The sequence below is a fragment of the Spermophilus citellus genome (genome assembly GCF_964194105.1).
Source record: "Spermophilus citellus genome assembly, chromosome: 10".
Classification (NCBI taxonomy): Eukaryota; Metazoa; Chordata; class Mammalia; order Rodentia; family Sciuridae; genus Spermophilus; species Spermophilus citellus.
The window spans coordinates 8,867,269-8,926,945 of record NC_138197.1 but is presented as its reverse complement, the minus strand read 5'-3'; the positions used below and the strand labels follow the sequence as shown (position 1 = coordinate 8,926,945).

At 38.3% G+C, this 59,677-nt stretch overlaps 2 protein-coding genes across 2 annotated transcripts; one reads left to right on the top strand and one right to left on the bottom strand.

The window, feature by feature from the left end:
• The first annotated feature begins 241 nt into the window (after positions 1-241).
• On the top strand, positions 242-25,609 carry LOC308658613 (phospholipid scramblase 1-like). Its single transcript, XM_081311435.1, is given in 10 exon segments — positions 242-612; positions 5,954-5,979; positions 8,566-8,646; positions 11,888-12,120; positions 13,438-13,480; positions 16,982-17,058; positions 17,062-17,206; positions 17,323-17,480; positions 22,356-22,517; positions 25,449-25,609. Coding segments are annotated over 8 exon segments (930 nt in total). The 5' UTR covers positions 242-612; positions 5,954-5,979; positions 8,566-8,567; the 3' UTR covers positions 25,482-25,609.
• A 7,088-nt stretch (positions 25,610-32,697) lies between these two features.
• On the bottom strand, positions 32,698-33,279 carry LOC308658469 (proteasome maturation protein-like). Its single transcript, XM_081311182.1, has one exon. The coding sequence runs from the start codon at positions 33,227-33,229 to the stop codon at positions 32,804-32,806; it is 426 nt and encodes a 141-aa protein (XP_081167308.1). The 5' UTR covers positions 33,230-33,279; the 3' UTR covers positions 32,698-32,803.
• Between the last annotated feature and the right edge of the window lie 26,398 nt (positions 33,280-59,677).

The window sequence follows — 59,677 nt, the reverse complement described above, 5'->3', positions numbered from 1 at the left end:
GGAGGAGATCAAAGGAAGGGAAGTATTGGGGAGGGAAATTGTTAAATTTATTTTTTTTTTTACTATGTACGACCGTGCCACAATGAAACCCGCAATTCTGTAAAATGAATAGGCATCAAGTAAAACTAACTCTTAAACCACAGGTTTCCGAGGGATGGAGGTCAAAGCCACAGGAAAGGAATTTTCCCCGAAGAGGCCACTCCCACCCAGTGACTTTCCAGTTCAAGGTGGTGTAGGCGCCTGTTCATCTCTGCCTTAACCCCGGGACAAGTCTTGAGGCCTCTCTTAGAGCTGGAAAGCAGCGGGGCAGCCGTTCTGCGGGCTTCAGGCTGCGGCTCCGCCTCCAGCTTGGCCGACTCCGGACCGCGCTGGGGGGGACCCGGCGCATCTGCGCAGGGTAGGGGAGGAAAATTCTTCTTGAATACGCAGGATCCAGGAAACGAAACCCAGAGCCCCTGGTGTCCGCGCCAAAGTTTCCTCGCTAGCTTTCACTCCAAGGCGTTTCCTCGCTAGCTTCAGGGGAGGTTGTGTAACACCTGTGCCATCAGCAAAAGAGTCGAGAGGAACACAACCTCCACCTGGCGCCCGGATTCCCAACAGCCTGAGCCACAGGTGAGCCAGGGCTTTCTCCGCCGCCTCTCCGCCACGGGGGCGCGGGACCTGCGCACGTTTCTGGGAGCGACCTAGGGGAAGCGAGCTGCCTGTGCGGAGAAGCACAAGGGTCCTTGTGTTCTGTTTGCTCTGTGGGTGGAAGTTGGGGTTAGGGAATTCTGAGGGGCCTGGAATGAGCTCGGGAATGGAGCAGAGATTCAGCAAGGACCCAAGCTGTGCGGGTGGTATTCTTGGCCCATCCCAGAACCTTTATAATGACAAAGGTGTGTCCTGTTGGGGGTGTGGAGGATCCCCAAGGGCTCTACTTGCAGTTAGTGGCACCACTTCACAATTCAGAGAGCAGTCCTAAATCATGGCCAGAAGGTGAGCGCAGAGCTTCGGCCAACTTTGTGGGGCATTAGAAGGCAGGATTAGTAAAACTGCTAGCTGCCATTGAACAGCAAACATTAATAGGATTATGGCTTCAGCTCAAACTATGTTTGGCAATCCGGAATACCAGAGGAATAGGAAAGACAGAGGGGTAGACGGCATGGTGGGTGAGCCCTTCAGATGCCCGCTTCCATCCTGCCTCACGTCCATGGGCTCTGGGCCAGTGTCTTCACTCATGTTCCTTTAGCTGCCTCATCTCTGAAATCTCTGAAATTGTGTAACTATTACAAGAACAACCAAGTTAAGAAAGAGCATTACAGGTATTAATATAACGTGTGAGAGTCCCACCTGGCACTGCAGAAGATCCCCAGGCAAAGCTCGCTTCCATTATTTCAAGTATTTGGCAAAGTGCTTGCTGCTCCTTGCTGACCCCCCCTCCGGGGGGGGGGGTTGTTTTATTGATGCCTTGGATTCCTGGACAGCTGGGCAGGACCACTTCCGAGTTCCAGAAACCAGAGTCACTTCTTCAAGTTTGGCAACTGGAGACATGTTAGAGAGCTGCAGCTTGGTGAGAGGTCTTAGGCAGATCAGGGCTCCTTCCCCTTCCTGATCCTGCCTCACAGCAGAACTTTCTCTTAAGTAGGGCTTTGAACAATGAGCACACACGGAAATAAAAAAAAAATGAGTTTCTACATTTGGATAGAAAAGCAGCGTGTAAACAAGGTGGATGATAGACCAAGATCTGTAAAGGGGCTTAGCATACAGGCGGAGGGACATTATGGTAGGTGAACTGCCCCTGTGCACCCTCCATCCTCACTTCTGAGGAGCTTCTCCTTCCCTGCTCTGCCACCTCACCGACCTCTCATTCCTGGGTGAGTCAAGACACTTCTGGGAGTCTACACTTCTGAGGTGTGGTGTCCCCCTTCCCCCGCCCCCATTCAGTGTCCCTGGCATACACCCCACACATATAACTTCATGACCTGGATGCCTATAGACATTTTTTAGCTTTCCTGACAATACCACCACAGCTATCATCTAAATAAGGATTTAGATATGTCATCTAAATCGTATGGCATCGTTATCTTCACTCATAGTACCTGTAGTAATTTAATTATCTTAATTGTTTAAATCCCCAAGTGCCTTTGTATAGTACTCAAATGCCTGGATAGAGACTTGCTTGTTCTATATCTAAAATTAATACTCTTGAGAATCACATTTTCCACTTGGTGAATACTGAGATGGGAAATATTTATGTAAGCATACAGGAGGATGTGTGTACCATGAATGTATGTTCACACACACACGCACACTCACACACTATAACACAGTATTGCATAGTGCCCAATACCCCTGTTAATAAATACTAACAAATGTTTGCTTTCCAAATTTTGTTTGATAAATGCTTAGAAAATCCTTACCTGGCCTAGTAAAAAAAAATGTACATGGCCACAAGAGCAACCAGGATTTTTGGTTTACATATGAAAGGCATTACATTAAAGGCGGACTCTAACAAATGTCATTGAAAATTGGGAGCTGACTTGGAAGATGAGTTTTTGTTTCTTTCACCTCTTTGGTTTATTGTTAGTTTTGTAAAACCCTGGACACTACTAAGTTTGTCTGTGTAGATGTATGATCTACATTCTTATTCAAGGTTTACAGTAAAATACTATAAGATTCTATCCCAAAATGGTTCTTTTTTTTTTTAGGTTTGTATCTTTTTAAAAAAATTTTAAATTTGTTTTAATTAGTTACACATGACAGTACAATGACCTTGACATATCATACATTTGAATCAGATGGGATATAATTTTTCTGAGTGTACAGGTTGCAGAATCACATTGGTCATGCAGTCAAGTGTATACACACAGCAATATTAATGTCTATTTCATTCCACTATCCTTTCTTTCCAAAATGGTTCTAAGCACATTTGTTTTGTTTTCTTGAGCCCAAACTACAGAAGTGGATTTTACGGAAGACTTCCTGTTACAAGCTATTTTGCACTTGAATTCTGCCTCCATCCTGCTTCAGACACCTATTTTGCAAGTCTATGTCCTGTTGTATCAAATTACTTCCCTCTCCCCTTTCCTCCCCCCTGTCATTCCTGTAAATGCCCTTGTTTGGCTCTGCTTATCTATTAACATAACCACAATTAAACAGATGCAATATTTTTCTCATTAGCTGTTCATGAAACATTTTAAAATGCACACAGTTTACCCACAAACATAATGAGAAGGACGTTAAAATCATTTAATTTTTGACTATCAAAAAATTTTGTCTTCTTCTCCTGGCCTACTCTTCAGATCATGCATCACGGTCTTGGGATTGAACTTGTTTATATTGTGTTTTTGGTTTACAGGAGATGGAGGTGGGGGAAATTTGTGGTTAGATAATTAACAAGTAAATCCAGGTAAATAAACCAAATCTATTTTATGTACATTGTATAGACATAGTAATTTTATGATCTTCTAAAAATACTTTTTGAAAGCAATAGAAATTTTAGGATCCTAAGTGTTCAGTCAGAGGTTATTACTGTAGTATGAGTTATGAAGTCACAGCTGAAAATCTCCATCCTTTTTCTCCCTCTCCCTAGTGGGAGTATTTTACAATGATCAAATAGCCCAGAGCAGCAATAGGGACTTATGACATTTGACAGAACAACTTTATATATATCTGTAGCATATGATGCTAAAATTACCACCAAAGTTCTCATTCAATGTAGGAAGAAATATGCAACCACCAGATTATATTTTGGACTTCTGTTTGTTCAGGTGTAATTATGATTCCAATCATACAATATATATTATGAGTTTATTATAGACTTTTTACTATGGATACATCATAAATATGATTTCCTCTTCCTGGAAAAAATATATATTTATTTATATTTATATATGATTAGCAGGAACCATAATTTAAAAACTATTATGTCAACTTTACTAATTCAATCAAGGCACACCTAATTATTTCCAAAATGAATGATATGTCTTGAAATAGATCCATTAAAGTTGAGAAAACGGAAAGATGCTCCTAACAGCCAATAAGAGGTCAGGAAGAGAAGGCACCCACATGGTAGATGACTATATTTATCAAGTAAATAGCACTTTATTATAATAGAAAACTACTGTTAAAATTAATTGGCACCTGTAAAGATAAAAGAACCAATTAACATTTGGATATTGCTTATGACATACCAGTTTTAATGCTTAAGATATTTTGTAATTGCTACATTTAAAACCTATAGTAAAGCCGGGCTCTGTAGCACATTACCTGTTATCCCAGGGGCTCCGGATGCTGAGGCAGGAGGATTATGAATTCAAAGCCAGCCTCAGCAATTTAGCAAGGTCCGAAAGCAATTTAGAAAGTCTTTATTTCAAAATAAAATACAAAAGGGCTGGGATGTTGCTCAGTAGTTCAGAGCCCCTGGGTTCAATTCCTGATATATATATGAAAAAAAAAACACACACATCATAGTAAAATGAGGATCCAGATTTTATTCTACAGCATTTTTGCCAATAGGTACTCATTCTCACTTATATTTTAAGACTCAAAATAATGCAACCAACTAGGAGGAGAAAGAGCAAGTAGGAACAATTGAGTACTGTTTTGTACTCTGTTTAGTTTCCCTTCCTAGGATTTCTGGATCAGGAGGGAATGATCTATAACCCTAGGAAAATAGTGTGTTTTCTCTTAGTTGGTACTCATTAGGAAGGGATCTGGAACCTTCCAGTACTACATGCTTAAGATCCACCTGACATAATGTACAAAATCAACTTATGAAATTTCTCATCTTTCTAGTTTACAAGTATTTGTGGCTTGCTGGACTTCCTAGCCCAAAACAACTAAGTTCTAAGAAGAAATACTTTTTAAACACAAACAAAAATATTTTCCATCTCTGATGTATAGGTTTGCAATCCAGAAGCTAAAGGATCTTTTGTCTTTTAAAATTCAGTTCACAAAATATAAAGAATAAAATTTTGCCTGTGTTTTTCCTTTTGGATGTTATTTAGGATTTGTCCAATATACTGTTTGGTGCCTTTCTGATATTGGTAGGCAAGTTGAAAAAGACTGGGAAAAAAAAAAGGTCCCTTAAAAGATCCCTTAAAATTACTGTTAAAGCTCAGTTGGTAGAGTGCTTGCCTCACATGCATAAGGCCCTGGTTCAATCCCCAGCACCAAAGAAAAAGAAAAGAAAAGAAAATTACTGTTAAAATTAATTAAAAGTGATTTAACTAAGAGTATTGAAGATTGATGTCTTAAAAGATGCAGGTGACAGATAAAAACTTTTGAGATATGTAGTTCAGCATATTAACTAAGGGATACTGCCTATTTCTGTACTATAATTTATCAGTCATTTAATTTGTATGTATCTGTGAAGATACTTAGTCTACTTTATGCAAATAGGTATTCCTTTTAATGTATCAACACCAATATGGTGTTGACCAAATTCATCATGAAATTTTGCATATATGAATTCAGTCTCTGTTTACAGTTTTTTCTCTGATGGATCTTTCTACTCAGTACTTCTGTCCTGCAGTACTTTGATCCTATATCAGGCTTTTCCACCTCTATTCAGTCTCCTCCCTGCCTACTGTAAATTCCAACCCCATTTTATGTCTGCTGATTACAGTGAAAACATGGGGTAAAAATTCGGTTATGCAACTGTTTTATCTCCTTCCCACATGCTCAGACAAGCTGCCCTTCCTCTTCCCAGGCCCTCCCACTGTTGGTGGCTCTTTTGCTGACTCCTACGTCACAGAGTGACTGATAACCTCCAAAGTCCTATATGTAAACCCAGCCTAGGGAATCAGATCAAGCCCAGAAACTCCCAACGCCTGGATGAGGCTAGAGTCAGCTAATGAAGAGGACTGTCCCTTGAGTGTGACTCTGTAGTTCTAGTGGACTGTCTTTCCACCGTCATTTTGACCTATAAACTCATAGACAGTGCACTAATATCAGATCTTTTTTTTTTCAGAACTATTTAAATCATTGAGAAACACAGTAAGTAATTCATAAGTATTTACTTTTCTTTCCTATAATGTTCAATCTATTTACTTGCTATTTGTTACAATGTTCTATTCATTTTTTGAATTTATTTAGTTTGCTTTGTGTTGTTTGTTCTCCAGAATCCAATGTCTAGTTCAGTATTTCTACTATAAAGGTGTACACAATATTCACCACCAACGATCTTTTTTCATTAATAATAGGAAAGTCTTAGTGAGAGCAACATATTGGACTTGTTGGTAAACAGATAAGTATACTGTATTTCATCAAGAACAATTTTTCTATTCTTTGTGCATTTTATACAAGGAAGATTTATTCAAGTCCTATTTATTAACATAATAAATTCACTATGTCAGATGATGGTAATGAAAATCTCAGATATATATACTCATACATTTTTCAGAATATACACATGTGTATAGGTTTAAATAAATATCAATCTTAATATTATCTACATGTTAGGAAAAATACCAGAAACCAAATCCTGTTTTTCTGAAATGATGTGTGTTCTCCCTTTTATTTTTATGGAGATAGCTAAAAACATATATATCTCTCACAATAATTCAAGCCCTGATCAATGTCTTAGATAATCTTTTTTTTTTTTTTTTGGTACCAGGATTGAACTCAGGCATTTGACCACTGAGCCACATCCCCAGCCTTATTTTCTATTTTATTTAGAGACAGGGTCTCACCACGTTGCTTAGCACCTCACTTTTGCTGAAGCTGGCCTTGAACTGGTGACCATCTTGCCTCGGCCTCCTGAGCCGCTGGGATGATAGGCTTCACTGTGCCCAGCTGTGATCTTAATGACTGCTATATTGACTTAATTTTATTTGTAAAACTTAAACTTTTAAAAAGTAGGTTTATTTTGAGAAGATTACAAGTTTGAGGGCAGCCTTAGCTACTTAGCAAGACCCTGTCTTCCCCCGTGTCCCTCCCAAAAAAGATTGGGGGTATAGTTCAGTGGTAAAGAACCCCTGGATTCAATCCCCAGTGCCCACCTCCCCACCCCACAAAAGTAAATTTATATAGATGTAATGCTTCATATACTAGAAGCTCTGAGATACTTCAGTTCAGAAAAGTTAATTTGTCCATGGTCATGCCCACCTTTTATCTTTTCAGTTTCATATATATATATATATATATATATATATATATATATATATATATATATATATATTATATATATACACACACACACACACACACACACATATGAGCATAAAAATAAAATATGTATATGTACATGAGTAAATATGCACATACATATTTCGAATACACATATGGAGACATAAAATATACTATCTTCAAGACAATGTAATAGTTCTATGTTGCATTTTAGAAATACAGAAATAGACCTTAATTCCTATTCTCTTTGTATTCTTTTTGATCTACATGAACATCTGCCCATTCATTTATTTGTGTGTGTGTGTGTGTGTGTGTGTGTGTGTGTGTGTGTGTGTGTATTCCTCCTGGTAATCCTGAATTAGGATTACTAAACAGAGTATAAAACAATACTCATTGCACTGGTACCCAAACCCAGAGATAATGAGCTCCAGTTTTCTGAGTCTGTCTCTTCTTAAGGATGTGTGTATGGTATATAATTCAAACAATCGTGCTTGTTAGTCTGATCCTATTGTTTTTTAACTCACATTGGAAGTGGGGCTGCAGGCAGGATCCTAAAAGCTGGAGAACTAGGGAGCTGGGCTGCTCTTCTTGCTGAGAAACAGAAGAGGATGGTTGGGATGAAATGACCTGTGCTATATCAGAGAACTGTGGTAATTTGAGACATTGTGGTATCTGTCCAAGGAAAATCCTAATTCAAGTAGGGGATTTTTCATTGCTTGAATTTGCAGTTTCGATGACTATATTCTGCTGAAGGTATTACCACACTGATTGAAAGGGAGGGAGGTGCAGTCCGCTTCCTGATAAGCCAGTAAAATTACAGGAGTTGAATGGCCTTTGGAAGTTCATAATACAGACACATACAGAAAATGTGATTCAAAGTCCAATTAATATTTCCTTCTATATCTGTGTCATGTCTTCATGATTCCAAAACAAAGAATTCTGAATTTCCAGTCAGTAACAGATAAGGAAGTAGAGGTGAGAATAATATAAGTGTCCACTAGACCATCATTTCTGTGAAGGCAGGGCCACTGCAGCCCTAAAGCCCAACCCATGGGTGACACAGGAGGTACTCAGTAAATATTTATTGATGGGTTGGGTAGTTAAATGAATCACTGAGGAGAAAAGAATATGAAGAACTAGTAAGTTGAACTATTCAAGCAGATAATTGGCAGATAACAGTTTAATATTAGTATATTATTATTAAACATGGATTTTGTAGGTCAGAATGAGTTTTAACAATCGTTTTGTCACAAAATCAAAACCTAGAACTGAACACGTTAACATATTTGAAAAAAATTAGCTCTCATAACAGACACAACTTAGGGTAAATGAATTTACTTTGTTTCAGTATAGCTTAAAACCACATAAGTGAATATTATCTAAGCACAATGACTTTTGCTTTCTAATATATATTTTATTTAAACAAACATACATTTACCTCTGTTTGAATTGCAGACATGCCAATTGATGCTCCCCAACCAGGAACGAGTTTTGATGCTGGATATTCCCCTCCATATCCACCAACAGCATTCCAAGGTAAAATATTTGATTAAAAAAGAAAGAGTAACATTAAACAATTGATATTCCCTAGGAACAGAAGAAGAGGGAGGGGGAAAGTTTCTTTATTTTAGTTGTTCTTTTTTCTTGAAATTGCACTAAAGTAATTGCATTTTTACTGACTTCTTCCTCATCGTTACAATATAGTGTAACAACTACTTATGTAGGATTTATATTGTGTGAGGCATTATAAATAGTCTAGATATGACTTAAAATCTATGCAAGGATTTTCATAGGTCATGTGCAAATACTGTACCATTTTATATATAAAAGACTTGAGCATCTGTGGCTTTGATATCCCAGGGGGATCCTAGGACCAATCCCCCTGGATACTGAATGAAGGACCACTGTACTATTGATTATCCCCCTTAATGCATTTGGAAAATCTGAGGCCACAGACAATATTGGACAATATCAGGTTTCAAGTTTTATATTCTGGATTAACAGTTATGTGATGGTCCTGAACAAGCTGCCATACCTCAAAGCCTCACTTTTATTATCTATAATTGGGGATAATGTTTTCTCTAATTCAGGTTGCTTTGGAGGTTAAATGCAAATACAAAGAAAACTATGAGCACAATGCAAATAATAAATGACAAGTATTGGTCATTTATGCATTAATATTATGTTAAATCAGTTTGGATTTATATGAATGAGATAGTTATCCATATTTTAGGAAATCCTCTATGCTTAATCCTTTGATTTGAGGAATAATCCACCAGCAGATTATAATTGTGTCAATAATAATCCACTTAGCTCCAACCTCTACATCCCTGTTGACTTCTCTCCTGAGGACTTTGCCCTGAGGCTTGTGATCTTTAAAAACATTAATCTCTTCTTATCACAGATGTGTGTTCAGCTCTCCTTCACTGAATCCTCATTACTCTTAGGATAAGTGCCCAGAGTGGGTCATAGGAGCCTTTACCCTCTTTCACTTTGAATGCTTCTTAAAGCAGGCTCTCTTACTGATCAGCTAGACTGGACATCTTTCAGATTTTTAAAGGCCTATGTGTGTTACTATGCAGGGACTATTCTCTGGAATGTTCTGTGCCTTTGACCTGTTCAACTGCTGTGAATCTTTCAGATCTTAGCTGAGAGGGGATCACTCAGGGAGATTCCACCTACACCTTCCATTTCCCATCTCAATAACTACCTTCTGCATATAGAGTCATAAAACCCTGGCCCCTTACTGCAAAGCATTTGTTTCCAATTCCAGCTAGAAAGTCCTACTGGTACTAGATAGTTCACTCTAGAATAGGGTACATATAAAATTTTATCTCCCATTAGGCAAGGGGGACAAGGATTGCCTCTGTGTTTCCCATTGTGAATCCTAGGGCTCAACACTTTTGAAAAATGTTGTAAGATACAAATGACATCATGGAACTCACTTTTCTCCTCAGAATCCTCCAATGCCTGCTGATCACAGGGGGAATAAAATAGCAGCTCCTGACCATGCCTCCCCACCTTGTCTGCAGATGAACTGTTTCCTATTGTTCTACTGAGGGCCACTGCTGTTCATCCTCTCTTAGGGCCTTCTGTTCACAAGCATGACACATTCATTCCCCAAGTTTGGGTTTATCTTTGCTTTTCCTTCTTCTTGGGTGATTTCTTACCAGATCTTAATATAAAACTTTTCCCTTGTTATCTTTAGATTCCAAAATAAATTAGATCTATCTAAAGTAGCTTCCTCTGCTGCCATCTCCCCCATATTTTCTCCATGACACCAATAGGAAATCTTTTTGTTTTTTATCTGCCAGCAGTTGACCCCCAAAAGAGATGGTTCCCCCATGGGTAGCTCAATTCTATAACAGAGTTTGTGACAAATTTATTACCTTTGAGTATCTCTTCACTGTAGAAGGAATAGTTTATAAAATCTTAATTTAAAAACACTATTATGAGGTTCAGTCGGTTGTTAGCTTCCATTTTTAAGTTGATTCAGTAATTTTATTTATTCATTTATTTTTATGGTGTTAGAACTGAACCCAGGGCCTCGTGCCTGCTAGACAAGTGCTCTACCACTGATCTGCGCCCCCCATCCCATTAGCCTTAATGTTTTGATACATGAATTTTGTCAGAATAAATGGCCTGTTCTGAGTATTCAATTTTATATGACTTTTAATGATAAAACATAGTGGAACATAGTCTTTAGAAAGTATATCGTAATCGTTGAAATTCCTGCTCTGTAAATAAGCTTATAAAGCTTCATGGTAATCACACATTCAGAGAATATAGAGTATATGCCTACTAAATGTCTTTTTCTACTGTTTATTAACTACTCCAAAGAATTTTGCCTCTCACAATGTTTGCCTTCCTTATTTCCAGAGAGCACGTTGGTTGTTATATTGTGAAATTTAAATTTCTAAACTAAATATCATAATGGGGTTTATTGATTTTTCTTAAATGAATAGAGACTTTATTGATGAAGACAGTGTGGACTAAAACTCCAAGCACACTGTTAATCCAGATATGTATCTGGAATGTGCTAGAAGGATGCATACCTTTACCTCTATACCTGGATTTCTCAACAGTGACATGGAAATATTTTGGGCTGGGAAGTTCTTGGTTTCCAGGAGACTGTTCTGGGTACTTTAGGATATTGAGTAGCAGCCCTGCCTTCTACCCACCGGTCACCAGTATCATGCTTGTGACAAAAAAAAAAAAAAAATATATATATATATATATCCAAATCTTCCCAAACATCCCTCAGAGAAAGAGAGAGAGAGAAAAAAAAAAAACACTCCAGGTCTATAGTCACCAGAGCTATCCTTTGTTAGAATTCCAGAGTTGCTTTGTTCTTTAGGTGTTTTGGTGCTTGAAATGCTCAGGACTTTAGTTTAGATCTTCTACAATGCCTTTTCTCCTGTCCTTGAAGGCCTGCCAGGATGTTTATGTCGTTGGCTCTTCGTCATAGTTTATTTTCTTTCACTTTCTCACGTGTTCAAGTTTTTATTATTTTTTTCTTTCCATCTAAGTTTTCAATGCTGAAAGCAGGGCAGCTGGCTAACTCTTGTCTCAACCCACCACCCTCAAAAGAGAGTAGATCTGAAGCCACAGATATTGAATTGAAAAACCTGAAAGATTAAAAGAAAAATTTAAACCTCATTGATACTAGATTTCTGAATTTAGAGGTCAGATCATAGATAGCTGGGGTAATTGTAAGTGGGTTGATGGTTCCAGTTTTCTGTGCAGATACCTATTATTTCAATGACTCTTGTTTCAGGACCTCCGGGACACAGTGGCTACCCAGGAATGCAGCCTGGCTACCCAGGACCACCCCAGGGTGCCTATCTAGGTCCCCAGGCTGGCTACCCAATCCCACCACCCAACTATACAGGTGCTGGCCCAGTCGGCTTCCCTGTCCAAAACCAACCAGGTGGACCTGTAGGGACACCATGGATGCCTGCACCACCCCCTCCACTAGACTGCCCACCTGGATTGGAATATTTAACTCAGGTAATTTCAGATACATAAAATACTTGTGAAAGACAAACCTGTGCTCCCAACTTACATAACTAGGGTAACAAATGAATATTTCACCAAATTCGAAAATGGTAAAACATGTTCTGCTGACAGATGTCTGATTCCTCTCATTGAAGTTCACTTTTTAATCAAAGCACAAAGGTCTGGGTAATTGTGTTTTTTGTGACCTTGAATTAAACCTGTGATATGAGCCAATAGCAAATATTTTTAAGCACTATTTTCTAGTATTCATCCTAAGTATAATACATGTATTATCTTACTCTTTATAGAGAATCTATAACATTATATAATTAACAGCATTTTTTCAGGAGAGGAGAGTGAGATAAGAGTCACACAAGGTTGCCAAAGGTCAAACCCCCATGGCAGTGAGATTGGCTGTTTAACCTGGACTTTGGTACTGAACACAGTGCTTTTCTTTCAACACTACATAGTTTCTTTGGAATTAAAAGAAAAGAAAAGAAAAACTTAAAATAAAGTTTATTGCCAAGTTTCAATAAATGGCACCAAACAAAGAGTTAAAATTTTGTGTATGACTCATCTTTTTATATCCAATAAAACTACATATTAATGATGCTGCTTTTGTTCTTTGGAAGGTCCAGTTTTATAAATGCCACCAATAGGGAAGAGAAAAAAAAAGGCCAGGATTTTACTGTCCTACATGATATGAATTTCAGCAATATGAAGTTGAACATAGTTTAATGTGAGACATCAGCTGGGTGAAATAGGAACATGAAGAGCTGAGGGTTCAGTGTCTATACACTTGAGAACCAGTATTCTTACCATGTCTAGCCACTGCTCAGTAAGTCAGGGGTCCCTCAGACACACTGTAATAATTTAATTTTTCATAATGTTTTCAAGCAGCACATACCATAGGAATTTTTTGGTCATTGTCATATTTTTTCAAAAAATTCTGAAACACATATTTTAAAAATCAGGATCTCATAAAATACATAGATGAAATTATTAGTGACTACAACTGATGATATTACACATACAATTTTTGAAACTTGACAGATAAAGAACCCTTTTAAATGATTAAAAAATTATCCATACCTCTCTTGAGCTCTTCCTCAAAAAACTATATGTATTTTTGTTGTTGTTTTTAATTTCAGTGTAAGATAGTTTTATTTGGTCTAAAGTTTCCCAGATTAATGGTGAAAATTTTCAACAAATATTTCACCAATAAAAAATGTTAACATTAGTTTTGTACTAACCAGTAATATAAACTATTAAACATTGATAACATTAAATTTTGACAATTGACTATGTGAATTTTTTTTCCTATAACAGATAGATCAGATTCTGGTTCATCAGCAAATTGAGCTTCTGGAAGGTGTGTATTCATTGTATCCATCATATTTCTAGATTTATGCAGATAAAAGCATTATCAGACACTGCAAAGGTAGTACTCTCAATCATGTGAAACAGTTAAACAGGTTATTTTTAAATGTCTGTTTGAAATTTTATCATAATTCATCATGTACATTATCAGCAATTCATTTCTGAAAATTAGTCAAATGATAAATATGAGTATAGTGGGTATATATCCTTATGATATAGATATTAGATACAAATATTACAAGGAAACTATCAAGACTTACTTTTACTCCTCTCTCTTTTCAAATCACTAAAAGTTTTTTAGCATTTTACTGGACTTTTACCACTTGAGCACTTTTCTCCCAACTTGAGATCACTTTGAGAAGGGGACAGAGTCACATTCAGCTGCCTTAGTACATCTCCAAAGCAAGTGATCTCTGGATTCAGAGGCGGATGATTTTGCTACTGGATATTAAAGCCAGGTGCATTTTACCTCTGAACTGTATCTCCCTTCTTCTTGCTATGGATTTTTTTCTTCTTTATTTTGAGACAGGGTCTCGCCAAATTGCTGAGATTCTCACTAAGTGGCTGAAGCTGGCCTCAAATTTGAGATCCTCCTGCCTCAGTCTCCCAAATTGTTGAGGTTACAAGTATGTGCCACCACACTCAGCAAGATGGGGATGTTTTAGAAAATTGTCATTCATGCCCACGGTTTCTCTTGGGAAATCAGACGAACCCTGTGGAATGTGCATTCCATGACCTGCGTGTTATCTCCTGGGGTATTGCTGGTCTGGAGGCCTCTTCTGCAAGAGTATTGCTGCTGCTCCAGAGTGGGCCTCCAGGTGCTTCCAAAGGTCCAGGGCTTCCAGATGCAGGAATAAACCTGGGAAGTCACTAGATCCTTTAGGGAAGCTACTAGGGAATGACACTCAGGGAGATATAGGAACCTTTATTCCAAATACCAGAGAATAATAGAAACTCGGCTTGTTTGTAGAATACATCTGTTAAACCCCATCTTTTGCAAAGTTCCTTTCCAAGGGTGAATATAAACTGTGTAAGCAGGGTAATGGATTTTATGAAATTACACAATTGTTACCTATGACATTTAAAATGTTAATAATGTCAATTATTAGATGTTTGTATTATTCATCATTTTGATTGGTTTCTTTTAACATTACTCTAAAAGGAAGTTCTTTTTTCCCCTTTTGCACCAGGGATTGAACTCAGTGGCACTTAACCACAAAGCCACATCCTAGGCCTATTTTGTATTTTATTTAGAGATAAAATATCACTGAGTTGCTTAGTACCTCAGTTTTGCTGAGGCTGGCTTGGAACTTACAATCCTCCTGCCTCAACCTCCTGAGCCACTGGGATTACAGGCATGTGCCACCATGCCAGGCCCCTAACAGGGAGTCCTTTATTGTTTTAAATTTTGAAAATATTTTATTCTGTGGTATATGTCATTTAAGTTATAAAATCCTCATAGCTAGACACCATATATTCCATAGCATATAAACTTATCTCTTTTTAGATTTATAAGCATTTTAAATATTTCATCTTGAAATGTAATTTTTAAATTTACTAGTATTTAATTCTTCAATTTAGGCCAGTGTCGGCACTAGCAAGGACAAAGCAACTTAGCAAGACGATCTCAAAAAATAAAAATAAAAAGAGCTGGCTAGTAGTTAAGCACCACTGGATTCAATCCCCAGGTCCTCAAAAAAAAATTTTTTAAAAAGGTAGTCCTTAATTTTCTCTTTCTCTCTTTTTTTTTTGCCCAATGTGTAAAGTCAATAATATTTTTTTCATATTATGAGTTATGTGAATAACATGATTTTTCAGTTTCTGTCAGCAAATTAGGCACTCACATTTTTCCTCAATTCAAAACTTATCAGAAAGAAAACACAAAAACATGAAATTATTTTATTTTCATCTTTTTAAGGAAAATCATAGATTATATAAACTCATGCTATTCAACAAATAAAGAAGTTGAAGATTTCTGAGATTAAGGTATTAATGAAGCAATTAGTGAAAAATAAATGTCCTCTCAAAGCCACTTTAACTTTTTTCCTCTCTAAATATTTGGCTACTGCAGATGGGCGGGACTCTGAATCCCACCAAAGACACTTGAGGAAGTTCGTATTGATAGAACTTTATTTATTTATTTATTTATTTGTATTTTTATTTATTTTTATTTTTTTTTAGAGAGAGAGAGAGAGAATTTTTAATATTTATTTTTAGTTTTTGGCAGACACAACATCTTTATTTGTATGTGGTGCTGAGGATCGAACCCAGCCCCAGATGCATGCCAGGCGAGTGCGCTACCGCTGGAGCCACATCCCCAGCCCCAATATCTTTTTTTTTTTTAAAAGAGAGAGAGAGAGAGAATTTTTTAATATCAGTTATTGGTGGATACAACATCTTTGTTGGTATGTGGTGCTGAGGATCGACCCCGGGCCGCATGCATGCCAGGCTGGCGCACTACCGCTTGAGCCACATCCCCCGCCCTGTGTTGATAGAACTTTTGACTGATGTCTCTCTATCCTCATGAAGTCCTTCCACGCAGACCTGAGAGAGTTATTTGGGCCTCCATGTATTTCTTTTAATCACTTTTTGTTTTGGTCAGTCTTCTGACATACTGTGACCCAAGTATTCTAGGGCTGTGGATAAGGGAACATTAGCTGTTCCTTCTCGGCTCTGTAAAAACAGAGGTTTCCAGTGTGTGGATCAATATGAGGGGGCATTGGTGAGGTAATATATCCCTCTGTTTTCCCTCATGAAGAGTTTAGCACCCTAAAGGTGTAGAGCTCACTTTGGATGCCCACTGTCTAGAGAGTCTATGAGTTTGAGCCCTGGTTACCAGGCCCCTCCCGACTTGTCCAATACCCAGCTTCACCTGATGAATAACAACTGCTGAGCTAACCAAGGTGCACTGGCCCCGCGTGATGTTCTGATTCACATTCTATTCCCACTCTGTCCTTTTGTACTTGATTGCATCAAGATCACCCCTCTCGTTCCTTTTGTTCAAAGTGTAAAAGCTAAGACCTAAGTATCATTTATAACACAAAATCTTAACCCAATTGATTTAATAAAGTAGTTCATAGAATACAAACACAGCAAACATCCTATAACCTCTCCATAATACTGAGTACTGTGCCAGATAAGCAGGCATCTTATCTTGACACTGAACCCCCCTGTGCCCACCTCCAGCACTGCACCCACCCTGAGCAGCAGAGCCTCCCATTATGACAGAACCTATGGCATTTGCTAACACCACTTCTTTCCATTACCCCATCTCTCCTAAAGATTCAGTTTTTCTTATTTAAGATACTTCCCTCCTCCTCCTTTTGCCTTGTTTTCTTTTATTGGTCTGGTTCACTGCTAAACATCTTTTCCCTCTTTCCTGAACTACCTGGGATATCTTCCCAAATTGCTCTAGCTGGATATGATAACATCTTAGGTAGAGTCCACATTCTTAACACAGTGATGATTATGATTTCCTCCCTTGTGTTTTTAGTCTTAACAGGCTTTGAAACTAATAACAAGTATGAAATCAAGAATAGTCTTGGACAGAGGGTGTACTTCGCAGTGGAATAAAATGACTGCTGTACCCGAAATTGCTTTGGACCCGCTAGACCTTTTACCTTTAAGGTTCTTGATAATTTGGGCCGAGAAGTCATAACCCTGCACAGACCACTGGCATGTAGCAGCTGCTGTTGCCCCTGCTGCCTTCAGGAGGTCCGTGTGCCATAGCCAGGGCAGTCTGTGAAGAATTCAGCAAGCATTTTCACCCTTTCATTCAACCTGGACGTTAAGATGGTTATCACATTTTATATATTCTTTTGCTTTTGTAGATAGAAGTACAAGCTCCTCCTGGGATACCCATAGGTTACATTATTCAGAACTGGCACACGTGTCTGCCCAAGTTTACAATTCAAAATGAGAAGAGAGAGGATGTACTGAAAATTACCGGTCCCTGTGTTGTGTGCAGTTGTTGTTCAGATGTTGATTTTGAGGTAAGAACAGTCATAATGTTTATAAGACTTGGTTTCCTAACATACGAAGATAATTTTATTATCATAAACACATGGAATAAGTATTGTGCTCTGATACCTCAAAAGAGAGGTAATATGCTCACGTATCTAACTTCAGTCTGAGTGATGGTCACTACTCTAGAGGTCAGTATCGATCATACTCAATAGGGCAAAAAAACAAAGCAGCAGAGATGTGTAGTCAAATAAAAACAAGCAAAATGTGTAGAACTTAAACATGGTAGTTTCTGAATAGTGACACCGTGTGTTATCTGCTTTAAACAGAATGCTAAGCCTTATCATCTAGGTCTGATTGCCTGACCCCCCAGAGCCCTCCTCGTCTGTGTTACAGGCCATGAATGTTCTAGGTCATGTTGACAAGGCCATGTTGATGTCTTTGAGTTCTTAGAAAGAGCCCAGTTACATAGAGATAGTTTTAAAAGTTGCTACCAATGATTCCTTTTTTCTAGTTTCAATTTCTGTAGTTTTAGTTTTCCACAGTGAATTGTGGCCTGACAATATTAAATTAAACTTTCCAGAAATATGCAGTTTCTGAATTTTTACTTGTGTAAAAATTTTTCATCACATTTGGAGTAGTGTGATGAAATCTCAAGCCACAATCCTCTGGTCCAGCTGGACGTGAGACACCCTCTTCCAGGGCACTCTCACTGGATAAGAGTGCCACTAGTAACTGACCCATTAGTTGGTTACCAGGGCAGCTACTCCCACAGTTTGAGTTCACGTAACCCTTGCATAGTACACTAATTGTATGTCATGGTGCCTCCGTCACTTAGGGAACTTCATCTGGTCACACAGACATTGTCTCATCTTGTGTCACTACAAGACAGATCAGAACAGGATAATAAGATATTTTGAGTGAGAAAGAGGGAAACCATATTCACATAATTTTCATTATACCATATAGCTATATTTTTCTATTTTATTATTAGTAATTGTAAATAATCTCTTAACTGTGCCCAATTTACAAATTAAAGTTTATCATAGGTATGGCATTTTATAAAAAAAAAAAAAAACATAGTACACATAGCATACATTACTCTCTGTGGTTTCAGGGCTCCATTGGGGGTCCCGGCATGCAAGACTCACAGATCAGGAGAGATTACTGTATAATACATACTGCCCAAATTGTGCTGCTCTGGGATCTCTGATTTATCCCTGTACAAATTAGGGCTTTGGAACTATAATATGTTCAAGTATTTACTACATGGGAGAATTTCCTTACGACAGTTCTCCAATAGATCACTTCAACTTATAATCCAATTCTTTTGGTTACAAATGCTTAAAGACATTTTAAGGACATTTTATAATTTACCCTCGATTTCTTGTTTCTTCTAGAAAATCAGAAAGTATGATAAACTGGACCCTACCTTTCCAGAGGATGGGCTAAACTATCCTAAAGCTGAATAGGGGCTACTCACAATGTCACTTGGGAAATCTGGTATTCTCCCCACATCTTCCTAAGGTTTCTCACCATCCAGCTTTATTCTGTTATCTGTTTTCCTTCTCTATCCATATGGATTTCAATTCCTCTGTTAGAATCTGGTTATGTGTGGTGAATCCGTTCTCTCATAGACTTCACAGTCTAACAACGCAGATGGCGAACTCTTAAGAAAATATATGTGATGTAGAAACTTTTAAAAGGAAGTTGTAAAGGAATTTGTATAGTGTGTAGTGTGTGTGTGTGTTCGTGTGTATAAAAACTTCATATGGTGTATGGACAGTCATCATTCTGCATGCAGGAGATGACATGTCTATCACAGAGTCAGAAAAAAACGATAATTGCTCCTTAATGAGTGATATTCACAAATTTAGTTGGCATATATTTTATTTTGGGATATAAGTGGAAACACTGGAGAAGCATTTTTAAATTCTTATATTGAATGCTAAGGAATTGAGACTGCATCCAGCATCCATTTTCTGGGGATTTATTAAAGCAACCATTATTTGTAATGAATTAACTTCTCCCCTATGCATCTAGGTACCATCTCTGACAGAATTGAGAAGCATTCACTTGATTCATTGTCTAGAGGGTTTATAATGTGAAGGTTGATATTTTAAACCAGGAATTATACATATGAGCAATAGTCACGGGAACTTTTTTTTTAATATATTTTTTAGTCATCAATGGACCTTTATTTTATTTATGTAAATGAGAATTTATTTATTTATGCTGAGAATCGAATCAGTGCCTCACATGCTAGGTAAGTGCTGTATCACTGAGCCACAACCCAGCCCCTTTGAGTGAAGGAGGTTATGAATAGCCTGATCAACAGCAGGAATAAGTGTCACTTTAAAGACTGATTCAAAATACATTTCCCAGGTGCACTGAGGGTGGCTAATTTCATGCCTTTGATGTCCATGAAGGATGAAAGAAAATTTAGAGATGATTCTGATGTTATCATTCTGATGTCAGATGTTTGAGAAGTCTAATGAATAATGATACCATTGACCAAGTTAAAAATCATGTAGTTGGGGGTAGACTGTTGATTTGTTGGAAGCTAATCTTTTATATTTAGGTCATGTTGGATCTTGGTTATGTAGAGGAAAGAGTTGGGAGTTTTCACCATGCAGATGGTAGTTGAGTCTGTGAGACTGTTATCCCAAGGATGAGTAGGAGAGCCAAGTGGACCATCTGTCCATGTAGATGAGAGTGTTACTCCTTCCAAGATTCTTGGTAGGGGAAAAATATGCCCACATGAAATGCATCCCACTCCAGTCTTGTTTGTTTGAAGTCTGAACTCATAATATTGTTGTTATGAGGGTGAAATTGCTTAATAATTGTTACGTCTTCATATCAAGGATATCCCAAATGTTATATAAATTCTTCATTTGAAAATCTTATCAGCAACCATTTTTAGTTATATGTCATAATTTATCACCTTTTATGCCCTTGATACATACTCAGATACTATGTGCTATATTACAATTCAGATTTTTTTAATTTATATTTGAGGTGAGTGTAAGGTTTCCCTTTTATAATATTATTCACCAATTATTTGTATTCAATTTATGCATTTAAAATTTTTATAATAACATAGCATTAATTTTTTATTTCCAGAGGTTAAAATTTTATTATATGTTACTAAAAATTTGCTACAAAATTTTCTTGTCCTGAAAACTCTTTTTTTTTTTGGTGGTGCTGGGGACTGAACCCAGAGCCTTGTGCATGCAAGGCAAGCACTCTACCAACTGAGCTATCTCCCCATCCCCCAAGTCCTGAAAACTCTTTAGCTAGAGATCATTATTCACATTTTCAATTCATGCCAAACAAAAATGGACATTTTCTACTTCTGACATAAATTCTGTTTAATTTGTAATTTTTGCTATAGTAATCAAAAATGGTAAGTAGTAATATCTTTATGAATGTAGCGTTGAGATTATGATGACTACCAAGTTATCATCTTCATTTTTCATTTTAAAAAATATTTCAAAATTGAAAGATAGAATAAAGTTTTCAAATGCTTAAATGGCAGTATTGCAAATAAAATACTAACAGGTATAAGCCAGGATTTGTATTGGCTTTGTTTATCATGACATTGTCTTATCTCACATAACTACTAAAATTCAGTGGCTTAAAACCAGAAGCATTTTTTCTTATGCCTATGTCTGGAGATCAAGTGTACTTCAATGGATATAGCTAGGTTCAGATGGACAGTTCAGACTTAAGTTGCAAATTGGTCTAGGTTCTGTTCATATATGTGTGTTGTAGGGCTGTCACCACAGCAGCAAGTGGGATGAGGTTTTCTAATAGGTTTCCACTGCAGAGCAAGAGCCAGGTCAGACCAGGTAGCCATGTTGAAGAACACTCTTCATGTCACCTGCAAACACGCCTTGGTCAAGCAGTCACATGGCCACTCACTCCTGATCAGTCATGCGCAGGAAGAATCCTGGGCCTACACAGGAAGTGAAATGAAATGAATATTCAAGGAACAATAATCCAGGCTATTGCAATTTCACATCAGAAGTGTACTTCAGATTTTTTAAGATGCCATCTACCTCCACCCAAATGAAATGGGCCAACACTTTGTATTCTCCCCAGATTTGTTTAGTAGGTCCCAGCCTGCAACAGGGGCCTCAGGGTATGTTGCTAGCACTTGTGGTACCTTGTGCACATTTGAGAAGGACTCACCTCCTCTTTGTTTAACAGAATCCTAGGTGTACAGGGCCAGACAAGTGTCAGTGGTGTTCAGTCCCCACCTGTCTACCTGAGTGGCATTAATCCGGGCACAGTCTGCTCAATTCTGTGATGGCCCTGGGCTTTCCTCTGATGGAGCTGCAAAAGCAGATGCCTTAGACGTTACTGTTTACATCCCTCAAGTCGTCCTTTTATCCCACCCTGGGACAGTCCATAAAAAGTTACACATTGGTCAGTTCCTTCACTCAAACAGCCAGTCTTTTCTAGGCATGTCCTGTTTCTCTACTCACCATGCCTGGTAATGAGAACTCTGTCATATTTATTAAAGCAGAAATCTAATAAGAGGTTTTTTTTTTTCTTTTAAATTATCTTCCTCATGGCTTATAGAAATTTTATCATATTTTTAATACCTTTCTGCTTAAATTTTGTTTTGGATCAACTCAAATAACTTATTATGATCTGTATTAATGCAAAATAGGAATGTTAGATATTTCAGCAAACTACATTTATTAATTCTTTTTCTGTGCAATAAAACTTTTTTTTCATATATCCATAAATAGACACAGGAGCCTGCATGTATCTAATGAGGGCTGCACATTCATAGTTAATATATGGGCAGAATTTTAATATACTACTTGTGTCATTTTATAGCTTTGCTGTAAATTTTCTAAAAATCACTAAGTCTTTATTTTTTTTCAATGCAGATTAAATCTCTTGATGAAGAATCTCTGGTTGGCAAGATTTCCAAGCACTGGACTGGGTTTTTGAGAGAGGCATTTACTGATGCTGATAATTTTGGGATTCAGTTCCCTCTAGACCTCGATGTGAAAATGAAAGCTGTGATGCTTGGAGCCTGCTTCTTCATCGTGAGTGTCTTCCTACTGATCCTGGTTACAGAGGGACTCTCTAGTACCATTTTGAAAGATTCAGTAAACTATGTATTCCAAAATGACCTTCTACAAAGATTCCCATTTCACCCAAGGTTCAAAATTCTATTTGAACCTGACACTTTGGATATACAGGAGACTAGTTTCTGTCTGAAGGGTCTATGCATTTTCAGAAGACTTTTATGTATCATGCTGAGGTCTTTGACTTGGAGTTTTTTGTTTCAAAACACACAATTAGTGCTTTGGGGAAGATGTTAACATTTAAGGGGGGGAAATCTGTGTTGAACAGGGAAACTTTATCTTGACTCATTTGCAGATTAAATCATAAGATAGGAGTATAAACAGCAACAAGAGTAAACACTATAATGTAGCTTCTGGATCCAGCTACCAATTTATCAGAAACACATGGGATAGAGCAGTGCTTCTAAACCTTTTGAAATCCGAGTACCAGGCCATACCTCAATTCAACCAAGTCAAATGTGCAGAATCCAAAATGTGTGTAGATGATTCCCAAATGACCCAAGTTAAGGATTATGGAGACAGAGGAATTATTCTTTACCTCAGCTGCACACTAGAAATACCTAGGTATCTTTCAAACTCCCCATGTTCAGATTCCTCCTAAAACTATTTGAACTGAAATCTCTTTAATCTATTTACAGCTCTGAGAGATGATTACTTTGTGGCCAAAGTTTGAAACACTATATGTTTATCTTAAACATTGACCTGGGGATGAAATCTTTCCAAAAAAGTAAGAAAATGTACAGAAAAAGGGACCCATTTCCAAGCCTGGCATGGTGGTGCACACCTATAATCCTAGCATCTTGGATGGCTGAGGCAGGAAGATTGCCAATCTCAGCAATTTATCCAGGTCCTAAGCAATTTAGCAAGACCCTGTCTCTAAATAAAATACAGAAGTGGCTCGGGATGTGGTTTGGTAGTTAAGTGCCCTTGGGTTCAACTCCTATTCCCAAACAACAACAAAACAAAGGACTTCAATTCCTTTGATAAATAGACATTGAAGTAAGTAAAAAAAAAAAAGATAAAATAAAGCAGATGGTTTAAGAGCCACCAACCTAGTGTAGTTTATAGATCATGTTTAGGTATCAATCCAAACAAACCTATACAAAAAGGCATTGGTAAGACATCAGGGAAATTTGAACATTGGCTGGCTACTTAATGATAGGAAGGAATTATCAAGGTGATTTAGATATGATGATGATAATATAAAAAAGAAGATTTCATATATTTTAGAGAGGAATAATGAAGTGTTCCATCATGAAATGTTTGATATCATGAATTTGTTTTGAAATAACAGGTGTGAGGACAAAAGAATTTAGAGGATAGAGTAACAGATGAAGTAAAATTGGTCATATTAATCATTGTTGAAGCTGGATTAGCAGTTGCTGGGGGTTTTTGTTATTATTTCTATTATTTCTAAAGTATTTACTACTTCGTATAATAAAGCTTAGGTGGAAATTGTATGTTCAGTAAGTGAAAAAAAGTTGTGTTCTTCAGTAAGTGTTCTTTCTCCGTAAAATGTACTTTTAACCTTAACCTTAAGGAAACTGTTTAACCAAAGCAGAGGATATGAAGGGTATGGTGTTCAGGGCAAGAAATAAATTTGAGACTGTTTAAATTGATGGGAAATGGGACTGGAAGTGGTATGGTAGAGGATTATTAGGAAATTTCTGTGGTCTATTTCTAAAGAAACTTAAGATATAGTTAAAAATGAATAAGTCCTAGTGTATCACTAAACACTAAAATGACTATACATAGCATATTTCAAGAAAGCTAGAAAAAGGGATTTAGAATTTTTTACCACACACACACACACACACACACACACACACACACACACAAAATGCTCATTGTTTGAGGAAGTAGCTATATTTAACCTGACATGACCCCATGTATAGGTCTCTTGAAAAGTGGAACCCATAAATGTAGTTTTTATGTGTCCATTTAAATTTTTTTATAAAGAACTTTTAAAGATTGGGTAACTTTTCATAGATACAAATTGATTCATTGAAAATTATGTAATTAATGTTTGTTTTAAGATGAGGCATAATAAAATAGTTATAAATTCAACCTTTAGAAAGATAAATGCTGGTACCCATATGGAAAAGGATTGAAAGGAGGTAAAATTGCAACATTGTAAAGCCAATTATTTATAGGAATGGTTAATTATCACCTCTGCCAGGATAAAGGAAAAGAATAGGTACTTGAGAAATGAAATCCATAGAATTTGACTGAAGTTGAAGAAGAAAGGGTTTAGCTAGAAATCCTTGTTTCTCAGAATGAAATAAGCTGGGGGACACAGGTTTGATTAACCTGGGAAACCAACTTCCATCTGTAGTACATTCTAAGGTGGTTCTCATTATGCTCCCAAATCTGACAGGGTGCATGTCTCTACAGAAGTTACATTACTAGAGAAGGACTACGAAAATCTGAGGAAGACAGATTAAAAGATAAAGATTTCAAAGGGGATGACAGAAGTAGAGATTAGAGAATTAACAGATTGATTAAGTCCATATAGGTATTAATAAACAAGGCTCTGGGGCTGTAGCTCAGTGGTAGAGCGCTTGGCTAGCATATGTGAGGCACTGGGTTTGATCCTCAGCACCACATAAAAAATGAATGAATGAATGAATGAATGAAGCTATTGTGTCTGACGGCAACAAACAAACAAATAAATGAATAAATAAATGTAGTTTGATTGCTTTGGGGATGGAAAGGTGAAAGTGGACCTTACACAGTTGCAGACTTTTCCCTGATTCACTTATGAAACTTAGTTTTTCTTGTTTGACAGATGTGTTACTGTGTGTGGTCACATCTTGAGCTTTGCGTATCTGAAAACTTATCTCAGCTTTTTTGCCGAAAATTCATTTCCATATTTTTGCTCCTTTACAGGACTTCATGTTTTTTGAAAGAAATCAGGAATGAAAATGAGAAGTGTGGTGTACTAATGAAAGTGTCCTCAGAAAATTGGGGGACTGCATATTGATTGAGGCTACTAAAAGGAAAACTCAGTGTTTGGTTTTTTTTTTTTTTCATTATTAAAAGTGCTCACATGTGTATGAATAACACTGTGATGCCTACAAGTTCATTGTATGGTTTTGCTTCTTAAAGAAATGGTTTTCTGAATCATTGGCTTATATATGTATATTTTTATATATTTTTTTAATATTCACTGTGAATTTCAGAAAAAGAACATAGCATATTTTTTATTTTGAAATGAAGCTTCATATTGAAAACTGCTTTGAGTTATAATCTCTCATTTTCTTTTTGTTTTGTAACAAAATTAAAGTCTTAAAGTAACTTTAATATAAAATTTTAGATTATTTTATTACACTTAGTTACAATTTATTTCATAAAACACCTAATGTTATTTTGCAAATACTATCTATTCAAATTGTTTTATGTATAATTATAATGCACCAATAAATTTTTTTAAGTTAAAAACAAGTTTCTGCTTTCTTTGCCACTACAGTCAAATACAACTCAATATGGATATTATTTAGGAAGCATAGATGAGGATTTTGTTCTCTAGGGAATCGAAGTATATTTAAATGTTCCTGCTAACCATAATTCTGTTAAAAGAATAATTTTCACACTGACAAGACAATAAATTACCAATTTTAAATGTTTTCAATGAGAAAATTAGGACATAATTCTGTGCCAGAGAAAGATCAATTTTTTTACTCACCCACTCTAAAACTTTGCTATTGGTATAATTTTAGAAGTGATTATGTATACATGAAATGTTTAGCTCCCCTGTATTCTAACAATTCCAAACTGTGGTAAGAATGAAATTAATCAGCTGGTAATTAAACAGAACAAAAACTCTTGTTCACAGGTTAATATGTCAAACATATGACATAGAAGCTCATTGTCGTATTTTTGCATATATGATTTTATTTTTTAAACACAATGTGGTTCCTGGACTCAGGTGGCATTCTGAGCTCATCTAACCCAGTAGACGAGTTCCCCACACTCCACTTCCTCTTCAAATTCTCCCTTCTCAAGAGCCAGGGCATGTGATGCCTTTTGGTAGGACCTGTAACAGGGCGCAAGCTGGGCCTTCTGCCTGGCAGAAAGGCTAGGAGGGCTGCCATCTGTTCTGTGGGGATCTTGCCTTGGAAAGGAGATGAACAGCCATGATTTGCCTCATGCATAAGACAAAGGGCTCAGGAAATGAACCCCAGGAGCCCCCCTTTTGTCCTCAGCAGAGCTCCAACAGCAGCTACTGTCCTCCGTACTGAGCATGAGCTCCAGCAGTGCTTCAGTAACCCTAGTAGCTCCACTGGAAATGAGGAGGACAGCAGGACAGGAACAGTACAGAAGAAGCAATGTCCAGGTGAGCTCCCAAAGCCTCTTCAGCTCACCAGAGGCCAGGCTCCAGGGATGAGCTGTCACCATGACACTCCAGCTTGTGCTAGGAAGGCAGCCTGCCAAGTGAAGGGGGGTGCCTGCAGAGTGGGGTCCCTGGGTTATTGGTCATGCCTGTTGGAGAAGGGAGGCATCCCAAGGCAGCAGTCAGGCGCCAAAATCAACCTAAAACAAAGCTTAAAGGACCGGCATTTTGGTGTCAACTATCTTGTTTCTTCCCCTCTCTCTGTGTGGGATTCTGGATCTCTGATTAAGCAGAGGAAAACTACAACTGATCTACAACACAGTTAATCCTTGCTTCATCTCTATAAGGAAGATTTTACAAACCCACACACCATCAGCAGACCCATTAAGTTCATGTTCTAGGCATACATCTTCTCATTTAATGTTCACAGAGAAAAATCATCAAACATGAAGTATTAACAATTCAGTAAAGAAAAACACCAAGAATTGAAACAAATGCTTGAGCTTGTAAATCTCAATGAGATTTGAGGTTTCTACTGAGGGGTGGGAGCAGTACAGGGGAGGTGGCCCAGAGTGAGGGATGAGCAATTATGACTGCTGTGGATGGAAGCTGTGTTTTCAGTCCTGAGAAGGGAACTCTGCAGGAGGTCAGTGGGTATGGAGTAAGAGGAGATGGAGGGAGAAGGGAAGAACAAAGGGTGTCCCTGCCTAGGTTTAGCACCTCTGTGCAAGGAAAGGAAAGGCTGGAAAGGAAAAATACACCAGGGACAGGCAAGTAAATCATTCAGAAAATCGTTGTCTGGTTTCTGGCATTCAATTAGTTAGCTATTCTCTGCATCCCAGGTATTAAGACTTTAACTGAGTTTGGGTAAAAATTATAAATGAAACATTGTAATTCAGGACAAATTTATTTATTTTTTTTTAAAGAGAGAGCGAAAGAGAGAGAGAGAATTTTTTTTTAATATTTTATTTTTTAGTTATCGGCGGACACAACATCTTTGTTGGTATGTGGTGCTGAGGATCGAACCCGGGCCGCACGCATGCCAGGCGAGTGCGCTACCGCTTGAGCCACATCCCCAGCCCTTCAGGACAAATTTAAGTACTCCTGGTGCTGCAAAGTTCCAGAGTCTATGGAACTCTGCTTCTCTACATACCCTATCTAACTCCTGCCCTGTCCCTACCCAACCTGATGTGGCCTTCTGGCTTTCATAGGAGAATGTTTCTGCACCTGACCCTCTTTCTGTGTCCTTCCGGTGTCTTCATTACCTTGATTGTCACTAGTCTAACATCAACATCCAGAGGTGGTTCATTCAGTAACCTAATGCAGGCCCAGAAATATGACCAGTTTTCTGCAGCTGAACTATAACAGAAAAATTTAAAAGAATGTATGTGATAATGCTTAATATTTTTTAAAAGCACAGGGAAGTGTTTCAGGCAAATAATAATTTTGGCTAAGTTGGATTCCTATATTGTGCTTGAATGGCATTAAAATTCACTGTGGATTCAAAGATGAGTAATGAGTACTCAGCTCTGCAGAGAGGGGATGTCTTCCCTGAAGATGACACACTGGGAGATGAGTCTCGCCTCACGGAAGGGTGGAATGCCTTCTGGACAGAATGACATAGACTTTCCTTTCTCAGCCTCAAAACCTCAAACGTGACAAACCATGGAAGGTGGGGATCAAAGATCTGAATCGTGAGACAAGACTGAATAAAAATGGACTCTACGGAGCTTGAACTCAATTCTCTGGATCTGTAAGCAGGGACCCATGGTGTGGTAATCCAGAGGTAACTGGTCAGAGCGCCCTGACTTGCCTTTCTCACGTGACCCATTCAAGTAAATCTTTAATCTACTTTTAATGTTATATGGTTGAAAACAGACTGTTCGAGCTAAAAGGTAGTTTAAAGTTTATCCAAGATGGAAGCTGATTAGATTTGAAAAACTGATGCTCAGAGTCTGCCTGACCACTAATGGCAGTTTGTCTTTGCCTGTGGGTTCTGTTTTTTTATCATCAACATAATGAGGTTATTCTGTCTGGCAGGGATAAGGACAAATAACGGCCCCATTTCTCTCTATGATAGAAACTTCTTCTGAGAACAGGTTGCTAGGAAACATTTCAGCCTTAATGAAGCATTGCTCATAGAAAGCAATCATCTAGAAGAAATCCAGATCCCTTCTTACATAAGCTTTATAGACTAATCGGGATCTTGGGATCTTAGTCAACCAGGTACCTTATTTCTTGGTTCCTATTCCTCTAACAAAATACCTTTGGTTCCTATTCCTCTAACAAAATACCTTTTTGGGTAATTTGTAAAAGCAGAAATTTATTTGTTACGATTTTGAAAGCTGAAGTTCAAGGTCAAATCACCAACAGTCTCAGTGCCATCAGGATGGCACCTGTTGCTACGTCCTCTAAAGGTGGAATGGATGGAAGGGCAAAAGGGGCCCAACTAGTTCTCTAGAATACTTGTATGAGTGCACTAATCCCATTAAGGATGGTGGAGACCTTGAAATTTACCTCCTATATCCATTGTGATGGGTTTAGGATTTCAACACAGGAATTGCTGGGCAGGGGGGCATATTCCTTTAAACATTTGCAAGGGCATGTTCCTTTAAACATTTGTGATTGGCCTCCCAAAATTCATGCCTTTCTCACATACAAAATATATTTATTCCATGCCTATTATCCCCAGAGTCCTAAGTCATTCCAGCATCAACTTTAAAAATCTAAGTGCAAACTTTAACTATCATCTGACATGGATGGGTAAGCCTGAAGGTGTGACTCATCCTGGAACAAAATCCAGCTGAGAAGGTTGTAAAGTGAAATAAGTTACATGCTTCAAAAACATGATCCAGGAGCAAGGAGAGGAAGACTTTCCCATTCTAAAAGGGAGAGAAAATAAAATAGAGGAATAATAGCTCCCCAGTAAGTCCAAAACCCAACAAGGCAAGCTTTCAATATGGAGGCTTGAGATAAACTTCTTTGTTTCCATGTGCTGCCCTGGATACCCTGGGGCAGGGGACTGAGCCTCCAAGGCAACACTGTCCTCACAGATCTGCTGGAAGAATCCCATGCTGTAGCCAGCACAGATTTCAGTCTTTGTGCCTAGGGCTCTCACCAGTGGGAGTTACATCCTAGTGACTCTGCACTTCTGGGGTCTTTGGCGAAGCTTATTTCTCAGGGTTCCGCTTCTCCATGGTAGTCTCAACCCTACAGCTCCACAGGGCATTGCCCGGGTGGGTGGCCTGTCCCCATGACTCCACAAGAAATTGCCTAATGGGGGCTCTCTCTGGTAGCCCTGCCCTGTTTCTGCTGTCTGCCTGGGCCCTGGGGATCTCCAAGGCATCCTGTGAAATCGAAATGCAGAGAGCTAAGCAGTGTGCACCCCCACAGAATCAGCACCACAGGAATGTAGCCAGTTATGTCTGTGCCCTGGACGCCCAAGCCACCCTTGGGCACGTCTGAACCACCAATGGGACAGTCAAAGGAGCACAGCACAACGACTGGAGAACTGAGACTTGAGGTCATAACAGCAGGTCCCAAGTTCCCATGGGCCCCATTCCTGAGATTCTGCCCTCAAAGACCTGGCACCCTGGGCCTGCATAGAAGCAGCAGCCTCCAAGACCTCTGAAATGACTTCAGGGTCCCTTCTCCCATCATTTTGGTGAAGGACCTGTGGCTTCCTTCCAGAGCACTGTTCTTATCAGTCTGTAGGCTGTACCTTGGTGTTCTATCCAGTTACGCATATTTGCATTCTTTTAAGCTAAGAATCCTCCTAACACTTTAAGTTCTGCCTTTTGATGATAAATTCCATCTTTATTTCTTTCTCCACACAGTTTTACTATAAGCAGTCAAGAGGAGCCGTGCTGCACGCCCAGTGCCTTGCTGAGGTATTTTTTTTCTACTACATATCCTAGTTCTTCAATCTTAAATTCTGCCTGCCCCAGTGTCATAGGACACAAACACAATCCAACCAATTTCTTTGTCACTTTGTAACAAGGTAATCAGACAATTTTTGTCTTGTTGTTTTTCATTTGTAACCATTTTCATTGCCTGATTCCTCATTTTTGTCTGAGATCTCATCAGAATCGTGTTTGCCATCTGTACTTCCACAAAACAGTAACCACAACCACCTAAATAATCTCTTAAGAAGATCTGATCTTTGCCTACAGTCTCCTCTCCCTCTGCATCCTCACCAGACAGCCAGCCTCTACCCATCACCGAGGACCAAAGCTCTTTCCATATTTTTAAAATATTTGTTACAGCAGCATAGCATCTAGTTCTCCATACCCATCTCTGTCTTCGTTTGACTTGTGAATTATAACCAAATACAACCGATCAAGTGATTTATAAAGAGTATCCATTTGTTGCTCATAGTTACAGAGAATTATGGAATTTGAGGAAGATCGAAGACCAATATTCTGGCAGGTGCAGAGGATCAGCTTTCTGCTTCCCTGGTGGCACTGCAAAGCACACCCTCACATGGTGGAGGGTAGAAGGGCAAAAGGAAAAAACACCAGGCCTCACATGGCAGGATCAATGGGGTTCCATCCCTAAAGGCAGGCTCTTGTGGCTTCATTACCTCCTATAGAAACCACTTCTTTAAAAAATCTCATATCATGTGTTAGAGTCCAGCATACAAATCTGGTAGAATGCAGATGTTCCAACCATAGTACCTACTAAACACATTTCTGTTAAATAAAACAGCTAGAATTTTCCAGTTTTGCTATTCACCAACAGAAGAGGACTTACTTACAAAATTGTTTTATTTTGCAAACCTGTTTTGTAATTTAAGAAAAAAATAGATTCACTCAAATAATTCAGATAAATGTATTTCTGGTATTCCATTCATTAGAACCAAAGGGAAGAGAAATTATATTTAATCTTATTATTATCTAATCTTTTTTTGAGAGAGAGAGAGAGAGAGAGAGAGAGATTGATTTAATATTTATTTTTAGTTTTCGGCGGACACATCTTTGTTGGTATGTGGTGCTGAGGATCAAACCCAGGCCGCACGCATGCCAGGTGAGCGTGCTACCACTTGAGCCACATCCCCAACCCCAAGGGAAGACAAATTAAAAGATAAAATTAATTTGCTTAAAGGGGTCACAACCACCTTTAGTCATTTAGTAAATATATACAAAGCTTTTATAACAGGCCACAGATTTATATATATATATATATAAAATATATAATATATAATTACGGAATTAGAAGAAGATCAAAGTTCTGGCAGGTATAGTTCCTGGTATATATATGGTATGTAATTTGCAATAAGAAATGAAAATTCTTTTTCCCTCAAGGTGCTGAAGGCCACCATACATGCAGAAGAATGTTTTATTTTATAGTTGAAGATACTATTTGCTATGGGAAGTAAGTAGTTGAAACATTAACAGTTTTATAGAATCAGGATTGTTTTCTTTTTCTTTTTTAAGAGAAGTTATAAACTAAGGAAGTTTGCTGTGCAAAAGGTATATGGGGAGATTGCTTCAGGCAGAGCAAAGGCCACAGGTAATCACATCAGGTATCACAAACCAGGCTGAGCCACAGTGCTGGGTTCCTGTGCACATTTGTGGTGAAGGACAGAAAATGGTGGGTCAATTAAGGAGGGTCAGTTCACATGGCCCTGTTGACCACAAGAAGAAGTCCAACAGTGAAAGGGTTTTAGAAGGGGAAGAAAATAGGACCTTCCAGATGTTTTCCATATCAGGATGGAGGCTCTACACATTATTTGATGGTAAGGGAGCTCACCCCTTGACTCTTTTTTTTTTTTGAGAGAGAGGGAGAGAGAGAATTTTTTTTTTAGACAGAATCTCATGTGTCAGTACTTTTAATATTGTATACATTGAATTATAACAAAAACCAACTATAACAAGATGTAGCCCCTCTGATCCATGAACAGCACACTATCTTACAGTAAACCAAGTTTATATTCCACCATTAAATGTGGTTCGCCCATTAGTTCACTTTGAGATGGATCATTAAGAATATCTTCAAATCCAATAGTCTCATCATTACCCCTCAAAATATCCAGAGAAAGATTTGAGCTTGAAAGAAATGGAAGACGCTGAACCTGCTGCACTACCTTAAATTCCATTTGTAATTTTAGAGGAGCAAATAGACCTTGGATGTTTCTCAGTGTGGAAAAATTCATTTTATCTTGGTTGAGCTGGAAATTTTTTTCTGATAATTCAAGAGGATGACTGGGCAAAAGTTCATTTTTCACACAAGAAAAACCTTTCCGAAGAAGATCATGACTTTCAAAAGGCCCACTTGCTGAAAGTTCTGAAACTGGAATACTGTCTTTTAGTTGAGATCCAAGTCCTCTGGCATTCATCTTCACACAGCTCAGGGAACTCCACTCAGCCTCGTTACCGTCAGTCTGAGAGAGAATTTTTTAATATTTATTTTTTTTTAGTTTTCAGCAAACACAACATCTTTGTATGTGGTGCTGAGGATCGAACCCAGGCCGCACACATGCCAGGCGAGCCCGCTACCACTTGAGCCACATCGCCAGCCCACCCCTTGACTCTTCTTTCAAAATTATATATATATATATATAATTTTGAAAGAAATTTGAAATTCTTTTGAAAGAATATACATATATATATTTTTTTAATAAATTAAGGATAAACTTTATCACTAGCTGATGTAGAACTTGTGAGAGCTGATGTACCCTAGAAACTGGAGTCAGTAGGTAACCTCTCAATGTAGTGGTCACACATATTCAACATTTCGGGGGGCATTATGAGTAGGTTTTACAGAGAGAACAGGGAATGTGAACTTGGTGAGCCAGATAGCTGAAAATCAGGTAAGAGTCTATCTTGACTTTCTGTGAATGATTATTTTCTCTAACAAAGAGAACAATCTATCCATTATATAGAAATAATGAGAAACGTTTTTGATAAAACACTTTTTGAAAAGAAGAAAGGAGGAAGGAAGAATCTTTTTTTTTTCCCCAGAGGAAGCCCAGTGGAAGTTATAGAAGAAATGATGGAATTAGAACAGCACCCATAGTTAATCATCATCACAGGTTTTCAGGAAGGAAACATTAATAACTGCAAAAATAAAGGGTTAAAAATTTGAGACTAAGAATAGGTTCACATTGCCCTATGAGATATTGATTTAGAGAGAGTAAAATAGTAACTTTACAGTTACTGTAGGAAAAAAATTCAGCTTAGTTACCTGCCATTACATGACAGAGATCCCTTTCCCTCTAGTTTCCATAGCGTGTCCTGTCCTTCCCATTCATCTGAGCCCTCACCTGTAATGCCTTCAATGACACATTTCTGCTGTCAATCTCTTCACAATAATGGGGATGTTCTCTCAGATCATACCTATTTTCTTACCATGCTCCATACTTTTTTTGAGGACCACCAGAGTCCTTGATATTCTATTTTGTCAAATAGTCATCTCAGAATCAGCTTGGGCTGCTGTAGTGGAATACTGGAGGCTGGCTACAACATGCCTTTATCACATTTGGGAGGCTGGGAAGTACAAGACAACTATGACAGCATATTTGATTCCCTGTAAGGGCTCTTGTCCTATCTCCTACAGGACCATGTTATCACTGTGTCTTCACACTGCAGGGAAAAAGAGCTTGGGTCTCATATATTCCTTTCTTTGTTTTTTTTTGTTTGTTTGTTTTTTGAACCCAGGGGCACATGACCACTGAACCACATCCCCAGACCTATTTTGTATTTTATTTAGAGACAGGGTCTCACTGAGTTGCTTAGCACCTTGCTTTTTGCAGAGGCTATCTGAACTCATGATCCTCCTGCCTCAGCCTTCTGAGCTGCTGGGGTTACAAATAGGTAGGTGCCACTGTACCCACTTTGGGACGCTTTTCTTATGAGAGCATTCATTTCATCATAAGACCCCATCATTATAAGGCTAACTACCCCTTTCACCCCAAAGAATTTGCTCCTATAGCCCATCACATTGGAAGTCAGGTTTCAACCTACAAACTTGTGGGGGGAAATAAACATTCCAGCAATGCTGAGCCCCAGTTTTCCCCACTGCTCAGCCTTTCTTGCAAGTTAAATGTACATTCCACCCCAACAACCCTCCTGCTTTCCCTCTCCCTCAAATATTGCTAGTCACAGTTTCTGTCAACAGATATTTTGATAATAAATCTTGTTCTTGTTTTTCTTTCCTTTTTTTGGCATTTCTAATGAGGTTGAACATGTTTTTATTTCTTAGTTGAATGTTCATTTGTGCTTAATTAAAAATTGCCATTTTATATAAATTATTTTTCTAATGATTTGCATTTTTTTCTGATTTGCAGAAGTTATTGGATTTTTGTTTGTTTTATTTTGTTTTTTTTTAGGTTACCAAAAATTTCCTTAATTATATAAACTTGCTAATATATGGCTTTTATTTTACTTCATTTGTGATGTTCTTTTGTGAAGAAACGTTAAATGATCATTATTTTCCAATTCCTTTTTTTCACAGTTTGTATTCCTTCTTTGCCTGCTTTTATTTTGCAGGTTTATTTTTCTAGGTAGGTCATTGGAATTTACTTTACATATAATGCAAGTTAAGTGTTTAATTTTATTTATATAATAGCTAATTTCACTAACATGAATGCTCATTTTGGCTGCTGGTTGAAATTTTTCCCTGGTGTCAACTTTTCTGATTTTTGAGTCTGTGTCTATATTCCATTTCTTCCATTAGAGAGAACTCAAACTTTGTTTTCCACCAGTGGGTTCAGAGGAGATCAGACTCCAAATTCGGAGTGCCCATTTGCTAGGAGCCACAAGCAAATATACGATGTATGGCACCTTTGGTTGTAAAGTGACGCCAGCTAGCCACTGAGATATGATTATGTTAAGATTTACATTCATATGGAAATTGGACTCCCGCTGTTCACCTTGGCCTGCTACCGGACTCATGTTACGGGACTCATGGAGAGTTCCCATTGGTTGGGGAAGGATAGTAGGAGGAAATTCCGGGGGAGGTCCGGGGGACCCCCGGTTCCGGTAGACGCCCGCGTGGGAGGACCGGGTTTGGGCTTGCCGGCGCCTACAGAGTATCGGCGGCTTTTTCAAAATAAAGTTTTGTTCCTGCTTGAGTGGCTCGTGATTCTGTGCCCAGCCAAGACTGCGGCATTTGGCGGCCCATACGGGGAACGCCTGAAACTTAGAGGTGAGTAAAATTGCTCGCCCCTGAGGGAAGGGGACAGGATGGGTGACCATCTCAAAAAACAATGTGTTCTTGTTTTGATTTATTTTGTTTTTATTTCAAGCTCCCTAGCCCTAGAATTTTCTCAGGTGAACTGGGAAAAATGGTTGGCTCAAGGTTTGAAGTTATTCGGCCCTGAGAAAGAGAAAATTGATATAAGCATTCTCTGTTCCGTTTTTGTTTCATTCTGCTTCGGCTTTGTTTTATCCTATCTTATTGGGTTACGTTACCTTTATAGTAGATTAGAATCCAGTAAAAAACAAACCGAAAAACTGTTAAGTAAATTGTTAGAGGTCCAGACTATGGTAGAAAAAACGCTAGGTCAAGCAAAAGAGAAGGTCTCTCAAGCTAGTCAGACAGAGGAGAATTTAAAGAAAGCAAGCTTAGAGGAAAAGCAGCCATCAGGTGGAGAATTACAACAGGAGGTTGCTACTAACTCCGTTCTATCACCAGAGGGCGTAATTCAACCAACAGCTCCATCTACAACTGAGCGGCCCTCAACTCCCGTAGTTGATGGATGGAATTCTGAGACAGAACCCCAAAGATTAGCATGCCCTGTACTTGAGCAGGCAGGAGGGCAACAAATTCACCGTGCTTTAGATTTCAAAACAATAAAGCAATTAAAGGAGGCTGTAACAACCTATGGGCCGCAAGCTCCCTTCACAATAAGCATGGTCGAATCTGTTACCAACTTGGACATGACACCAGCAGATTGGGCTAACATGTGTCGATCTGTGCTAAACGGAGGACAATATTTGTTATGGAAGGTTGCCAATGAGGAATTTTGCATGGAGACAGCTAGGCGAAATGCAGAAGCTGGTTACCCTCAAAGAAATATAGATATGCTATTGGGAAAGGGACCTTATGAGGGTCAAAGACAGCAAATTGAATATGACCCTGGCGTATATGCACAAATTGCTGTAGATGCAGTTAGGGCATGGAAAACTCTACAGGGGCATGGAGACTTACAAGGTCAATTATCTAAGGTAATACAAGGAACTAATGAACCTTACGCTGAATTTGTAGATAGACTTATTCAGTCAGCCTCTAGGATATTTGGTAATACAGAAGAGGTAATGCCATTTATAAAACAACTGGCTTATGACCAAGCAAATCGTTGCTGCAGAGAGGTCATTAGACCATGGAGACATGAAGATTTAAACACATATATTAAATTATGTAGAGACATTAATGAACAAGGGCAAGTCTTAGCAGCAGTACAACAGGCTTTAGATGCCAGGCCCAAAACATGCTATAATTGTAATCAAACAGGACATTTAAAAGGAGTTGCCCCGTAAGAGGAGGGTTTAACAAAGCTGGGTATCAAAGGAATAGAATACCGGGTATTTGCCCACGATGCCATAGAGGGAAACATTGGGCTAATGAATGCCGTTCTCAAACCACCATAGAGGGTATTCCGTTATCAAAAAACAGACAAGGACCAAGTGTTTACCCACGATATCATGGAGAAAGGTATCAGGCTCCATTGCCAAAAAACGGACTAGAGGGCCCAATGCCCCGGAGCCCAAAACCACAAATATATGGGGCAATGGAGGAACCCAGCAGCACCATCAAGGTAGTGCCCAGGATGCATTATCCATTAAATCCCTCATCAGACAAACTAGAGGGAGCGCAGGGCTGGACATCTGCTCCTCTGTCAGAGCAGTACTAACTCCAGAGATGGGAGTTCAAATCATTCCCACAGGAGTAAAAGGACCTCTTCCCCAGGGAACAGTAGGCTTATTATTGGGACGCAGTTCTTCTACACTAAAAGGACTTATGATAAGTCCTGGGGTAATTGATCCCGATTATGAGGGTGAAATAAAAATTATAGCTAGTTCTCCAAGAGGTATATCAGTAATTTCACCAGGAGATAGAATAGCACAGTTATTAATAATACCCAGCCTGCATGATAAATTTTCCAGTTGTAATGTAGAAAGAGGTTCCAAGGGATTAGGCTCCACAGGTGTAGATTGGGCTATGCTGTCTTTAAATTTAGATTCTCACCCAATGCTAAAATTAAATATTCAAGGACATGACTTTAATGGGCTGCTCGACACAGGTGCAGACCTTAGCATCATCTCTCGTCAAGAATGGCCAAAACATTGGCCATTACAACAAGCCACTCAAACGCTTCGAGGCCTAGGAGTGGCAACAAATCCCCATAGAAGTGCTATGGTATTAGATTGGAGGGATCCTGAAGGATGTGAAGGAACTATACAGCCCTATGTATTAGATCATCTTCCCGTAAATTTATGGGGATGAGATGTCCTAGATCAATTAGGATTGACATTAACAAATAACATCAATCCTAATGCGCCCACTACTAGGGCTAAACAAGGCTTTAGGAAAGAGAAAAGATTAAGAGAACAAGAACAAGGTATGACAGCACCTATTCAAATAGATCAAGAAATAAATAGACATGAATTGGGTTTTCAGGAAGGGCCACTGAGACAATCAAAATTACTTGGAAATCAGAAAGACCAGTGTGGGTTCCTCAGTGGCCCCTGACTAAAGAAAAGATACAAGTAGCCCATGACTTGGTCAGACAACAATTAGCGGAAGGACATATACAACCTTCCGTGTCCCCCCATAATACTCCCATTTTTGTCATTAAAAAGAAATCTGGTAAATGGAGATTATTACAAGATTTAAGAGCCATTAATAATGAGATGGTTATTATGGGACCTGCTCAATCAGGGATTCCTCAATTGTCTGCTTTACCAAAAACCTGGCATGTTTTAGCTATAGATATTAAAGATTGTTTCTTTTCAATTCCAATTCATCCCGAGGATAGTCCACATTTTGCATTTACTATCCCTGCACTGAATCATGAAGGTCCTGATCAGAGATATGAATGGAAAGTACTCCCTAAAGGGATGGCTAACAGCCCAACTATGTGTCAAATTTATGTTAATAAAGCAATCCAGCCACTTAGAAATCAAAATCCTGAACTACAAATATTTCACTATATGGATGATGTGTTATTGGCACATAAAGATAAAAACACATTACTAGAATGTTATGCCACACTTACAAACTTATTGAAAAATTATAATCTAGAGATAGCAATAGATAAAGTACAATTAAATCTTCCAATTAATTATTTAGGAGTTCTATTATCCTCAACCATGGTCCGTCCACCAAAAATTCAAATACAAGTAGATCAACTCAAATCACTTAATGACTTTCAAAAGTTATTGGGAGACATAAATTGGATAAGGCCTTATCTAGGCATACCAACAGGAGAGTTAGGACCTTTATTTGATATTCTAAAAGGTCCATCAGATCCAAATTCACCCCACATGTTAACGCCTGAAGCAAGAAAAACATTAAAAATCATCGAAACATATATGGAAAATATGCATTTGGATAGAATTGATATAAGTTTGCCTTTATTATTTATTGTACTACCAACAAAAAATATTCCTACAGGAGTATTTTGGCAGGAAGGTCCATTATTGTGGATACATTTATCTTATTCCCCTAACACTATTCTTAGTAGATATCCTGAGGCTGTAGGACAATTAATACTCAAAGGAATAAAAGCAGCAAAGGGAGTGTTTGGGATTTCTCCCAATAAAATTATTACTCCATATACTATGGATCAAATTGATGAGTTAGCTAATGAGTTAAATACTTGGGCAATAATCATGTGTAAAACTAGTGTTTCATTTGATAATCACTTACCATCTAATCCTTTGTTGTCTTTTTGGTCTAAGCATCCTGTAGTTTTTCCAAAAATGACAAGAAAAACCCCTATCATAAATGCTCCAAATATATTCACTGATGGGTCAAACAATGGCACAGCAGCAGTAGTTACTCCTGATCAAACTTTTACATTTTTAGTACCCAAACAATCAGCTCAAAAGGTAGAGCTTAATGCAGTATTACAAGCTTTTATGATGTTTAAAGATTCTGTATTTAATTTATTTTCTGATAGTCAGTATGTATTAATGCTATAGTATCCCTTGAAGATGCTGGTAGGATTTCACCTTCTTCTACTGTTTTCTCTTTGTTTTCCGCTATACAAAGTCTAATCTGGGACCGAAAAGATCCATTCTTTATAGGACATATCAGGGCACATACAGGATTGCCTGGAGCCCTTAGTATGGGCAATGAACTAGCAGATAAATCTACACATGACATACATATTTTCTCCACAATAGAAGAAGCTATAAATTTTCATAAAAGATTCCATGTCAATGCTAATACTTTACAAAAGCGTTTTAAAATAACTAAAGAACAAGCCAGACATATAATAAAACAATGTCAAAATTGTGTGACATTTTTACCACAAGTTAATCTTGGAGTCAATCCTAGAGGACTGATACCTAACCATATTTGGCAGATGGACGTCACACACTTGCCAGAATTTGGAAAATTAAAATATTTACATGTTACAGTTGATACTTCTTCCGGATTTTTGATGGGCTCCTTTCATGCTGGAGAAAAAACTAAAGATGTTATAGCTCATTGCTTACAAAAATTTGCCACTGTGGGCGTTCCAAAACAGTTAAAAACGGACAATGGTCCTGGTTATACTTCCACCTCTTTTAAACAATTTTGCTCATCATTTGGCATTACTCACATAACAGGAACTCCATACAATCCACAAGGACAAGGCATAGTTGAAAGAGCTCATCAAACTATTAAAATGTACTTATTAAAACAAAAGGAGGGAATTGGAAAGGGGTATATATTCCCCAAAGATAAACTTAAAATAACCCTTTTTACTCTAAACTTTTTAAATTTGGATTCATCGGGACTTAGTGCTGCGGAAAGACATTTGTACCCAAAAAATGTACATAAGCCTAAGGTACTTTGGAAAGATATTCTAACAGGACAATAGAAAGGCCCGGATCCAGTGATAGTCTGGAATCGGGGCACTGTCTGTGTTTTCCCACAGGATGAACAGCAACCGATTTGGATTCCAGAGAGATTAACTAAAACAATTTCTACAGAAAAAGAAGATGATTTGACTCAAATCCATAACAGCTGACATCTAGAGCTCCAGCTTGGCTATTCTTACATCTGCGACAGTGATTAACCAAGGTGTTTTTTTTTTCAATATCTATTTTATTATTGCATTTTTCCCACATCATAAAGTTCTATTTTAATTTTGAGCTCATACAAACCTAGGTTAATGTTTTTCTGATCAGTTTTATTTTTTGACTGTGTTTTATTTTTTTGACTGTGGAGTTTTTAAACATTGCAATAGAGATTTCACCTAGGTATAGTTACAAGGCCTTTATTTACTATTGTCTTATGTGTTGTATGTTGTGTGCACACTTCTGTTTTGTGTTGTATGTCTGTATGTGTGTATGTCCATATTTCTTATATGAGGAGCGCTCATGAAAATATGGATCCGAATTTTTTCTTTATTCACGTGATTTATATGGTTTAATTTAAATTAGGTGAACAGCTGTTAATGATTGTTTTTAAAGATGGTTAACAGATCTGTTTGTTTACTAATTTAAATTAGGTAAACAGCTGTTAAAGATTGTTTTTAAAGGAGTTTAACAGATCTGTTTGTTTACTTTCACCTTTCCTTTTCATTATATTTAATAATTCTGTTCAGGATAATGTCTCTTTAGCATCATTGCCAGAATTTCCATCTCCATCCCAATTCTGGTGAAGACTGAGATAAAACCAAACTACAGCTTCTATGATAGCTATCACAGTAAACTGTATAAACTGATGCATCAATGAATATAACTCAACAAGTAATGCTCAATCAAGGACTTGATTTACTTTGGGAGGAAATGGACATATTGATAGACTCCTCCAATTTGAACTGCTTGCAGAACTTGCCTGGACTATATATTAGTTACATACATTGTGAAATATCATCTGGTACACCGAATTGTGGTACTGCTGGCATATCTTTGCTGATGGTGTTACCAGTGATGCAATTTCCTTGCCAGCTCACCCCATGTTTATTGTGGTAATACTGGCATATCTTTGCTGATGGTGTCACCAGTGATGCAATTTTTCCAAAGGAGCCATCAATTGGCTTGGTGTCGTGGCATTTCTGTATCCTCCTCCCTTCTACTAGTGATGGTCTAAAATTTGGGGGCCAACAGAGGTGAGGCAAAGAACCTCACCCCCCCACTGGCACCAAGGCTAAATTTGGGGGCCAATAGAGGTGAGGCAAGAACCTCACCCCCCCACTGGTGCATAGGCCTATCCACAAGCATGGCTGAATGCTGGACCGGTAGTCAGTGATGGGTTGATCTGATTACAGTGGATTCAACCTAAGACAGGAAGCTGACGCCTAAATGTCAGTTCTCCCATGACGGGTAAGAACCATATGTTAAATTGGACAACCTACCAGGCACGGTCCCTAGCCACATTGCTTGTTGCTTAATTAAACAGAAGGGGGCAGATGCTAGGAGCCACAAGCAAATATACGATGTATGGCACCTTTGGTTGTAAAGTGACGCCAACTAGCCACTGAGATATGATTATGTTAAGATTTACATTCATATGGAAATTGGACTCCCGCTGTTCACCTTGGCCTGCTACCGGACTCATGTTACGGGACTCATGGAGAGTTCCCATTGGTTGGGGAAGGATAGTAGGAGGAAATTCCGGGGGAGGTCCGGGGGACCCCCGGTTCCGGGAGACGGCGCGGTTCCGGTAGACGCCCGCGTGGGAGGACCGGGTTTGGGCTTGCCGGCGCCTACAGAGTATCGGCGGCTTTTTCAAAATAAAGTTTTGTTCCTGCTTGAGTGGCTCGTGATTCTGTGCCCAGCCAAGACTGCGGCACCCATTTCCAGTTTTTCACTACATTTATAGGCTATCTGGTGTCATAAATTTTCTAGTCTTGTGCTTGGAGTTTCAAAGCAGAAAGCTTGTTTACAGAAGAAGAGGGGAAAAACTGGCTCCTCCAACTAGGCCTACCATAAATCTCTGGCCTTAAACCAGAGCCTGCACAGGGCATTTGTACTTCAAAGGAAAGTAGTTACATCCTAGGGGACCTTGTTTACAATCCAAAAGGGAGCTAATCAAGTCCCTGAAGATGAGTGGATTAGAAAAGGAGAATTCTCCCTTTCCCAGGCACTAAGAGTCAGGAGGGTGTTCTCTGTTGACTTTGCATCCAGGCTTGGAGTAGTTACCATTACACTCCTGCAGGCACTGCATAGGGGGAAACCCCACATGCTGCTGGCACTACAATAAGGAGACTTCTTGTGCACTGATGTTAAGGGTATTTACATGTAGGGCCACACGTGGAGGCTTTGGCTTACCACTGGGGGAAGGTCTCAGGTGAAATTTGTGCCAAAAATGAAAGGAAAGAGAACAAATAAGCTGAGCTATGTCAAGTAACTGCACCTGCATGGTTACTGAGGGAGATGTGAAAGGGCCATAGGCAGCCCAGACATGATGGTGAGGGAGGAGGGCGGGGACAGGGCCAGAACAAAGGAACATGGAGCTAGCCTTCTGATAAGGTCAACTTCCTGCTTGATGAAAGCGCTCCTGAATTCGAGCAGGGAACCCAATCAGACAGATACTTCCAAAGATCCAATAGAAAAACTAAACAGACACGTGGACAGAGGGGCCACCAATCAATAATCAATAATAGTGAAGGGCTCATGGACAGGGCAGGAGATAAGGAGGAAATTCCAGAGACCATAAAAAGAACAGGCCCAAACTCCCCCATCAGATTCCCAACTCTGAGACCCCTTCTCTCCTCTGAAGAAGTCTTTGTCGCTTTTGCAATAAACCTACTTCTTTTTTTTAAATATTTATTTTAGTAGTTGATGGACCTTTATTTATTTGTATGTGGTGCTGAGAATCGAACCCAGTGCGTCACACATCCTAGGCAAGCGTGCTACCACTGAGCCACAACCCTAGTGAAAGGGTAAAGTTTCTAAGCTGGAAACCTTGAATTGAAATGTAAAAGATTAGGTACTATTAAGTTCCTCTGTTACACCCAGATTCCTGAGATAGTTAAGACAACGCCCTACTGGCCATTCAGCCTAGGGCCCTGTGCAGTTTGTTTCAGGGCCCGAACCAATCAGTTTGAATGTGTACCCAGTTTAGAAGTGACCAATCACCCCTGCCCAGCCTGTTCCCGCCAATGAATGGACTAATCATGTATCAGAGTTGTTGTTCAATTTTCCCGCGCCTCATGATGATTTGTTCTGATGTATGCAAAGCCCCCCGCCCTCTCCAAAAAGTGTACTTAAGCTCTGCTTGACCTCTGCTCTGGGCTCTGGGCTGCTCTCCCTTCTTGAGTGAGCACAGAGCCCTAGTGCGCTGGAACGGATCCAATAAATCCCCCTTGCCATTGCATGAAGCTAGTCTCATGGTCTCTTTCTCCGACGCTCCGCCGGACCCTTACACTAGCCCATAAACCTACTTCTTGCTTGCTGACTCCGTGTCCTGGTCTTCAATTCTTTGCTGAATGGAGACCATGAACCCAGCACCCCTAGACAGTAACAGTCACTAGAATTTCTAAGTCTCTCTGGACTCTCCTTTTGTAAAGGTAAAATTTCTAAGCTGATTCTAAGCTTCAAAAGCCTGAGTTAAAGTGTAAAAGACTGGGCATTGTAAAGCTTCTAAATTGCAAAGCCTGGATTAAAATGTAAAAGACTAGGTATTGTTAAGTTCCTCTGCTACACCCAGAACCTGAAATTCCTGAGATAGTTAAGACAACGCCCTACTGGCCATTTAGCCTAGGGCCCTGTGCAGTTTGTCACAGGGCCCGAACCAATCAGTTTGAATGTGTACCCCGCTTAGGAGTGACCAATCACTCCTGCCCAGCCTGTTCCCGCCAATGAATGTGCTAATCATGTCTCAGAGTTGTTCAATTTTCCCGCACCTCATGATGATTTGTTCTGATGTATGCAAAGCACCCCCCTGCCCTCCCCCAAAAGTGTACTTAAGCTCTGCTTGACCTCTGCTCAGGGATCTGGGCTTCTCTATCTTTCTGAGTGAGCCTGGAACCTCAGCATGCTGAATTAATAAATCCCCCTTGCCAATTGCATGAAGTCAGTCTCTTGTGTGGTCTCTTTCTCCGACGCTCCGCCGGACCCTTACCTGGAGGAAAGACATGAAGTTTCCAAAGAGAAGCTCCTCATGTGGGCAGAAGGAGCCAGAGTCCAGCAGAGTGACCCCAAGACCAGCAGAAGGAGCCACTTTATCTGTGGCTTTGTAACAATGATCCATGTCAACTTTTGAATATAACACTCACTGCTCTGAGGCTGATTTTTTAAAGCACTGTTTCATTCCCTTTTTTCCCCTCTCCCCTTCCTTAACAAGATCAGGGAGGCAGTGTTATCTTAATTGTCCTTGAACACAACCACCACGGAAAGGAGGTGTTTGTGGGAAGGATCAAAGAAGCGAATTTCTACCAAATTAACAAGTGAATCCTAACACACCATTAGGGCACCCTGGGACCACCTACCAGAGCACATCTGGACTGCAACTTTAAAACTTTAAAAGGCCTCTGTTTTCCCTGATGGGTGGAATCCTGGACTACAGTCCCCCCTGTTTCACCTTTGCTAGCAAAGCAATAAACTTTTTTTATCCGTTTTCTTAAAACTGTGTCCTCATTACTAAATTGGCATGAATTGGCATTGGGGACAAGGATGGAGCTTTTAGTAACATCTTGTTGGGCCTTAAGGGTTTTGTTCTGGGCCTCACACTGCCTAGGGAACTGGATCTGCTAACTCTGAGCCTGCTCAGCTGCCCGCTGGGGCCAAGCAGGTGAGGTCAATGCAGCAGAGCTCTGCGGGTGTTTAAGACTTGGGGGAGGTGGGGAGCCCAGAGGGCAGCTCATGCTCACATCACTCAAATTAAAACAAGCAAATCACAAGGCTGGCAAAATCCTCCTCTGTCCTGATTGGGTGCAAAGGTTGCCATTTCCACTCACCTACCCAAGTGTTGTCAGACCTATATACTAATGAAGTGCCTAGCTTTGGTTCATAAATACAACTTCAGTACTGGGCTTGTTTAAAATAATTTCTTAGAAGCCTCGGCATCTCCTCCTGACTTCAAATGGAGATCACTGAAGCATACTGAATGTGGGGCCCTCCTCTGAAATTAGGAACAACTTCTTCAATCTAAGAAGGAAAGCTAAAGGGCTGTCCCCACCCCATGGCCTGACAGGTGCCAAGGAAGCTGAGGAGATGAGCCCAGCCTGTCCCCAGGCTCTCTGAATCCACTCACATACATTGTCTGCTTTCTGTCTCAATTGGCATCTAGTCTTCTTTCAAAGCTTTGCTGGCCTTTACAGATATTTTTTCTCAAAAACTTTTATTAGTTATTGATGGACCTTTATTCATTTATTTATTTATATGTGGTGCTGAGAATCGAAACCAGTGCTTCACACATGCTAGGCAAACACTCTACCATTGAGCCACAACCCTGGACCCTTTATAGATTTGGAAGACACAACTTTTAAAACAATGTTTCTTCACCCTTCCTTCAAAGCTGGCTTTGAATAAAACCTGTTTTCCTTCCAACTTGGTTCTGAATGTATCTGAGCAGGGACCACTGGAGCCCAGCCTCTTCTGGTACTGGCTCCGCCTGGGTGACACTATGGAACTATCTAATTAGTTATGCCACATTGTACTGCATGCTTCAGTTTCCTCTTAGCAACTTGTGCTTTGTGCAGGCCACATGACCTTTCTATAATTCACTGTCCCCATCTGAAAATATGCTTGACAATAGAGGATACTTATTCTGCCAGTGACCATACTTCTAGTTTCAGTACAGCTCAGAGGGTTATTAGGATAATTAAATGAGATATATCGAATAAGACAAAGTTGCTAGTGTGCTGAGTGAGCACCACAATGGTATGAGCACCCAATTAGGATCTGGGGACTTTTCCTGTGAAAAACCAGCTTCTACCTCGGAGCAAAGCCTGTCCAAGGAAGGGGGCGTGACCCTTATCCTTGGAAAGACCCACAGAGCACTCCTAGGCACATACCCTCCCTGCGGAGTTGTTTATCTACAAATAACAGGAGAGATCTGCTGCGCCAGGTGTCCCTGACTCAGTCAGGCTAGGTGAGGACCCATAGCAACCCCCTAGCAACCACCAATCAGCATGAGACAGGGAAATACCTGGGATGCCAGATGACCCTCCCAGTAGTTTATGGTGGTTGATAACATGTTGGGAAACCCTGTAGTTCAGCAAGTACTCCCCTCTTGGCTTAAATCAATCAGTTCAAATGAATCTCCCTCTTGTACTAACCAATCACCCTTACCCAACTTGTTCCCGCCAGTGAATGTGCTAATCATGTTTTAGAGCTGTTTTATGATTTTCCCGTGGTGTGTGATGATTTGCTAAGAGATGCTATGAAATATGTCAAGTCTCTGCCTTCCCCAAAGAGTGTATAAAACTGCTGCAAATCCTGGGCTCAGGGCCTCTCAGTGTCACTAGTTGCTGTGTGCCTGTGGAGCACCGAGCTAGCTCGCAATAAACACCTCTTTGCTGCTTACATGGATCTTGGTCTCTGTTGGTCTTTTGGGGATCCTGAATTCGAGCATAACACCTGCTAAAAGTGAAAGGTTTTTTTTTTTTTTTACTTAATATCTGAGTAGATCATGCTTGCACAGTTCCATTTTTCTGAAATTATTTAAGTGCTTTTTTCTTTAAAAATCTTTTTAAAATCTTATTTATTTCTAGTATAATTTTGGATGAAATATATCTACTATGTTTAGCTCCTCAGTGGAGGATCTTCTAGCTCAGTGGTTGTGCTCAAACTTGAGCTTATATGTGAATTACCTGGAGAGTGTGGTAGAATACAGAGTGCTGTGCTCAGCCACAGTTTCTGACTCAGTAGATCCAGGTGCTGCCTCTGAACATGCATCCTGACACTCTCCAATGCAATACTGCTGCTGCTGATCCTGGGACCTGGTTACAAAATCACTGTCTTAGAAAATGCAGTGTTCATTGGGGAAAGTAGATTGAAAATGCAAACAGTAAATTTATTTCTTCCATATATATTCATACACATATCCACATATACACATAATTAAACAGATTATGAAATTAACAACATTTACTATACAGTAGAAGTTAAGGCTTATTAAATCAAGAATCTATAACACAGTTATTTAGGATGCTTAACATTCACACCACATTTCAATCTAAATTGATATTTTTTGCTTATAAACATGGGATTTTTTTGTTTTGTTTTTAATTTCTCAAAACTACTGACTGACCGGCTTGTCCTTCCCTGAAGGCTCTATACTGCTGCTCATTCAGGGCAGGCATGCTCCCTGAACATCCACATCTAAGCCCATTACCCACCACCCCAATGCTTTGGTAGTGCTCTGGTAAAATAAAAATGAATATTCAACAAATTAGTAAATGGTGTCAGCTTTCCTGATACATGATTTTCATGTAGGTGAGATTTCTTTTAAAGAGGGGTATACCTTTTAGAAAAATATAATTGTAAAGGGCATTACATTTTTAGAAGTGTTGTTGGTACAGTAGCAGTAGACTATTTGATCTTTTACATAGTCATTGAGCTTTCCTTATATAAATCTGCTCATAAGGTAAAATGCAGGGTATCCTAGGAGATGCATCTGACCTTGTCTCTGTTGTAAAACTGTCAGGTGGGTACTCATATCTAGAGACTGATGCTCTGGTTTTACCATTCATGGTCTTTTTGTGATTAGTGTTTATCATTGCTTTTATGAATGTCTGAAGTTTGGAAATCTGGGTGTGTCAAGAAATGAAATCACATTTAAACGTGCACTGATTTTATTACATTTTCTTATCTATTGAAGATATAGGTGTATATTACTTAAGCAATCATACCTTTAAAAATTGACTCTTATCACTCTTTGTTCATGTGCATAATATCCCTGAACATTAAGTAACATAAATATTATGTGGCCAAATTGAAGGAGAAATCTTCCAAACCTTTCCCAAATGATCAGACAGTTTTCCCAGGTCAGGTGACACCACTCACAACCACAAGGCCCAAGGTTCAAAGGAATATGGAGCTGTTAAGCCCTGTTTATCTTAAGGGTGACTATTTTTTTTGTTCCTTCTTAATTTAGGGCACTATCCCAGTTCCTTGCCTAGGTACATACTTCCCTACGTGAAGTCTGGAACTGATCCAACCTTTTGAAGACTAAAGAAACAAATACCAAGTGCAACTTCATGCCTCTAAACAGATTATTGGCCTAAAAACTCCATTAATGGTTTGGTTTCATTCATCCATAGGGAATTAAAAGTTTTGAAGAGTTAAGTTCAATCATATCAAATAAAACAGATAAACATCATTTTTGTTTCTGAAATCTAAATATGGATGAGATTTGATTGCTGGCACATTGTAGCTTCACTGTGAATATGAACAAAAGCTTCACTGAAGCCTTTTGAAACTCTGGTTTTCTTACCTTTAAAATTAGGATAACAGTCGGGCATGGTGGTACATGCCTGTAATTCCAGTGTCTCAGGAGGCTGAGGCAGGAAGATTGCAAGTTTGAGGTCAGCCTCAGCAATTTTCAACTTAGTGAGACCCTGTCTTAAAATAAAAAATCAGGACTGGAGATGTACCTCAGTGGGAGAGTCTCTGGGTTCAATCCCCTGAAATAAAACAGAAACCAAACAAACAAAAAAAAATTATGATAACAATTCCCTCTCTGTAGGGTATTTTTTAGGATAAAGTGATCCCTTTATACTATTCTATTTTTTGGGGGGGTATTAGAGCTTGAACCCAAGGATATTTAATCACAGAGCCACATGTTCAGCCCTTCTTCAAATATTTTATTTAGAGACAGGTTCTCGTTGAGTTATTTAGGGCCTCCCTAAATTGTTGAGGCTGGCTTTGAACTCATGATCCTCTTGTCTCAGTCTCCCTAGATGCTGGGATTACAGGCATGTGCCACCAAGCCTGGCACCATTTCTATTCTTATTATTAATGCACTGCTGATTCTCAGCTCCACCAAGATGACATTACACTAAAAACATTTTTTTTCATGAATTTCTGATGATGTAGATAATATGCTAACTGGAGGGTTTGTTTGCTTGTTTTTAAGAACAATGGTTTATTCATTCTTGGTTTTAGATACATCTAATCTAGCATATTCTCCACTGGAGAAGTTAGTGCCATCCTTTACTATTGGTATATATTTATGATTTAATTTCAGATTTTTTAAATGTCATGCACATTATAATAGTAATTATATGCTTGTGTGTATATTTACTTATTGACTTCATGATGCACACATTCCTGTTTTATTTTCCAATTTAGCTTGCCAGGTTTTCATTTTCTTGAGGTTTTGTCCTGAATTGTGAAGTCATAGTTTGAATTCAGCTTAACATCTATAGATCAAAATATGACTGACATTTCCTTTAGCGTCCAAAAATAGTATTTGAGAGTGTATCTACAACCACATGAGCTTATAGCTAGAGAGATAAAAGTTTAATTTCTAGATTGGAAAACTGAGTCTTTAATGTTACTAAGTTAATTAATGATAAACATCATGTTATTGCAATAATTTCCTAACAATTCTGGTCTTGAGATTTCACTATAACTTCGCGATTCTGGGAAAGCAGGAAATGTGGTGTATTCTTCTCAGTGATTGAAAGAGAAGGAAGTTAAACAGGCAGATCTGGGTGAAGAGACTTGTGAGCCCATATGGAAAAAAATCTAGAAATAGCAGATTCTGAAGGATAACTAGTGTCTCCACATTTAGTTTAATGACGTTGACATCAGTTTTATGCCAGTTATGACTCAGGGCCAAGAGGGTACAGCTCTCAGATACTGCTTTGCTCCCTTCTGGCCCATAAAAAAGGACAGGAGTTCAACATGCTAGTCTGATTGAGAGGCTTGTGAGATTGCTGTTTGTCTGTGACCTACTTAGCTTCTCTTGTCCTCCCCAAGGAAAAGTTAGCTACCTGCACAAGCTCAGTGGTGCACACCTGTAATCCCAGTGACTCAGAAGGCTGAGGCATGAAGATTGCAAGTTTGAGACCAGTCTCAGCAATTTAGTGAGGCCCTGTGTGAGAATAAAAAATTGATTTTAAAATAGGGTTGGGAATAAGCGCAATGGTAAGGAGACCCTGGATTTAATTCCTTGTCCAAAAAACAAAACAAAACAAAACAAAAAGTTAGCTACCTGAGGAACACAGTTTCATTTGGATGGGCCAAGCTATGCTTTCATTAAGTGGCAGAATTCGGCCTATGCTCTTTCCCCTGTAAATGCCAGTGGGCTTGGTCTCCCCTGTATGGATGAATGTGCTTCATTTCTTCCCTTCTTCACAGGAAATGCTCCCCTGAGTGTTGTGTTGGTATTGGGGACAAGATGGAGGTTACCTTCCATGCCCACATCCCTCTAATGGAGTCCTGATTCCTCCCCTTGGTTCATGGGGATTGCAAATGTCCAGGACCATTGTATTGTCCACAGCCAAGGTTGGTAAACTGGCTCACAGAACAGAGTAGGTCTCTGAAGTACATTCCACATACTCTGATCTAGATGTACTGAGGTTACACCATTTTCCTTCCATTTTGAATATTTTCACCCCTATTGAGATATTAAAGTGTTTATTTTTTAACCTACCTCTTTCCCAAACCCTGCCACAATATAAAATGTTCTAATTCCTATTCCACTTAGTATCTGTCTATATCATTACCACTGAGAGGGACACTTCTCAATAATGTCCTTTCCCACAGAGTGAGGGATACCCTGGAGGACAATAGCAATATTCTGCAACCATTTCTGAGCTATAATATAACTATTTCTTTCTTCATTATTCCATGTTCATTTTTCAACACAAAATTCTAAGATCATTAGCAATTAAAAGGCCTGGGAAGGTGTGGTCCCCACTTGGACGATTACCTGGAGTAGGTTGTGTAGTGTTTGGCACAAAGCTCCATGCCTCTGCTGCTACTCCAGGACCGTGCATGAATTGTCAGCAGTGTATCCTTGCACACTTGGACTTGAGAACTACCTAACTTCCAAATTCTCAATGGAATGTCCAATGTTGTGGTTGCTTGGATCTGCCCACCTTAGAGTCTTCCTAACATCAACTCTAAGAGGCTGTGGATTGTCAACCAGACAGAGGACCAAATCTCTTTAATCCTCTAAGGTAGCCATTTCACATGTAGTTTTCAAAGATACTGTGTTCCAAATGTTGGTGTCCATAACTGACATAACATAACATAATGCCCTTATTTTTTTTTGCCTCTGGTCATACATAGGAACTGCTTATCTAATCAAGATTCTGTAATACACATGAGATGTATTAGACAATTTGAGCTGCTGTAACAAATGCTATAGACTTGGTGACTTACAGCAACAAAAATCTTCTCAGCTTCTCCCAGTCTGGAGTCTGTAAAGACCAAGGTGCTGACATGTTCCATGGTCTGATGAGGATTCGCCTCTTCATAGACCCTGACTTCTCTCTGTGTAACTTCACATGGAGGAATAGGTCAGGGATTATACTGGGGTCTAATTTCTAAGGGCACTAATCACATTCATGAGGGATCTTCCTTCATGACCTAATTATTTCCCCAAAGTCCTAAATCCTTACCTCATCACCTTGGAGGATACAATTTCAACATGTGAAATTTGGTGGGGCAGTAGGAGATACATATTCAGACCACTGCACAATGAAACTAGACTTCAGGCAAAAGGATCCATAGCTTTGCTGATGATTCATTGCTGTTGATGTAATATATGAGAAAATCTTGCTATGCTTTTTGATGTATTACATAAAATTCTGAGTTTAGGACAAATCTCTAAGCTTCATTTAGATGTTCAATATCCCAAATAGGAAGCAGACATATGTGTTTCTCTCTAGAGAAGAAAAGGATCAAATGCCATAGTTGGAATGTAATAAAGCCTTCAACTTCATGTTACTTTAAATTTATTAATATGTATGAAATACAACTGACCACAGATGGGCCTGCTTACTCTCTTTCCATGATCTATATCAACCACTCTTTCTATTTCTCTTCTGCAGATACCTAAATAAGGCATCATGCTATTTCATGCAAAAATCTGAATGAAAACATGTCTCTGATGCTCATATTCTGATATGTGAAACTGTGATGAGGGTCAACCTAGGAATGAGCTGTAAGTTCACACACAGAACCAACTAGGAATCATCTCTAGAGGTAAGTTAATTCCCAAGTATGAGATCTCAAGGGCGAAAGTCAGAATTTCCCCCCAGAATTAAGAAGCATATGTATTTGTCTGAAGCATAATGTAAGAAGCATTTTCTTTCTAGGAATTCAGAAGCACATTGCAATTAAATTAATTGTGTGTTTATTACTATTTTTGAAGGCCTATGATAATGCAAGTATCTGAGTCTGGACAATGTTTAAATAGCATTTGTATTTTAGCTCCTCTATCAGAAATACATTGCTTTATCAAATTGGTGATAATTATGAATAGGAAGAACAACAATTTCTCATTGAGATTTTTGGGAAAAAAATAAATAATTGGAGGACCATCAACTTATCTAGAATAATTACTTCATAGCTTTTTGTTTGGTGGCATGTATTTAAAAACAACACAATTATACTTATTAACAAACATTAAACACACACACACACACACACACACACACACATATATATATATACACACACAATTACAAATACACACATAATTACAATATGTGAAGCAATAATATACTTCTTAAAAACAAAAATAAATATGCATTTAAAATTTAAAAATCAATACATTGCCATTCATGTGAAATATTTGTATACTTATCAATGCACATAGATATGATATATTATGATTTGTTTTAATTTCAAGTAATACTCTTTCTTTATATATTAGTTATTTCATACACAGTTTGGAATATAGACTCTTAAAAATCTGTACCTTGAAAAAAATCAGTCAGAACACTTATAAAAATTATCAAAATCATCCTTTTCAGAACACTTAAAAGTTAGCTGTAGACTTCTAACAACTTAAGAAGAGTTTATTTAATAAAAATGGGGAAATTTCACATTAAGAGTAAGCTGTAGTATTTCAACTTGACACAATCCATACCCACTGTTCCCAGCACCAGAGATGCTTTTCAAACCAGCAGCATCAAAGTTACAAAGATATAACTTTGCACCAAAGATGTGCATATCATATTTTTCCAAACTGTGAATATGGTACCTTGGGTGTCACTGTATATGACAATGTAATGTCATATGAAATGAATTCAGAGATACCTGCTAGAGAGCCGTAGGCGTCTTAAGGCCATTATTTTAACTGAAACAAGACCACCTTGAACTGAAACAGACAAAGGAAAAAATGAAAGAAACTTACCCCACTCAAAACTTTCTATGGGAGAAAACTGCATAACAAAGTTGCTGAACTGAAAATGCATTCTTCATTTTTTAAAAATGTAAAATTTGTTCTGAAGGCTGAGACACAAGCCCGGAGAGCAGATCCCTGAGCCCCAAAGAAGAGCTGAGAGCGTGGAGGAGGATTACTCAAAGGCCTTGAAAATCTGGTGGTTGCCTTCCTGGATTTCAGAATTCTTCCCCTTTCTCTTGTATTTGCCCTACTATAGGTTCCCTGGACCTGTCTTCTCACTGTGTTTTGGGTGCACTCACTTGTTTTCCACTCTCACAGGTCCACAATATAAGAAAAACTGTGACTGAGAATGGACTATATTAGGGATTTTACAAATTCATAATTTAGATTAAGAGATTTGGGACTTTTGACTGATTACATTTGTATGGAATGTTGGACTTGAGCAGATGATGTCATGTGTTCTGAAGATCTGAAATGAAGTGAACGCACAATGAAACAAAGATGCTATTTTGAGAAGATAAACAAAATTGATAAAACTATTAGATTAACAAGGAGAGATGGGGAGAAAGACAGAAGAGCCAAATAAAATAAGAGATGAACAAGGAGACATTATAACTGATAACACAGAAGTACAAAGGATTTTAAGAAACTATGATGAACAAGTATACTAATAAATTGAAAAACTTAGACTGAATCAAAAAGAAATAGTGGAGAATATCATGCAAAGTGAAGTAAGCCAATCCCCCAAAAGCCAAAGGCCAAATGTTCTCTCTGTTAAGTGGAAGCTGATCCATAATGTGTGGGGGGGGGTGGTATAGGAAAAATGGAGGACCTTTGATTGAGCAAAGGGGAGAGGGAGAGGTAAGGATAAATGGGGGCAGGAAAGATGGAGGAATGAGATGGACATCATTACCCTAGGTACATGTATGACTGTACCTACAATGTGGCCCTACATAGTGTACAACCAGAGAAAGAAAAGTTGGGCTCCATTTGTGTACAATGAATCGAGATGCATTCTGCTGTCATATATACCTAATTAGAATAAATAAATAAGAAATAGAAAATCTAAACAGATCCAAAACCAAAGTGACTGAAGCAGTAGAAAAAGTGTCTCATCAAAAAATATTGAGGACCTGATACTTCAAAGAAGAATTCTACAAAATACTTGTAGAGGAAAAATTGCAATTCTTTTAAAACTATTCCAAAAAGCTTAAAAGGAAAGTATTCTGCCAATTTTAGAATATTATAAAACTATAGAAAAGCGTATCATATACCCTTATAAAACAATAGAATTATGCATGTTCCTTAAAATCAAAGATAAAATATACATGCACCTGATATATGGTCTATTCTAGACAATGCTCCCTTCACTGATGAAAAGAATTTCTGAGAAAGAGCCTTTCTGGGTACAGAATTCTTGGTTGGCAGAATTTTATTTCAAAATCCAGAATAAGTCTTTAAGTTCTCTCCTGACCTAAGATTTCTGTTGAGAATAAGCAGATTTATTTATATGTAACTTGATGGTATTCTCCTGCAGATTTTCAGAGTTCTTTTTTTGTCTTGAACTTTTGACAGTTTAACTATAATATTTGTGGTGGTGATATTTTCTGCTCTTGTTTGTAGGCCTCCTGTACATGGATGACCATATCTTTCCTGAAACAATAGTTTTCTGTTAATACTTGATTGAATGATAAGTTAAAAAAAAAGATACATCACACCAACAGAATGACAGATAAAAGTTATATGATCATGTCAATAGATGCAGAAAAAGCACTTTATAATATTCAGTATGTCTTCATGATAAAGCCATGAACCAGTTAGGCATGGAAGGATCATACCTCAACTAGCAAAGGTTATTAATCAACCAGCAACCTAGTAAATGGGGAAAAGCTGAAAGCATTTTCTCTAAGATAAAGAGCAAGACAAGGATATCCACTCTTCTTACTCAATAATGTACTAGAATTTTAGAGCAATTAGGCAAGAGAGAGATATATAAACATACAATAGGAATGGAGGAAGTCAAATTATCCCTGTGTGCAGATGATATGATTCTATACAGGGAAAATCTAAAGACTCAACCAAAAGACCATTAGAACTGAAAAACAAGTTAAGTAAATATACAGGATACATAATCGACATGCAATTATCAGTAGCTTTTCTACATGACAGTAATGAAGTTTCTAAGAAAAAAAAATCATAAAAACAATATTATTTGCAATAGTTACACAAAGAAAATAGCTAGAATTTAATTCAAATAAGAAATTGAAAAACTTTTATGATAAACATACTGATGAATGAAATTGAAGAAGACACTAGAAGGTGGAACTACCTCCAATATTCATGAATTTGGAATATTAATATTATCAATATAAATTTATGTTATAAAAATGTTATGTAGATTCAGTGCAATACCCATCAAAGAACCAATTAGATTCTTCACAGAATTAGTGAAAACAATCCTAAAATTCTTATGAAAGCCCCCCCACACACACCAAAAAAAAAAATACCAAAGCAATCTTGAGTAAAAGGAGCAAAGCTGGAGACATCACAATCCTGGACTTCAAGATATACCACAAAGCCACAGTAACCCCAATAGCATGGCATTGGCATTAAAACAGATACACAGACCAATGGAACACAGCTGGGATCCCAGAAATGAACCCACAGATCTATGGCCAACTGGTTTCTTGACCAAGCTGCCAAAAACATACTATGGAAAGAAGGCAGTCTCTTCAACAAATAGTTCTGAGAAAAGTTTTTATCCCCAAGCAGAAGACTGAAACATAGCCCCTGACCCCTATCTTACACACTGTACAAAATCAACTCAGAATGGATCAAAGACCTTAATATAAGATCTGAAACTACTTGATTAAAATATAGGTAAAAGGCTTCAGAACCTTGGTACAGAAAAATGATTTGCTGGATAGTAAACCAAAATCACAGAAAACAAAAGCAAACATTGATAAACCGAGATTCCTTCGAACTAAAAACTTCTGCACAGCAAAAGAAATCATGAACAGGGTGAAAAGACCACTACAGAATGAGAGAAAATATTAGCAAACCATACATTTGACAGGGGTTGATATACAGAATATATAAAGAGCTCAAAAAATTATCAAAAACCTGATTAAAAATGGGCAGTAGATTTAAATAGACATTGCACGAAAGAAGACATACAAATGGCCAACAGGTATAAAAAAAGCTCACTATCACCTATCATCAGAGAAATGTAAGTCAAAGCAACAGTGAGATATCACAACACCCCTGTAAGAATGGCTATTATCAAATCTAAAGATAGCAAGTGTTGATGAGGAGGTGAAGAGAGCCCTTGCACACATCGGGTGGGGATGTAAATTAGCACAACTATTATGGAAACCAGTATGGTGTTTCCACCTGAAATTAAAAAATAAGTAGCTACTCTAATTAATTAATTAATTAATTAATTAATTAATTTCTCACATCCAAACATATCAAGAAACAAAAAGACTAACTTACACACAGTTTTTAAAGATAACTAAAACTTTAAAATGGTAATGTATGTATAGTCAATGTAAAATAAAATTTTACATTCAATGCCACTAATTCTTGCAAACACAAAATTCTCTTTCAAATTTTTATTTCTCAGGATAAGAAGCCTTTTTTGATGTGTTTTCTGAGTGTACAGCACAGTTTTTGATAATTCGAGAAGCCAGAGAAATATTTCCTTCATTAAAGTCAATCTTAAGCTGCTTCTCAGAATATTTATAACAATTTTCTCTTTATATTTATCACATTGAAAATAAGTGAAATAAATCCCACAGAAATTTTCTGAATTACTGAACACTGAATAATAGATTTTGTAACCCTTATCTATTCTGACTACCAATGAATAAATTGTGATATTATGATGCAACATAGCTGCACCTATTAAGAACTATGTATATTGTGACCCAGGTTAATTCTTTTTTTTTGTATTCTATTTTTTAAATGCATTTATTTATTCTAATTTGTTATATATGACATCAGAATGTATTTTAATTCATAGTCCACACATAGAACACAATTCTTCACGTCTCTGGTTGTACACAGCCCAAGTTAATTATTAAGAACCTCATTTAACAAAGAAAGGCAATTTGAAAAATTTCTGGATCAATTAAAATCATTACATTTTCTAGCTGCTGATTTCTAAACCACATGAACAACAATGTGCAAAATAAACCAACTAAATAAGACAGAAGAAGGAATATGTTCATGTTTATCCTCTATAATTGACAGGTTTAGTAAATTCATTAATGAAGAGAAACCAGAAGACACAGTCAGTATTTAAACAGAAATAGACTGTTATCAAAGACCAAGCAAACCCCACTTATAAATTTCCCAAATTTTTTTTTCAGTTTTTAACAGGTGAAATTAAATAGGCATTCCTCAGTTGTAAATTTGATATTTTGGCAATACAGATTGCAGGTAGTATTTCAAATTACAGATAAGGAGTGTTGCTAGTTATGAGCGCATTTATTCATATTTCAAATTGACCTCCTAGTATGTCTACATAACTGTATTTTCCCCACTGATTAAAAAACCTTCTCATGTAGTCTGGACTACCGAATTTCAAAACACACCTCAAGGAAAAACGAGAAGAGTTGAGAATGTAAATCACAGCGCTGTTCCCTACTGTTGGATTATAACCAGTATGTAAAGCCAACAGATTCAGAGCACTCATTGCCAATGAGGAAATACACTCAGCACTCTATATTAACTCTAAAATATTTGTAATATCGCTCTCTGCACTTAAAGAGATGTGACAACAGACAAGATAACTCTTGGTGACTCTGGTAAACATTATCATTTTTGCAGAGTTGACAATTTAGTCAACATCGAGTCAATCATGCTCATGCATCATATTTAGGTTTATGTGAACAATTAGTAAATGCTTAGTAAGCGCTTGAAAATTCGTGTGTGTGCGCGCCCCCATGTATATTTGAGGTCATCAACACAGGAATTTTCAACTTGAGAACCGCAACGGAGAAGTACCAATAATGCCATCCATCACCAGTGCTGTGATCTGTGACAGTCTCATCTACCCTCTTCTGCACCTTTCCTTCCATGCATTACAGTAGAGGGGGTAGAGAGAGAAGAGTGGAGGGGAGGGGAGGGGAGGGGGGATAGTAGAGGATAGGAAAGGCAGCAGAATACAACAGACACTAGTATGGCAATATGTAAATCAGTGGAAGTGTAACTGATGTGACTCTGCAATCTGTATACCGGGTAAAAATGGGAGTTCATAACCCACTTGAATCAAAGTGTGAAATATGATATATCAAGAACTATGTAATGTTTTGAACAACCAATAAAAAAATTAAAAAAAAAAGAAAACATACTAGGTGTGAAT

Bases quoted from the DNA above. Each gene is read 5' to 3' on its own strand.
- LOC308658469 (XM_081311182.1), bottom strand. From the start codon at position 33,229: ATGAATGCCAGAGGACTTGGATCTCAACTAAAAGACAGTATTCCAGTT.